General features: G+C 38.1%; 3 protein-coding genes across 3 annotated transcripts; 2 read left to right on the forward strand and 1 right to left on the reverse strand.

Moving 5' to 3' along the window:
- Positions 1-31,429: 31,429 nt before the first annotated feature.
- On the forward strand, positions 31,430-31,786 carry LOC113359548 (22.0 kDa heat shock protein-like). The gene has a single exon (XM_026603162.1). It carries the CDS (start codon positions 31,430-31,432, stop codon positions 31,784-31,786), a length of 357 nt encoding a protein of 118 aa, XP_026458947.1.
- Positions 31,787-32,305: 519 nt separating this feature from the next.
- LOC113356410 (aldehyde dehydrogenase family 3 member H1-like) lies at positions 32,306-45,160 on the forward strand. The gene is made up of 12 exons (XM_026599534.1): positions 32,306-32,532; positions 41,432-41,623; positions 41,709-41,970; positions 42,054-42,122; positions 42,211-42,307; positions 42,512-42,718; positions 43,152-43,267; positions 43,381-43,485; positions 43,580-43,752; positions 43,846-43,936; positions 44,054-44,203; positions 44,647-45,160. The coding sequence occupies exons 1-12, from the start codon at positions 32,456-32,458 to the stop codon at positions 44,884-44,886; spliced, it is 1,779 nt and encodes a 592-aa protein (XP_026455319.1). The 5' UTR covers positions 32,306-32,455; the 3' UTR covers positions 44,887-45,160.
- A 127-nt stretch (positions 45,161-45,287) lies between these two features.
- LOC113356411 (dnaJ protein homolog 1-like) lies at positions 45,288-46,845 on the reverse strand. Its single transcript, XM_026599535.1, has 3 exons — positions 46,589-46,845; positions 45,962-46,428; positions 45,288-45,883 (listed from the first exon to the last, which is right to left on the reverse strand). The coding sequence occupies exons 1-3, from the start codon at positions 46,775-46,777 to the stop codon at positions 45,412-45,414; spliced, it is 1,128 nt and encodes a 375-aa protein (XP_026455320.1). The 5' UTR covers positions 46,778-46,845; the 3' UTR covers positions 45,288-45,411.
- Positions 46,846-72,089: the final 25,244 nt, after the last annotated feature.

Here is a 72,089-nt window from a genome sequence, read left to right on the forward strand (position 1 = left end):
TGATCATAGGAGACTGGCAGGAAGAGGCGTGATAGCTTCCTTGATATTGCCTCACGGAATGAAAAATAGGGAGACAGTCCCCTGCCCACGAGCATCCACTGAGCCTTCGACTTGATAGACGTTGTCACGTTGGGTTCATGAGGCCATCTTTTTGTCTGCGCTGCGTTTCATAGACATCCAGGAATATTGCTGGTATTTGAAAATACTTCTGCTCTCTTGAGTATATCCTCGTCTTTGGACATCTTGGAATATAGCGTGCTTGCGTCTCTCAGCATCTTTGAGATGGGTAGTGCTAAGCAGTCCCAGTCACACTCCTTGGGAGACGAAATTTTGAACGCGTCTCTCATCGATGTGGTTGTTGTCGAGCCAGATATGGAATATCTTGGACGTTGTTTCATCATTGTGGGAGTCGTGCATGTGGTACTGGAGTTGGAGTTGGCGGACGCGCAGGATGTTGTATCTCGGTGGTTTTCCTCTTGCTGCTTCAGGGAAACTGCTTACAGAAGGCTGAAGGTTGTATTGCCTGTTGGTGAGATATATGCTCCCACGAACATTATGAGGCTCTTCATTACCGGCAAGCCTGGTTCTTTCTATCAGGGAAGATGTTGTTGTAGATGAGCGTTCAACAGCTTCAAAAAGTCTTCCAACATGGAACGATAGACAAGAGTGATTCGCCCGGATTTTTGCTCGTGCGCGAACATCGTTATCTTCCTGAGGTTTCTCCCTTAAGGTGTCGGCTCCAGTAGAAGATTATCGTCATAGCTCGTTGATACGTTACACCGGCATTCTTTAAACCAAATGACATTAAAACATAATAAAATTTCCGAGAGGAGTTCGAAAGGAAGTCTTATTTACATCATGCTCGTACATCCTTATCTGATTGTACCTGTTATATCCATCCATGAAGAAGAAAATGTCGTGTCCGCTGATAGAGTCTACTAACATGCAGTGTTAGGTAGCGGAAAATCGTCTTTGGGGCAGCATTTGTTCAAGTCTCTGAAATCCACGCAACACATGATCTGTCCGTTTTTATTTTCACCGGGACCACATTAGCCAACCAGGTCGGATGATGGATGAGCTTAATGAAGCCAGCAGCAAGCAACTTCTGAATCTCAGTCTTGATTTGCTCTTCTGACTCATGCCTGAATTTCCTCGGGGATTGCTTGATCAGCTCGGATCCGGGTATGACATGTAGATGGTGGGTGACCAGTTTTTCATCTAGACCAGGCATTTCTTCATACGTCCGGGAAAATATGTCCTGGTATTCCTTTAGAAGTTGCACAAGTATCGCGTGTTCCTCCGCAGACAAGGTCGAACTGATGGATATATGCCTGGGATATTCCTCATCCCCGATGTTGACCACTTTGAGATCATCAGTTGTGGAATTGGTACCGTCCTGCAGCTGTCGTGGAGCATCTGGTACTTCCTCTCGTGGCTCGTCATTGTTGTAGCATTCCATTGGGCGGAGAGACTGGGGGACAGTCTCCCCTGCTAATTGCTAACAACGACGTTGGTACACCGTTTTTCCTTTCTGATCACGGCTCACCACAAAAATCCGCTCCCTCTTCGTGTGAACACGGGTCGCGGCTTCACAGGATGGAGAAGAATGCTTCGTCAGCAAAGATGCATCGTGGGTTTTAGCCCTCAATGATGCAAGGAGGTCTTACTCCTGAATTGACGCCCACGTGGGGAGTGGGATGCAACGAACTTTGTCTGATTATTTCCGCGGAGCTTACGTACGTGTTGGTTTGGTTTCCCTCGAAGTCCGTCATTGTAGTAGGCTTCCGTACGACCTTGCCTGGGCGAACCTTGGATGTCCTGAGAGTCTTGAGAGTAATCACATTCGAAGACGCTCCTGTGTCAATAAGGCCCTATTGAACTCTGAACCCTTGATGCGTGCGGTGACATGTAGGGAACGATTGTGACCTTCCCCTGGTTGATTGCAGCAAAACGTCTCCGCCCGCTGATTCTTCGAGAGGAGTAAAAGTTCTCATAAATTTTCCACTAGAGAAACCGCTTCCTGATCCACCGACCTCTGGTTCATAGTGAAACTATTGACTTGAGGAGGATCGTTGTGAGGATCAGTCCCCAGTATAGGAGTATCCATGACATGACCGCTCATATCTGATGTCGCTTTTTTGATCAGGTCCATGTAGGCCCGCGCCGCTGAAGTACCTTCTTCGGGTGCGTTGAATGCGTTCCTTGTTGGCTCTAGGGGATGTCGTGGCTCTTGTGGCAATCGATCAGTTAATGTCTTAAGAAAAGTGAGTACCTCTTTCTGAGTTGTAGCCATGTACGTTTGTTCCCTTGCGAGAACTTCTTGTCTCTCCATCAAATCCACCATGGTAATAGGGGGTTGTCCTCCTCTGGCTCCTCGTCCCGATGGAGGAGTGGCAGTTGCTCTGGTGACGGCTGAAGGCGTTACACTTTAAGAGATGATAGGGTTTGCGGCTGCTCTGTCTCTGGTGATAGGAGGTGTCACGCCCAATGGAATATCTCCTCTTGCTCCGCTGGTGCTGGTAGTAGAGGAAGTAATTCCACGAGATACATTGATGGTATTGATTGGATGCACAGTGACACCTGGGATATCAACACCGAGAGTGTTGTTAGCGCTGGTCCCGTCAGGATTGGTTGCTGATCCAGACCTAAGATACACCATTTTCGAAATCAATAAAATTGAATTGGTATTGAAGAAATTGACTTCACAACCGAGAGATTAATCTCCAACTGTGGTCGCCAATTGTTTATGGGTGAAAACTATTTCTGCCGGTTTTGGTAATTTGGGGTGTGTGGATGAGAAATGAATCTAAACCCTAAAAAAATGCACTGCACGGGAGTGCTTGTGATTCGAGAAATCAATCTGTACAATTCTGGCTTAAACCAAGAAATGGACGTTCCAGACTTGCTTCGGTCACAAAGTGAAAGAGATGGGGTTGATCATAGGAAGGGAAGAGAAGAAGGTGTTGAGATTGTGAAGGTGTTGGCTGTTTTATGACTTGTATCAGAAAGCTGAACTGGCTTGCAGGATGTAAGCTATCAGTTCTGGTGTTTGAATACGATTGTATCAACACTTGGTTTCTGTCTTGTCTTGTTCTGGAAATAGGGAGGAGAACCTATTTATACAAGCCATTGTGCCTTACCCACGTCTGTCATGGGAAGTGGAGGAAGTGGAGTGATGGAGTAGTGGAGTTGCGTGTGTTAGTGTCACATTATCAGTCTTGCCCACTTTTCCCATCATCACTAACTGTCCATGTCTTCCTAACACGTTCTTGTGATGGCGCCTTGTCCGCTGCACGCTGTAAACCGCCAAACCAATACCCCAGTATGTATCTCCCAGTTTGTGACATGATTAATGTCTCGAGTGTGGATCGTGGGACCCACAGAAAGCAGCATGTGATGCTAGATTAAATAACTAAGTTATTTAAAAAGTCGATATTTGTGAAATATCTTGCGCATTCTATGTATCTAATGCATCGAATATACTCAGCGTGTATGAAGCATCGCTGTTTTAAGGCTTAACGGAGTAAGTCGCGGAAAATAGCATCACGTCCAGCCATCTTCGAGTGATCATTTGGAGGCTGTACAGGTAAGCCCCGACTTGGCCTATCATTGTGTGTGGAAGAGTGGTGGACGGTGATCGTGGTGACACCTCACGGGTCGCCTAACTCCTGTCTTAGGCTGTCCGTCCAGGCTGGTGAAGTTGGACGGACGAGATGGATTGCGACCTACATCTGTGACCGTCGGATTAGGGTTCAGGAGGTGCTCGAACACCAACCTTTAGCCTGGTCGAATCCAATCATGGGACACGTTTTTGGCAGGGCCGATTGGGCATGCGTGTAGACGGCATGCTGGTATAGGTGTTTGTACCTCACTGTCCCATGGAGATGCGATATAAGCCACTCAATTTGTCTGGCAAAGAGGAGTGGTTGAGATCGATTTGCGACAGAAATCCCATGCCGCAAAGGAATTGAAGACCGCACGTCGTGCCTACTTCAGGCACGCGTTTCGAGATGACCAAACATGGTCGGTCTTGGACGATCAGTCAGGCGTGCAGTCGGCAGGCCAGGGTACACGTCCGTACCTCACTGTCCCGTGAAGATGTGATCTAAGCCACTAAATTTGTCCGGCAAAGTTGAGTGGTCGAGATCGAATTGCTATTGAAAACGCGCGGCCATGCCTAGTTTGGGCGCACGAATCGTGACGACCAACCATAGTTGGTCTTGACAGAGTAGTCATGTAGGCGGCCGCACGGTGATTGTGTTGACATGCTCTGGGCCCTTTGAATCTACATCTACACCCTCCGTCTATACCTGAGAAGATGGATGGTTGAGACTGATTTGCGACACATGTGATGTGCCGCAAACCCTAATTAGGGTTTCACGTCCACGCTGCTTTGGCTGGACGAATTGGCAAGCCACGCTTCTCTTTTAGAGAGTCCGACCATGTGGGGCCCATGTTGGGCCGGTGGTGAACGTCACAATACCTGCCTGGTGGCTATGGGTCCGATCTAAGCCATCCAATCATGCCGGTGAAATTGGATGGTCGTGATCAATTTGGGACCTTTAGTGGAATTTCCTGCGACCCTTTAAGCTTTCACGTCGTCCCAACTTCGGGCAACCGTACATGGTTCTGTGGCTAGGTCAGGGGAGGATCGATTATGCAGGCGTCAAGGGGGCCCGCCGGTGTGCAGGACAACACTTTTCCAACCGGTCATGGGACGATCTACGTCGTTCAACCATGCTGGCGAAGTTGGACGGCCGCGTTATTGGCAGTCTTGTGCGTACATGTTTTCCAAGCTGCTCCATACCATCCCAACCATCCTACTTTAGGCTGGTATTCAGTGGTAGTTTCGGAAGCGTGGTATGTATTCGATCGACCAGGGCATAAATGGGCCCGCTGGTGGTCATTAAGGTGGTAGCCTGCTCCTGCTGAGGATGGTCCAGGCTGGTTAAATCATACGTCCAACTTGCGTGGTCGTGATTGTTTCTGAGACTGATATGGTCAGTCCAGATTCAAATATGCTTAATCGGGCTAGTATAACACACCGAAAGTTGTAGCCTGTACAGGTATTTCGTGCATGCCTCATTAGTGACACTTGGAGATTCACGTTACTCTACTGAGAGTAACACTCAGTCGTCATGCCGCACCAATAATGAGAGTTCAGTGGGAACAACACAGGAAATACAAGGCTGGTCATGATGCCATAAATTCATATGGTACATGGGATTGTTGCTACATGCTCCATTCTAAGTAAATTAGTGAAGTGAAGAAGTATTCATCATTTTATCAGTGGCTTTATCCTTTGCAGGATATCAACGCATAATTTTGGCTTTTACAATTTTAGCATTAAATGAAAATCCGCCATCAACAAGTGGCTTTATCCTTTGCAGGATGTCAGCGTATAAATTTGGTTTTACAATTTTAGCCTTGAACTAAAATCCACCATTAACAGTTGCGGATAATCATTAATAAAAAAAATAACATAACAAATATATATAGGTTCGGTTATTGGTTGAACCACTCAAGTAGACCTAACCAACCAACACCAAATTCTCAAATAGTCCTAACCGTTAATAAAACTTTATGTTTAAACACATGTTATACGTACTTTTGAAATACACTAGCCTTACAGACATTGGTGGTGGAGTTGAGTGTCATTATATAAAATGCTGATTGTGAAGAACATTTTTCAATCAAACAATACGAGAGAACTGGTCTGGTTTATCAACCACGCATTTAAGCCTCTATTTTCTATGTAATCATTTATGAAAAGTTCTACGACTTCACTTCAGATCGAACCCATAATATTTATTTACGGAAAGTTTTCAAGAATTTTTTTTATCCGAACAATGTGGGAGCACTTGTCTGGTTTTTCAACCACATGTCTATTTGTCATGTGCTCATTTATAAAAAGTTTTACGACGTTCACTAGGGACCGAATCCAGATCTTCATTTATAAAAAGTTTTGAACAACATTTTTATCTGAATAACGTGAGAGCACCTGTTCGGTTTCTCAACTACATATCTAATTAATAAGCTTCCATTTTCCATGTATTACAAAAAAAATTAGGACATCACTAGAGATTCATTTGTAAAAAGATTTTCCACTTCATCATTTACATTTTTTTTACGACTTCAATAGGGAACGAACCCTCTACTAGGCCATGAAGTCATTTCCCGTACTTCGCTTCTAGTTAGATTAATTTTTCTTATAATTTTGGATCATGTTAAAGAGAATTGTATATGTGCCCTCACATAGATGCATGAAATGAAGAAACTGCAGCAAAAAATGCATTTACACAATTTAGAACTTGTAAAATATAGTTAGACCCACTAATCATATAATTAAACATCCTCAACAACCATGGTACCTATTCTAAAAAACCAAAATGAAAACACCAAGTCCATAATTACTACTTTCGCCGGTCTTTTTTGTTCTGGCACCCGACTATTACCATAAAAAAATGAAAGTTGAAATTATTACTAAAAGTAACCCTTGAGAGGGTACATAGATTCAGTCATGTCGATTATGTTCCATTCTAATTGGAAGTTGATGGGAACCAAGTCCATGAATTGGAATGTTTCTATTAAAGCGTATTTGACATCCTGAGTTGCGTCTTCACCAGGATTATTTTCCCATCGATGTTTCACAGAGTCTTACAACCACTTTGATCAAATCAGGTTGCTGACCAATATATGAAGCATATCTAACCATAAGTAATTTTTGGAATTTGGCAACAATTAACAACACGTTAGATGTATCAAAATAATATGTAAAGAACTGAATCAAAACAACTCTACTGAAACAAATTGATGAGGGCAGAATCACATGTTCAACAAGTTGTCCTTAACACATTAGTTCGCGGGTATACTCGAGATGAGTAATGCTACACCCCTCACAGCGAAGATGTGTCCAGGATAAGACAGCCCGATATAACTTGAATTAGCACAACTCAAGTTACCCACTCTTGAACTTAGCAACAGGGATTGGAAACCGCGGAAAACATAGCAAGAAGAAGATTAAAAGAAGACTAAGTCGTAATTTTCGATACAACTTGTAGTTTCTCTAACATGTTTAGCAACTACGCAAGCACTTGATTATTTTTATGCTGAACAACAGAAAAACAACATAAATAGAATCTAAATATAAGATGCTTAGTTTCTTCGACAATGTATATGTTCTCCCAGTGAGTCAGAGAGACATCATATGTTATTGGTTGAATGACAAAATTTGCATTTGCTTTTAGTTGTATTATAGATAGGTGCATTCATTTGACCCAACTTAATGACTTTGTAATGACTCAATCCCTCCACCTATACCGTCCCCACATGCGCTCATCCGTCATTGTGGGGTTTTTTATGAGCACCGATGCAGTTATCCAGCAACAGCTTCCCGGGAGGTCACCCATCCTTGGATTACTCCCGCCCGAGCACGCTTAGTTGCAGAGCTTTTTGCTAACTCTGGAGTCAACTCTGATGAAAAGGCCTCGATGTTCAATAGCACGAATTATTACCTATGTTCCATTCGGTGAACCCTACCTGCCGAATTGGGGTATTACAATAGCACCACCTTAAATTGGATTCGTCCTCAGCTCCAAAATATACGTCCAAGCACTGATCTCTAACGTTCCCAGCCTATCCAGTCCCTGACCTATCCAGTCTATCATACTCTCTCACACCTACGGCAGGTGGCCCATCGTTTTCTCGGATACAATTTCTAATGACCTGATACCTCCATCGATATTATCCCAAATTATTCATTGCGCTCATCCGACAGTGTGAGATTTTTTACCTTTTACGGGCCCGCTGTGGTTATTCAGCAGCAGCTTCCCGGGAGGTCTCCCATTCCTGAATTACTCCCGCCCGAGCATGCTTAACTGCATTATTTTTTGCCAACTCTGGAGCCAACTGTGATAAAAAGGTCCTGGTGTTAGGAAATGACGAATCATTTCCTATATTCCTTTCAGCGAACTCTACCTGCCGAACCGGGGTATTATATCCTCCATATCTGCCATACATTCTCCTTCTTCGGGTTTAAAATTCCTATTGAACACATTCCTTTGAAACCTCCAAAATGACCTATATAATCATGTAATACCAGGACAATACTATTTTGGTTAGTATTAGAATTAAAAGAAGTGTCAATATTGATTTTCAACCCTCCTGTTTGACGAGGTTTCCAATCATATCTTACATAATTGTCATTTCCTATTAACACGAAATTATTATCATCACTGGAATTATAGAAAAAATAAGAGATTATTTTCATAAAGTCATATGGGTTGAGAGTTTTTCCTTGAAATACAGATTCGCATAAGTCTTTCCAGATAATCCAAGCACCTATCATTAGGGATTGTGTCCATATTTCATTAATTGTCGCATTATTATCATCAAACCATGATGTTACCTATTCAGAGACGTTGGTGTTGACATTAATTCTACCCAACCATCTATATCATATCTGCATTCAAGTAGTTTGTGCTCTATAGTTTCATTATTTGTGCCACAAGGACTATTGTGAGTTTTAATAACATTAGTGAGAGTTGCAAGCCTACATATTGTTGACACAATTTCTCTTATATACTTTCAAGTAAAAAAAAATTGAGCAATATTGCTTCCACAAATATTTTTCAAATCTTTGTTTGCATATTCCTTTCATTTATTTGGATAATTATTGTCGTATTGGTTAACATGTTGAAAGTGCACTTCACTGAGAATTTACTATATTTGGCGAGCATCCAGACCATGATATCAACTTTATATATGTCATGAACATATTTTGAATACTAGTGGCGGTGGCATTATCAAACTGTTGATGCAAAAGAGTTGTACTTTGGACAAATTGAGTTGGTGGATGTTGGGAGCCTGAAATCCGTCTATCCAACCAAATCTAGGTTGTATTATCGTTATTTACTTCTCTAAAGTAATTATGTTTAACAGTTTCCAAACATTTGGTAATATCATTCCAAACATAGAAATATGAAGTATTTAGCTGTTGAAAACATTTGATAAATAGGATCAGCATGACTGAAGTATTTAGATTTAAGAACTTGAGCCCACAACTGACAAGAATCAAATCAAATTCTCCAAGCTAGCATATCCAAGATGTGTTTTTACAAATCTCTAAAGACGGGACCACCTAGTGACTTAAGTTTCTAAATTTTATTGCAACCAAGAACATTAAAATCTCTATTATAAGTATAAACCCCGAAATCAATAATATTAAATTTTCTCGTTTGATACAGCGGGACATAACTCAACATATGCTTTGAAAACGTGGGGTACTAAAATACACCACAACTTTTTCTTAGGCAACCTATATGGACTAAACTCGAATACAATTTCGAGAGTTCAACTTAATGAATCTCAATCAGGAATTATATAAAGAGCTTATATCTCTTTCTCTCACAATTAGAATGTTAACATACACAAGCTTGTGAACCTGATTATTCTGTGAGAGTACTTGGAGGATTCCAAAAATCAATCAAGTCGTATCCAAAAATTATGATAGGCTTATCTACTTGAATTAATTTCAACGTACAACCTGTGATATTTCAATTATAAAGATAAGTAATATAATGCGGAAAATAAATAACACAGATATCAGAAATTTTGTTAACGAGAAAACCGCAAATGCAGAAAAACTCTGGGACCTAGTCCAGATTTGAACACCAAACTGTATTAAGCCGCTACATAACTAGCCTACTATCATAACTTCGAACTGAAATGTAGTTGATACTGAATCTACTATCACAGAGATTCAGCTACAATCACGCTTCTTACGCCTCTTGAATCCCAGCACGACTTTGCGCAATTGATTCCCTTAGCTGACGTCCTTTAAATCCTAAGAGTTGCTTCAACTTAATTGAAGACTTTAAACCAATCTGCCTCCCACAGATAAGCCTATATGTGATTCCGTTCTGATCAAAGATCAAGGTGAGGTAGGAAATTGATTCCAATAGACAAAGTCTAGCAAACCTCAAAATCCGGTCTTATGACTCCTAAAGAGCAGCCTAGATTATTATTTACCTCACAAGTATAAACTTGTGGAATCACAAAGTATGAGACGAAGAAACTTTGTGATTTCTATCTATCTTGTTTGTTAGAGCAAACCTTAACAATCAAAACAAGATCAGGATACACGAATATCAAGATAAATATTTAGAATGAGCACCAATATATGACTGGGGGTTCACAATTTTTCCCGAAATTTACATAACCCTCGGTGAATGCTCGTGTTCCAGAGAAATCCTGAATGGTTTTTGGGGAGTGTTGAAGGTAAGAACGACAAATATATTGCCATCATTTATTTCTTATCATTACAAATTTTGAAATGGTAAATATACTAACCCAACAATGTTATTATTTTCAGTATTTGTGGTATATTGATTTCCGTGTTTGTGAACCTTATACACGAAATATCAAGATAACGCTTCGGGAAAACCAAGTAATGTCATTGAGCTACCATTTGAAAATAGACATTGTTCTATTTTCCACAACACATACACACGTTCGATCTTATCATAATGTTTAGGTAACAAGTAAGTTCTTTGCTTTATCCCGTTTTCATTCATTTTCTTACCATGACTCTTTAAAAAAACTTTTCAGCACAAACACTTTTAATCCAAAAGATTTTGGTCTTCTATGGTATGGATTTTCTTCTTTATCATTTGAGTATGACTGAAATCAGTTTTTCCGTATTCCTTTCGACTCCCATTTTAATTTATCACATGAGAATACATTCCCCCCACATATAATTCCCGTCAACATGTATAAATCTAACGATGTAACTTGTTTAAAAAGCATATTCATGATTAAATTTTGTTGAATGTTAATAAACTGTAAATGAAATCTAAAAATTGAATTAAAGAAGAAGCAAACTTACCACATTCGAAATCCTTGAAAAATAACGTATTTGTTATCTTCCACCATCGTTCTAATATAACTTGAACATTTAAGTCATACAATTTCTAGGTTTTATAGAATTTAAACAACTCCAAGGATATCATCGGACTTTATCTCTAACAATAGAGAGAAGACACGTGAACACCATATTGAACTCGGAGTTTTTTTTGCTCCCGCACTGTCGAACTAGAAGCTGGGAAACCGTTATATTTCCATGATATGAGATCACCAAACTGTGATTAAATCCACAGTTATCTCTTCCCTAAAAATCACCAGTGATGAATCTCTCATCAATGGTACATTATAAAATGGCTTACACACCATAAATGTACCTTCAATGATCTTGGTTTATCTTTGTTCTTTCAAGAATAGAAAGAAGTTTAATTTTGAAGATGGTAATTTTGTTTGTACACTTTGTTTGTAATGTGTCTTGGTTTGTTTAATCATGAATATTGTAGAGAAATCACTCTTACCTAGTAGAGATCCAGAATGGTATGTTTTTGGACCTCGAGATCGTAATATCCTAATGGGTTTGGGACAAACAGGGCAACTCGTGCAGGGTACTCGAAATCAACATGGAAATATAGAAGAGTTAGCTGTCAAAACCAAGCCATTGGAATGAAGAAGACATTGGTATACTACAGGGTAAAAGCTCCTCAAAATATCATGACAGACGGGGTCATTCCCGAATATCTCCTTGACGATAAGGATTGCGAAGATACTCTAGGGATTCAGGTTCCTTCGTTTCCATATAATTCAACAAACTGTGCTTTACATTTTATGTTGTTTTGACCTTTTATCAGTGAGAATACGTAACATAATCCATGCACTTTCTTTTTATAGACTGCATGATGATATACATACCAAAGTAATTGATCAGGTGGCATAACTAAATCATTACTCACAGTACGAATTCTCATTTCTGCATGGAGCTATAATCCAACTCATTTCGATTTTTTTCTTAGATGCTTGTGAACGGTTGCTCTATTTTGCTTTCTTGATTGAAATAGTTTCCCAAGCATTAGGCTAAAGTCACTGAGAACTTTTTCATGGGATGGTTACATATTAAAGCTTTGCTCGACTTTGATATTAACATTTTTAATTACCTGATTCATTTTATGTTGTATGTGGGAATTTTTAAAAAGCGGGGGGTCTAACAACCACACCCAATATTTCGTTGAGGCAATCTGTATAGACTAACTCCAATATAATTCCAAGAGAATCAACTAGGCAGTCAAACTCAATCAAGGAAAATATATCCAAGAGTTATATATTTGTTTCTCAATGTAATCAGCAAATCAAACAGATAGAAATCCGCGAGTATGATTATTATGAGAAATAACTTGAACGATACCAAAGACAAATGTTCCAGTGTCAATCAATTTCAATCAACAACCAAAGGTTGGATTAACCAATTGATTGAACTACGCACAACCTGTGATATTTCAATTATATAAACAAATATAATGCAGAAAAGAAGTAACACAGACACCAGGAGTTTTGTTAACGAGGAAACCGCAAATGCAGAAAAACCCCGGGACCTAGTCCAGATTTGAACACCACACTGTATTAAGCCTCTACAAACTCTAGCCTACTACAAGTTAACTTTGGACTGGAATGTAGTTGATCCCTAACCAATCTCACACTGATTAAGGTACAATTGCGTTCCTTACGCCTCTGAATCCCAGCAGGACTCTACGCACTTTATTCCCTTAGATGATCTCACCCACAACTAAGAGTTGCTATGACCCAAAGTCGAAGACTTGATAAAAAAATCTGTCTCCCACAAAAAGGTCATGTTTAATAGATAAATTTGTCTCCCATAGAAATACCTACGAATGTTCAGTATTTTGATAGATAAAGGTAAACAGGAACCAATTGATAATCCGGTTTTATATTCCCGAAGAACAACCTAGAAATATCAATCACCTCACAATAACTTAACTATATGGTAATATAACAAGTTATTGTGGAATCACAAAGAATGAGACGAAGATCTTTGTGATTACTTTTTATATCTTACCTATAGGAGATAAATCTCGAGCAAATCTTAGAGAAGATAATACTCAATACAATAGAACAAGTAAGATCAGAACACGCAACTATAGAGAAAATAGTTGGGTCTGGATTCAAAATCCCAATGAAGTTTTTAAGTCGTTAACCTATAATGGTTTTAGGAAAAACCTAGGTTAAAGGATAATCGACTCTAGTCGCAACTAGTATCATACAGGAGGTGTGGGGATTAGGTTTCCCAGTTGCTAGAGTTTTCCCTTATATAGTCTTCAAATCAGGGTTTGATAACTTTGGAACAAAGAAATCAATATTCATCGTTAGATGAAACCTGATTTAAGATTCAAGCTAATATCTTTCTACCGTTGGATGGTCTTAGCTTGTTACACACAAATGAAATATACTTTCATTTAGATATGGGTAACCGTACCTAAACTTGTATATTGAGTTGGCTCAATAACAGTTAACCGAAGTTAGCCATATGAACACTTTTGTATTAACCATGCTCATCTTAACACTTCTAGATCAAATGATAATCAAATGAATCTAATTTCGTCACTCATAGAGTTGTTCAATTGTTTATATTCTCATAGAAGTGTACAAGATACAATTGAAGCAAAATCAGATTGATTAAAAAGAATCAGTTCATGAACATTTTAGCCACGGTTTGCAAAGATTGCATTCCTTAATTTATAAATATATTTGTTCAAGAGTATAAAATCATACTTAACCGATTTTAGAAATTGAACCACTTAAGTTTGCAAACGAGTACACAAACTTAAGTTCCGGACATTGGTCACAAGCCGACAGTTTGCAAACGGGTACGCAAAATTTAGCTCCAGACCGAACTCAGTTGAAACCGTTTGTGAATGGGTATGCAAACTTGGTTCCTGGACTTCAACAGTTAAATTAGTTTGCGAACATGTATGCGAACTTAAGTACCCTGACGTAAACAGTTGAATAAGTTTGTGAACGGGTATGCAAACTTAACTTGCGGTCCTGAATTCCATCAAAACAGTTCGCACACTTAGTACACAAACCGTAATGTATCCATACATGGGTCTTAGCTCTTAACTCCCATTTCAACCATTGTAACATTCTTAGAAGACGAAAATAACTGTCTCACACAAACTATTATCTTATAAGCAATTTTCAAGTGATCGAATGATCAATACCAAACATTCTGAGTTTACATCAAATGACTGTCTCACACAAATCATGTAAGATGTTACCAGGTGATTTTTACATGATCATCTTTTGACTTTCGTCAAGAATAATAATGAACGTAGTTAAGGAAAAAAGCTTTCCAACACATATTTTGAGAAAGATATAAGCGAGTTAAACTCATCTCAAAATATCAAATGTGTATAATGTAAATTCTATATAGCTATACGACTTTGTATCAATAGGAGATAGAATAGAATAGACTTCTGAGTGATAGATGAGTTCAAGTCTCCACATACCTTTTGTTGATGAAGTTCCACAAGCTCCCCTTAGTAGTTCTTCGTCTTTAATGGATGAACGCCGTGAAGTCTAAAGCTCAACTAGACATTCTATCTTAATCCGAGACATAGCTATAAGTAGACTAGAAGTCAAGATTTATAGTTTTGACAACTTAACTTAACAAACAAGCTTGAGATAGCAACGCTTGCGAGTTCGCCCGAGCAATGCTCTAAAAATCTTCCCCTTTGTCAATTTTAGTGACAAAACTATCAATACACATGGATTACAAAATAAATAAACTTTGTAGCTTCTCATCCAAATGCTTGATTTCCTTGGTTCTTCAACATTCATTGAATTCTTCGTCACTCCAAGTACTCCAGTGATTCTGAACGTGTTCAACTCAGCATCATAGTTGTTGAAGATCCGTAGCCAAAACAATAATTACACAAGATTGTTTTCTTATTGTTATACAGTGTCATAGTATTATTACACAACATCAAAGTTCAATTGTATCACAACTTTGACAATAATACTACGGTGATATGTATCATTCCCCCTTAGTCAATACTTCATCTCACAATGAAAACCACTCCCCCTTAGTCAATACTTCATCTCACAATGAAAAACACCCCCCCTTACATAATGATCCGTAAACCATATATATATGTAGTGTGAAATACAAATAATTCTTCCCTTTTTTGTCAATATAAATTGTCAAATGTACGAAATCTAGCGGGATCATAATGAAATTCTCAACGAGATACTCCATGACTAAAAGAGAACATATTAACTTTGTCTCGATGATTTCACATATTCGAAACTTAGTGTGTCATCAAGGAGTTTATAAAGATTCAAGATAACTCCTACAATATTCCACAACCGCACTCACCACAAAGATTTGGCAATTAAGCACAAGTTCAATTAAGAACTCCCCCCCATAAAATGTCATTCCCGAAAGAACAACAAGAGCGACCTTACTTTTACAAGAAAAGAAGGATTTCTTTGGACATTAACAAATCATAGGAAACATGAATTTGTATCCAGAAAACTCAATTAGATTAACACAAGAAAATCTCAATGATTAATTTAATCGGAAATGATCAACATAAGAAAACTTACGGAGCCATACATTACTTTCACATAGAAGTGGATCAGGGAAAGATCAATACTGCGGAATATTCAAAAGTTCATTCTATCTTTTATCAATATTTGCATAATGACTCAATAAACTTAACTTTTGACATATGTGGGACAATCATAGTTCATGGATATAAACACACATATCCCATAACATTATTTTCCATATATGAAACAAATAAAGATTAATACTGCAAAATCATCTTCCAAATAACTTAGAATTTAAATAAATAAATCTAAAAACATTGCAAGATGAAAATCGTTGGCAATAGCTATGTGTAATCACAATATATGTTATTCTAAACTCTAGTTATCCTTCTTAAAACACAAGAATAAATTCTCATAAGAAGTTTCCTAGACATAAAAATCAAGTTTATTTTATAACTTCATACCTTTGAAAGGCTCCATCATAAAAGGTATCACTGATATCCTTGATTCTTTTGACCATGGAGATTCCATGTTCACGGGTTAGAACATTTACTTTTCGATCTACAATACGAGCAAGCTTCCTAGCTTTGATGCAGTCCACGATAAGTTTCTTCTGATTCCCTATTAAGACCTTTTGATTTTCAAGGATTTTGGTCTGACCATCAATGAGTTGATATATTTGCAGTTGAAAGTTTGCAAATTCGACCTTTGAGTCATTCTGAAAATGAATTAAATCCTTGACATATTCACCAATCCAGGAGTTGTACTCTTTCCTTGCAATCATCTTTTTCAAAACAAGATCTTGAACCGAATCGCATCCTTTAATGTTTTCTTCCATCTCAAGATTCACCACTTCCTGAGGACTTGAAGAGTTCTCCATATATTTTTATTAGGGATGGAAAAATGATATAATATATATATGTTTACGAACAAGAGAAGGAACCCTTGTTATGGAAACCCTATAAACTCCCAAGTAGAAGACACGGACGTTCGTAGAACATTTATGGAAGGTTAATGGATCAAAAAAGATCTAATAATAAGAAAATACACTTCGTTTTCAGATATCTTGTATTTTCATAGCTCAATAACTAAAAGATTTACTTTAAAATAGAGCATATGAAGAAAAGATACTAAAGTTACTAGGAATCAAGATATGACTCAACATTCACAAAAGTAGAAAACAACTATTTAAAACACAAGACAGATGGAAACCTACAGTAGACTTGAGCATCTCGCAGTTATCATCCTTGCAACTCCCAAGTTAGATACAAGGATGAAATTACCTAGAGCTAGGTAGCTAAGTGAGATGTAATCCCACCATGAATATTGAGAGATGAGGTATAAATACCATCTGAATGTTTGAGCCTCGTATTCCTTACCTTCCTTTGGTTGTTTCTTATCCCAAAGGAATAAGATATAAACCGTTTTAAGTACCCATCAGAAGGATTTTTCTGAGGACTAAATCTAGGACCTCTAGACATTAGTTCCAGAGGGTCAGAATTGAGAGAATTCCATTTCCTAGACTTAGGTCTACCAGACTTATTCTCATTAGCATTGGGAATGTGTACATTTGTAGCGCAAAAATTAGCACCATTAAGAGGGACACGATTCTTGTAGAGATTTATAGAAGAATGACTTTGGAAACCTTGTGCACGAGAATTCTGGTTTTTTGCGGGAATGAAATCCATTATAGATGTCGTTAGACAATTCACTATGTCGACAACAAAAAGAAGTAGGATTTTGAAGATCAGAAATTTGTTTCTTTCTAGCAAAACAATGTGAATTATAATGATTACTTTTCCCGCAGAAAGAACAAGTTCGTGGAAGAGAGACATCGGGAGGAACCTGTTTTAAACTTGTAGCTCTATTGGAAGACTGCAAGTTATGTAAACATTTCTTAGCAGACGCTTCCTTTGGAGTAATTTTCTTCATGTACTGTAATCCCACATGAGAATTAGAGAATGGCACACAAAAGAAGGTTTACTAAGTAAGATAGAGTTTTCCCTTTTTAAGGATTTGCACTGTTCCTGGGCTAGGAGAAGTGATGCGACCGGTTTCTATTTTTCAACACGAATGTTGTTCAAATCTGATGAATGAGTCTCGATCAAACATTTTTCTCTAATTGAATCTTCTTTAACAATATCTTCAAGAAAACTAATCTCTTCACGTTGTAGGGTAGTTTCTTGAACAAGGTTTTCGATATTGTTAGAGAAGGACTCAACGATACTGTAAAGTTCCCGTTCTCGATCAAGAGACTTCTCAAGTTCATTAATGAGCTGAGCATGTTTTTCTTCAAGAGATTTTATTTTAGAATATTGAAAATCAATAATCTCAGCAGATTTTTTCAATGTTATGGTGAGTTTCATTTCAGTTTCTGACATAGTGTCAACTGTCTCATCAGAGGGAATGTTATCAGAATCTGATAGCAAAAATTTTCTACCTCGGAATTCAAAATAATCATCTAAGGAGTTATCCTTTGAGGTAAGCCCAAGACGTTTGTCATAATCAAAAACTTTGGAAGACATATTTTATGTGCGTAAAAATGAGAAATCTTCTATCCACAGAAATCAAATGCTACAAACATAGACTTATGAGGTCTTAAACGTTTTCTCCTGCTATGATACCAATTAAAAAAGCGAGGGTCTAACAACCACACCCAATATTTCGTTTAGGCAATCTGTATGGACTAACTCCAATATAATTCCAAGAGAATCAACTAGACATTCAAACTCAATCAAGGAAAATATATCCAAGAGTTATGTCTCTGTTTCTCAATGTAATCATCAAATCAAACAGATAGAAATCCGCGAGCCTGATTATTATGAGAAACAACTTGAACGGTACCAAAGACCAATATTCAAGTGTCAATGAATTTCAATCAACAACCAAAGGTTGGATTTACCAATTGATTAAACTACGTACAACATATTTCAATTATAAAAACAAATATAATGTGGAAAAGAAATAACAAAGATACCTGAAGTTTTTTTAACGAGGAAACCTCAAATGCAGAAAATCCCCGGGACCTAGTCCAGGTTTGAACACCACGCTGTATTAAGCCGCTACAGACTCTAGCCTACTACAAGTTAACCTCGGACTGGAATGTAGTTGAGCCCTAACCAATCTCACACTGATTAAGGTACAATCGCGTTCCTTACGCCTCTGAATCCCAGCAAGACTCTACGCACTTGATTCCCTTAGCTGATCTCACCCACAACTAAGAGTTTCTACGACCCAAAGTCGAATATTTGATAAACAAATCTGTCTCCCACAAAAAGGTCATGTTTAATAGATAAATTTGTCTCCCATAGAAATACCTACGAATGTTCAGTCTTTTGATAGATGAAGGTGAACAGGAACCAATTGATAATCCGATTTTATATTCCCGAAGAACAACCTAGAAATATGAATCACCTTACAATAACTTAACTATATGGTAATATAACAAGTTATTGTGGAATCACAAAGAATGAGACGAAGAGCTTTGTGATTACTTTTTATATCTTACCTATCGGAGATAAATCTCGAGCAAATCTTAGAGAAGATAATACTCAATACAATAGAACAAGTAAGATCAGAACACGCAACTATAGAGAAAATAGTTGGGTCTGGATTCAGAATCCCAATGAAGTCTTTAAGTCGTTAACCTATAATGGTTTTAGGAAAAACCTAGGTTAAAGGATAATCGGCTCTAGTCGCAACTAGTATCATACAGGAGGTGTGGGGTAATGGTTTCCCAGTTGCTAGAGTTCTCCCTTATATAGTCTTCAAATCAGGGTTTGATAACTTTGGAACAAAGAAATCAATATTCATCGTTAGATCAGGGTTTGAAACCGTTTACGAACGGGTACGCAAACTTGGTTCTCGGACTTCAACAGTTAAATCAGTTTGTGAACGAGTATGCAAACTTATGTACACTGACTTAAACAGTTGAATAAGTTTGCGAACGGGTATGCAAACTTAACTTGCGGTCCTGAATTCCATCAAAACAGTTCGCACACTTAGTACACAAACCGTAATGTATCCAGACATGGGTTTTAGATCTTAACTCCCATTTCAATCATTGAAACATTCTTAGAAGACGACAATAGTTGTGTCACAGAAACTATTAGCTTATAAGAAATTTTCAAATTATCGAATGAGCTATACGAAACATTCTGAGTCTACATCAAATGACTGTCTCACACAAATCATGTAAGATGTTACCAGGTGATTTTCACATGATCATCTTTTGACTTTCGTCAAGAATAATGATGAACGTAGTTAAAGCAAAAAGCTTTCCAACACATATTTCGAGAAAGATATAAGCGAGTTAAACTCAACTCGAAATATCAAATGTGTATAATGTAAAGTTCATATAGTTATGCGACTTTGTCTCAGTAGGAGATAGAATAGAATAGACTTCTGAGTGATAGATGAGTTCAAGTCTCCACAAGCTCCCCTTTGTAGTTCTTCGTCTTCAATCGATGAACGCCGTGAAGTCTAAATCTCAACTACACATTCTATCATAATCCGAGACATAGCTATAAGTAGACTAGAAATCAAGACTTATAGTTTTGACAACTAAACTTGACAAACAAGCTTGAGATATCAACGCTTGCGAGTTCGACCGAACAGTGTTCTAACAAATTTGAATCAAGATTATAAATTACTTCAGAAGATTGGCGTAACTCAAAAATATACTTATCTTAAAATGGGGAAGAGATAACGTAACACAAGTCAATCTATTTGCATTGAAATGCTAAAAATTTGGAAAGAGTTAACGGTGGATTTAACCAGAGTTTGCTCATGTCAGATCTTGGAAATCTAACGGTTTCTAGCTGCTAGTTTAACATATGCTACCGCGAGGTGATAGCAATTTTTTTTCCATTGAACTCGGACCACCCACCACTTAGATCGAGGACACGGGGAGGTGGGTGAAAGTGGAGTCGTTGTATTCGTATTGCCTGGATTTTTGCAATAGGTATTAGTTGTGGGGCATATATACTTCGTAAAGTTAGAAATTTGTTCTGAAGGTGGGTTAAAATTGTAAACTCTTCAAACAAAGCTGGGTGATTGGTATTAAGTTTTCAAACCGGAATAACTTTTTTTTTTGCAAGAATGCTGGTGTACTCTTTTCACTGGCTTCAGTTTTGCTTTGTATTTGTTTGCAGCACCGAAGTTTGGTAATAATGATGTTAGATTCTTTCTCTTAAGTATCTTCTCGTTTGTCTACTTAAAATGGCATCAAGATCCACTAAAATTTAACGGTATGATACAGTGTTCTTGCTCCTTTATTGTGCCGACTCGGCTGCATATGAGATAACAAATGATCATCTCACTTGTACCTTTTATGTATCTTGCGTATGGATCAAAAAAAAATTGTGGATGTCGATTTTTTATTTAACCCCATAGCACATAAGCCTTGCTCCGTCCCTGACTTAGATTGACTGAATTAACTCGCTCTGGATGACTAGATACATACCATCACCAGCTTATTGTCTAACATTTTGAAACTCATATTCTTAATGTTGCTCATAGTTTACTGTACTCTTTGGAGTACCGGTAGATCCTTACATTTTTCTTATCTTTTTTGTTTTTGGATTATTCAATTTGAAAACAAATTCAGGATAACAAAATTTTAGACAGAAATAAGAAGAAGAAGAACGGATCAAAAAGATTTTTGTTAAAAAAAAATTGGAGAAAGATAAAAAAGAAAACCTGTAAAGAGGAATGATAAAAGGTATACTTATTTATAGGCGGATAGAGTCGACCTTTGTCGATATTAATTATGTCGAGCGACATAAGTTATATCGTCAGTAATAAAAACGCCATCACTGACGCAAAACATAATCGCTCAATAGAAAGTCGGTGGATTGGGAAACGCTCAACATAAGAAAACTTACGGAGCCATACAATACTTTCACATAGAAGTGGATCAGGGAATGATCAATATTGTGGAGTATTTAAAAGTTCATTCTATCTTTTATCAATATTTGCATAAAGACATGATAGACTTAACTTTTGACCTATATGAGATACTTATACGGGAAATAGGTCATTTGTACAAATATTTTTAAAACATGGTTCAAATGGACGAGTAAAAATTATTATGGGTGAAATGGACACCAAAAAAATAGTAAGGATGAAACTGGATTCATCCTGACTTAAACTTAAAAAATAGCAAGGATGAAACCGGATGCATCCTGATGTAAATTAAAATAAGAAAAACTATTTGAAAATGGGTAGGATGAAACTGTTTACATCCTGGCTATTTTTACATTTTTATCCATTTAAACAGTATCAAAATCTAAATGTCCTTTTCACCCAGGAATTGTTGATTTTGGTCTTTTTAACCAATTTTGTGATACTTATGGTTCATGGACGTAAACACACATATCCCATAAAAAAATTATAATATATAAAACCAATAAAGATTAATACTGCAAAATCATCTTCCAAATAACTTAAAATTTAAATAAATAAGTCTAAAACATTGCAATATGAAAATTGTTGGCAACAACTATGTGTAATCACATATTTGTTATTCCAAACTCTAGTTATCCAGCAGCGTGATTAGTTTACCAGGCCAAGTGGTATAAAAAACGAACTCTTCTTTGACATTATATGTTGACACCGGTCGTAGGATGTGATTTTGGACTAGGGTGTAGTTAGGGTATTTGGCTGATCTTTGGTTCCATGTTAAGTTTGTAATTTGCAACTTTTTTTTTCTTTTTCTTCCAATATCCTTAACTTTTTTACTTCTTGCGGTAAAACCTTTTTACTTCGAAGGAAAAAAGAATTTTTTATCTAGTCCGACCTTTTTACTTCAATATCCTTAATTGTTTTTTTTTTTGTTTTTTTTTTGTTTTTTTGGTAAGCACCTTTTAACTTCCTGGCCAAATTGGGGTATACCCAATTTTAAGTGGGACTCTTTTTAAGGGCTAAGGGGGAGTCCTAATGGGTGAAATTACAAAACTACCCTTGCCCTTTATAATTCTTATTACCCTAAATCAGTTTTAATTTTTTTTATCTCATCTTCTTCTCCTCCACCTCTACCTTAACGGCTCTCCATCACACCACCATCAAAACTCGTCGATTAATTCGTCGTAATCGTCGATTCGAAAATTCCGATTAATCTTCAAACATAGAGCCACCACTGTCGAGGCCTAGTCGTTTGAAAGGAGAAAATAGAAAACCTAATGAGTATAATCCTGGAATTGCAAATTTAGTTCAAAAGAAAGTGAAGAAAAAAACCGTCGAAGAAGAAGAAGAAATCAACGTCGCTGAAACCGAAGAAATGGCGTGATTAAGAAAGTAAGGGCCTACTTAAACTCACTCCAGTACTTCAATTTCATGTTTGCATGTCAAATTAGGCCAGAAAAATCGAATTTGTAAATTTGCAGTTATTTAGCCGGCAAGGTGGCTGTTCCACGACCATTCCGACTTTTCATATTTAGTGTTAGCCGGCAAGCTCTTAGGTAGAAGATCTTGCCGGCTGTTGAATACCTGTAAAGATTTTTACATAGTCGGCAAGGTATTCAACCTAAGATCTTGTCGGCGATATATGTATTTTTTAGTCGGTGTGTTATAATTCAAATACCATGCCGGCGGTTTGTTTTGAAAATAGTGGTTCCTGATGCCTAAAGTCGGAATGGTATTTGAATACCACCCTGCCGGATGTTTTTTAGCCGGAATTGTATGGGTTATGGACCTTGCCGACTAATTATGTAGAAAATCCTTGTATCTACTATGTTCATAGTTGTTATGAGCCGGCAGGTTATTTAAATAAGAGCCTGGCGACTATAGTTTAGTCGGCATGTATTTTAGTTATCGACCCTTCCGACCATAGTTCCGCCGGCTTGGTTATATTTGTCGACCCTGTCGACTATTGATTAATTTCTTAATTGTTCTTGTTAAGGTTGGCAAAGGGAAAGAAGTAAAGTATTATTCCTCCTTCAAGACCTCCTCGTATTGGTGACAAACTCTTGACTGCAACACATCGAGGGGCATTAGTTGAGCCGGGAACACTCAAGATCCGTGAACGGAATGATTCTTAACCACCACCAGAACCAAATGATTCAGATGAAACTCCAGATGAAGACCAATCAATTCCATCTGGTAGAAGAGGTAATGATGATGATGATGGTGATCAAGACATGCCACCTGTTGAAGGATTTAATGATGATGATGATGATGATGATGATGATAGAGAAGATGAAATTGTTGAAGAAGAAGAAGAAGAAGAAGAAGAAGAAGAATAAGAAGGTGGAGAACAAACTCAAGCTACAACTGAAACCGGAAAGAAGACGAAGGTTATCATTAAACCAGCTGATTCCCACATGCCTCCCTCTCATTTGAAGGTTACACTGAAACCAGGTGAGCCTCTAAAGGGGACCCCAGAAGATGATGGACATGTTCTTTTTGGATACAAAGACTCATGGGCATATGTGAAATCCAAAATACTGTCGTAAGTAATCTCAATCCGTCTTTGTTTCTTATTTAAGTGTATCCATCTTAAATTTGCTTCAAGTGTTTGTATTTCTTTTCAATTTGTGTTTTTGGTATTTAGGATCACAAGCATGCCATCCGTCTCTTGAGGCGCCAAGTTTCATGTTCAGTGATTAAGAAATGGCCACTTGCTAAGGAATGTGACGAGGTGCAAGCGATTGTCAAGAACTCCGGGTTGTGGCCTGCGGTGGAGAGTTCGATTGTTGAGTATGATAGAGTTATCGTATCTGCATTCTGTGAGAGGTTCTACAGAAAGACTGATACAATGGTATTCCAATTCGGTGAGATGGAGATAACTCCTGATGATGCTCATCAAATTCTAGGCCTCGAGGTTGAGAGAAAAGCAATCAGTGATGGCTTCGATGATGGCATTTCTTGGGACAAGATCTTCGAATTGACCAACATTTTGTTCGCTTGGGATCAGATTAAGACGGAGTCTATGCTTGTGATAAAGGATGGTTATCTAAGCAAGAAGTTTAATCCGACGAAGTTGAGGGACACATTCTCTGGGACCAAGGAAATCTATGATAATGAAGGAAGGGTGGACTTGGTGCGAATCAATGTTACCGGGTCAGCTTATTTGCTATACATCCTGGGTAAATGTATCTTCCCCGACAGTTCCGGAAGCTTGGTCGACACCAAGTATATTCAACTATTGCATCCCTTTGATCAGATGCATGAGTATTCTTGGGGTAATGCGGTGGTCTCCTTCTTGAACAATGAGTTGACAGTGGCTTCAAGGGCACTCACTACGCAAGTTAACGGAAATCTATGTCTCTTCCAGGTAATTTTATTGTCTAAATCATTTATACTTGCAAAATGCTTGTAAGATAAGATTCTTAGTAAACTTTGTGTTTGAATAGGTTTGGATATATGAGCACTTCCCTACTTTGGTGAAAGCCAACCCCCACATCAAAGTGAACACTAAGATTGCAATTAATAAAGCAAGAGGACAAAGATACAATTTTAAGGGTGCTCAGGAGAAGGATATGCCGCCGAAGCTTATCAACGTGCGAATCGCCTTAGACAAATTGACTGCGGATGAGGTAATATTTGATCTGTATCGAGATGCTAGAAATCAAGGTTTAATTCAAAGGAGAGATGATGTTGCATTCTACTACGGTCCCTTGTTGGACACCCATGGATTTTCAATGTACGATCCACATCGGGTAATGCGACAAGCGGGTTACATCCAAGAAGAACCCCATCCCGATGAAGAATCGTTCTTTAAAGTGCAGAGGGAATCGTGCACCACATCCCAAAAAAGTATTGGCGTCCATTACGCTCCAGCACCAGGTAAAGATCATTGGAACATAAGACATAACCGTAAAGTCGATACGAGTCTTTTAGAATAGGTGACCAAAGGCCATGAAGATCATGAAAATTACATGTCGTGGTACTTGGATTGGGCTCGTCCTACTGTGATTAGGGAACATAGTGTTGAACAATCGGGTCGTAGAAGAAAGATGCCACCAAAAGACCCAACAACAAGTCTTAAGAACTTTGTAAGTATTTTAGACTTGCTCTTATTGCTTTAAGATCACATTATCGAATCATTCTATTAATCGTTTGGTTTTTAATTGAAAATAGAAGGAGCATTTGAAGATCCTTGTGAAGATGTTGACAATGAGGATGCCGACGAATTGTGGGAGCAAGCTAATGCTGAATTAAAGAGGGAAGCACAAGCCAAGATGAATGCTGAAAAAAAGAAGACTCGTGGTGGTGGTAGTGGTGGTGGTGGTGGTCGTGAAAATGCTAAACGGGGCCATGGTGGTGGTCGTGGTGGTGAATGAATGCATTTCTAGTTTATTTCTTTATGTTGTGGTAGACAAATGTTAAGGTTAATGGTTGGAAAAATGTTTTTTTTTAAAGTTTATGGGACATGTTTTCGTATTTTGGATAAAAATTGGACTTCTAGTTGTTGAATGAATGGTTTGTTTAGCTAGGTAAAGTTTCAATCATTCCGCCGGAAGGGTTTTGCTAAGTTACATTGCCGACTAAACCAGGGCCGGCAAGGTTGTGAACTGCCAGACTGCCGTCCCTGACAGTTTCAATGGTGTAGTTACCAGGGTTGGCAAGGTAAGCAAATTAATACCTTGCGGACTGTTGTACAACCGGCAAGGTATTAAATTATCGACCCTGCCGACTATGTGTTGCAGAAAATACCTTTTCCTGATGCCTAAAATCATAAGATCATGAGTAGGGTATTAATTTTACGATCTTGCTGACTATATTAAAGCCGGCACGCTAATGAACAAATACCGTGTCGACTGTTATACAGAAGAAAATGAACTCCTGATGCCTAAAAATCATAAGGTCGGCATCGGCATATTGGGGAAACAAAAACCCAGCCGGCGAGTTCAAAATTCAAATTTTTGCAAGTACAATTACATTGATTGACTACCATAACAGACAAATCTGGGCACCATCCTATAAATACACTAATTATCTCTACAAAACAACACACACCTATTTGCATATACTCTCCAAAGACACTCCATCTAACTCTCCCAATACCTCTACATACAACAATGGCATCATTTGATTCAAATGAAGATCTATCCATCACCAAAGCATGGTATGCGGAAACTCGGGTTAGAAATCAGTCCTCCGTAAGGGTGGATGCCGTAACCGCTAGGGCATACAACAAATGTAGGCAAGAGTTTTGGGATCCTAATGGAAGATGTGTTCAAAAAATTCATGATAGGCACATAGTCATCAAAAATACGATACTTGCTTTTTTATCTATTCAAAAACCGATTTTGAACGCTAGCCATTTTGGATTGTCCATTGAACAATTTGTAAGTATTTTTGTGGTTTATTTTACGTGATCCATGTTATTTGATCTTCCTACTAAACACCACTAACAAATTAAGTTTATGTTTTGTTTTTGTAGCATGAAGTCGTCAAAGCGCGCTACTTGGAGGAAAAAGGGGAAGCATTCACATTCGATGCAAGCTATCAATTCATGGTATCCAAAATTCCCGAGTATGCTCCGGACTTCATGTCGGTTGTGACTCGGATTCCTCCGACGAAGATTGATGGTTTTAGTGTAGGTTTTGTGGGTAGATCTCTATGTAAACCCTCATGAGAGTATAACTCGTCCACTAGGGTCGCCCAGGGGTTCAAAGGTTTGATGCACATGCTAAGGGCATTCGTTGGTCAGTCGACAAGGAGTTAGATTTTATGTTTCAATCAATGTAGTAACTAAAATTGCATGAATAAAGTGAATTACATCTTCCCGTATTCTGTTTTATGTTGGGTATAATTATAGGTCGGCAAGGTTACATTGCCGACTTTTCAATAGCCGGTAATGTTAGAAATTATTTGCATGTCGACAATTAGTCAGCCGGCATGGTAAGAAAATATTTATATGCCGACTATATGATAGCCGGCAGTGTAGAAGATATTTATATGCCGACTTTTCAATAGCCGGCAATGCTAGAAATTATTTGCATGCCGACTATTAGTCAGCCGGCATGGTAAGAAATATTTATATGCCGACTATATGATAGCCGACAGTGTAGGAAATATTTATATGCCGACTATAAGATAGCTGGCCCAGGATAGTCGGCATATTCTTCATTCATAGACCTTGCCGGCCAAAAATAGTCATCCGTAGACCTTGCCGGCCGAAGTTAGTCGGCACCTTATTCAAACGTCTAACTTGCCGGCTAAACTATAGTCGGCATCTTATTCAATCTTCGACCTTGCCGATTGTTTCACATTTTCAGAACTGAAAGTGTTGATCGAAATCGAACTCAAGACAAAAGGATTAATTTACTGAATTCACAATTTCAAAATTTTAATCTAAACTCAATTAATTAGCCTAATCAGAATTTTTAGTGTTAATTAAACAAGAATATATTAACCATTTAGAAAATACATGGTTGAGGAGTGGTCCGGTTTACTTTTAAATAATTCAGGTTTTGTCTCATTAGATATACCCCAATTAATCTGGGTATATCCCAATCAACCAAGGTTTTACTTCAAAGAGAAATAAAATACTAAAAAAGAACAAGCACGCTTGCACGCACCACCGTTAACCTTTTTGTCTAGATGACACTTACTGAGGTCCACAGTGAAGCTCTCGTTTTATTAGTTCGGAAATTTTCCTTGGACTTCTGTACTCCACGCTACAAAGCCTCTTTTGAGCTTATCCAAGTGCGTCTGGAATGTACTAGCAAATACCTAATCTTAAGAATATCTAGAACCTGTCCGAGTTGTCCTGTCCGAGTTCCTAAGTACCATATGTTACCAACCACAGGGGTCGCTCGCTCCTTCTGGACTCTAGAGAGAACATTCAAGAAAAAACATGTAAAAGCAGATCCTTTGTTGGTATATAAAACACCATCCTACTTCTGAATAATGCGTGACAAGTGATATCACAGCAGTAGTTGCATTCTAAACACACTATCTGATCACACTACTACAAGCACCAGCTAGCTAGGAACACAATGAGGTCCTTGGTGATTCCATTATGTACCTTCATCTCTTTGGTTCTTTTAATATTACCACTTGCTCATCCATCTGAAGGATCACTATTTCCGTTCCTCGAACGTAATACTCCAGGAGGAGGAAGTGTCTCAGCTGATTACTTGGTAAGGAACCGTTTCCCGGATCCATTCCATATATTGGAACATACACCTTTCGGTGTAGCCAAAGATGATGACATCGATATATCTCCTGCAAGGGTCGACTGGAAGGAGATTTCTGATTCTATTAGGAAATAATATAGGAAAGACTATATTTAGGAGAGTTGTGAGAGTTATATTAGGAAAGTGTTCTATGTTTAGAGTTTGATGTTAGTTAGGAAAGTATCTTGAGTGGTCGTCAAGTTTGTGAACAATATAAATAGGCTATTAAGCCATGAGAATTAATACACCAAGAATTATTATCAATGTAGACGTTCAATGCTTCCGCGTTTATGCTCTCCTCTTTCTTGCTCGATCCTTAACATGGTATCAGAGCGAGGTGAGAGGAAGAGAGAGGAGAAGGAGAAGGAGAAAGAGTTAAAGAGAATTGATGGTACGTAGTTTTTGTTTCAAGTTATGATGTTTTTAGGGTTTTTAGATTAAAAAAAAAAAAAAAAAAAAAAGAAAAAAAAAAAAAAAAGGAAGAAGTTGCTGATGTTCGTAGTTGAGTTTTTCCTGGACGAGAAGGTTGCAAAAGAAGACTTGTTAAAGTCGTGTTGGTGTGCGTAATTGAGTCGAAGAGATGCATCTCAGATGGTGAAACAGGGACTGAAACTAGCTTGATGCCATTGAATTCCTTTGATGGAAGGTGGTGATTGCTGTTGATATAACAAGAAAACTGAGATGAGTTAGTTGTGTCGTGAGGGTTAGGGTTATCCCATGAACCATAAGACAAGAAGCAAGTCATGGAATCTGTTGTCGTTAATTGGAGTCTTCTTCCGTTGACGTGCTTAACTGATGCTGTGTGTTGCAGTCAATAAAGGTGACGAAATCGATCCTGCTGTTAGGGTTTAGGTAATGAGTTAACGAAAAAAAAAAATTGAATAAGAGAGACTCTTCGTCTTCAGTTCATACAACATGGGAGTACTTGATTGCTGGCTGGAGTTGTGAGCAGTGATGAGAACTCGAGAACATGCAGTTGAATGGAACTCGAATGGCAGAGATGGATAACTCGACCTTGGATTTGCTGCTGTTGTAGATGATGCCAGTGAAGGAATCGCTACGTAACTGTCATTAATGGCAGTTTTGATGATGATCGGTGATTGTTGGGAGTTATCGTGATCAGCTGGAGATGGACAGCTCGAGAATGGGTGCTCCACTGAAGATGGAGTTGTTTCTTCCACTGTGATTCATGGCGGTGAGTAATATTGAGATGTATGATCTGCTGCCATTGTTGAAAGATGAGATATAGTTGCGAATGAGAACAAGGCCGAGGCCGAGAATAGCAGACGAATAGCAAGAAAAGTTCTACAATGATTAGGGAAGAGGTTGATCCTAGTCGGAGATCTATGAGTTGATTAACTGAGAGGATTAAGAGGTGACAGTGAAGAACCAATAAGGAGTTTGAGATGAACAAGAAACTAGATTCCTTGTTCAGGTCAGTGTTACAGTGAGGAAGTGTTATTGCAAGTCAGTAACAGTACGTGATGTGTTACAAAGAACAATCACAGTTACAGAATTGTTACAGATGAACAAGTAGTGTGACTAAAGGATGTCACAGTTAAGAAGAATCGTTACAGAAGCGTAACAGAAGAAGTGTGATAGTTTCTGTTAGAGGTGTTGCAGAAAGCTGTTCAACATGTTGGAAGAAGTGAAGTGTGGTTGAAGAGTTTGTGGCAGAAACTTAGAGATCCTACAAAGTGTGGCAGACTTTGTAAAGACGACAAGATTGTGAGAGAATCTTGAAGAACAAAGAAGTGTGAAGGTTTCGCAAAAATAGCGTGACTGGAACAAGAGAAGAAGAAACAACATTCATGTTGTGAAGAAAGAAAAAAAAAAGAGAGAAGAAAACAATCACCAAGAGGTGATGAGAAAAAGAAAAACAATAATAGGTTGAAACCCTATGAGTTGTCGAGAGAGTACAAAAAGTATTCTATCGAAGAAACCAAGAAAACAAGAGTACAAGAAGTATTCTTCCGAAGATGGGACCGCAATGTCCTTAAACTACGAAGAGGATCGAAATGTCACTAAATTACGAAGAGGACCAAAAGATGTCCTTAAATTAAGAAGATAAACTACGAAGATGGGACCGCAATGTCCTTAAACTACGAAGAGAGGACCGAAACGTCCTTAAACTACGAAGATGGAACCGAAATGTTCTAAAACTACGAAGATGGGACCGCAATGTCCTTAAACTTGCATTGGGACCGAAATGTCCTTAAACTACGAAGAAGACCGAAATGTCCTTAAACTACGAAGATGGGACCGTAATGTCCTTAAACTACGAAGGGGACCGAAATGTCCTTAAACTACGAAGGGGACCGAAATGTCCTTAAACTGCAAAGAGGGGACCGTAATGTCCTTAAACTACGAAGGGGACCGAAATGTCCTTAAACTGCGAAGAGGACCGAAATGTCCTTAAACTATGATCTGAAGATCTTTTTTCCGCAAAAGCGTTGGAAGAAAAAAAAAAAAAAAAAAACCGAAGTTAAATTTCTTTGGTCCAAGATGGGCATTCGTGATCTACATGCTCCATCTTGAGGGAGGGTATTAGGAAATAATATAGGAAAGACTATATTTAGGAGAGTTGTGAGAGTTATATTAGGAAAGTGTTCTATGTTTAGAGTTTGATCTTAGTTAGGAAAGTATCTTGAGTGGTCGTCAAGTTTGTGAACAATATAAATAGGCTATTAAGCCATGAGAATTAATACACCAAGAATTATTATCAATGTAGACGTTCAATGCTTCCGCGTTTATGCTCTCTTCTCTCTTGCTCGATCCTTAATAGATTCTCACTTTATCATGCTTGACATCCCCGGTATAGTATACGAGTTTATTGCGTTAATAATTAAGTTTTAGAATTTTGGTTTTAATCATCGATAATGAGTATTTACTTTGCTGTTTATGGATGGACAGGATTGAAGGAGGAGGAAATAAAGATAGAGGTAGAAGATAGTAGAGTACTGAGAGTGAGTGGAGAAAGGAAGAAAGAAGAGGAGAAGCATGGAGATCAGTGGCATCGAATTGAAAGAAGTTATGGCAAGTTCTGGAGGCAATTCCGTCTTCCTGATAACGTTGATTTAAACCAAGTTAAAGCCAAGCTCGAAAATGGGGTTCTTACTATTTCTGTTGCCAAGCTCTCCCCTGACCAACTCAAGGGTCCTAAGATGATAAATATTGATGACCATACCGCAGCTACAGTTCCTCTTACCGGAGGGGAAGGGAAACATGAATTCTGATTATGACTTGATCCACGTACGAATGTACTAGTATTATATTCGGCATGCATGTAGTTAACCTTATGTTTATGTTTGTATGAGTGACATGTTTGTGCAAGTGAGGAAGAGAATGTCATGTTTGTGTGTGTGTGTGTCTTAGATTTGTGTAACCGAGTAAAAAAAAAGTGTGTCTTAGATTTGTGTAATGTATATGAAGAAGGAATTTCCAAAATGCCTAGGGTTTGAACTTTGAAGCAATAAGTAGTCTTAATCACTCCGCATAGTGGAGCCACAAAGTGATTACATAATAGACTAGAAATTTAGATGAAGTTATTTATAGGGTGTATCGTACAAGCTGCACAACCACAAATTGTGTGGATGTCGTGGCGTTGCTACAAGAAACTTAATAGGGTGGACCACAAAGCTGATATAGAAAGTTACTGCTGTGAATTTGAAAGGTGTGTCTCCAACTATCACTGCGTGTTTGTATTCTCTGACTCGCAATATTTCGAACATCTTTATCCAATCCGTTCTCTGTACAAATTCCGCTTCTAATGATTGTCTATCGATCAACTAGAACCTAAGTATATATATCTCTGTTGGTCTCTTCATTTGGTCATTCATTAATCCTCAGAAATTTGAACAATTTTTTGAACTTTCCACGCTTGGGAATCAACTAGAACTAGCAGGATGCAGAAGCTCAGCATCAATCATAGCAAATCGATGCAAATGAGAAGCTTCACAAATGAGTTATTCAACGACTACAGGTATATTTTATTCTGTCGACTTATCGTTATTACATTTTTTTTCCGCAACATCCCATTTTAGAGCATCCGCAATTAGGAAATTACGCGACGCTTAAACATAGTTGCGCTCGACTTAAGAGCGAGACCTAGTTAGAATGGTACTCCACTGATACTCGAGCCGTTTAGGCCCCCTCCGATTCATCACTTTTTGATCATTTCATGTCGACTTGTGATAAAAACTAGCTTATAACTATTGGTGCATCTGAGTGTCTTGTCTTTGAAGTTAGTTAGCAACTTTGGCGATGCATCCGCAAGGTGGTACGGTAAGTTCGCAATTCTCTGGATTTTCCGGTAAACAATAGGCCACTTAGGCCTGTCAATGGATACCGATTTTCCGACATCCGATACCGATAATCCGTAATCCGTTATTGCTGTCATCCGACATACCGATAAACAGATATCCGATACCGATAAGCTAACGGGTAATCTCTTAATGTAACGGTAGTGGAATTGTGTATTTCCGTTAGGTTAAGTTCCGATATCCGATAGCATATAAGTCAATGTTCCGTTATACCTTTATCCAGATACATATCTTAAGCAGACTGGTGGTGTTTCGTTAGAAAAAGGGGATCTGAGCATCGTTTCAAATGTGTTTGAGCAGCTGCTTATCAATCAGATATGTAGACTCCATGAATGAATACCGATGAATGGAGTTTAATGGTAATGGAAGTGGTTAACAAAAGCACCTCTTATTAAACTCCTTCTTATCTCTTAACTGTTTGAATTCAAGCGTCTCTTCTAAAATCAGCGGCATCAACAGCAGGTGTTATTGGATTAAGATAACGAGTGTTTTTGATGGATGAAATTATAGCAGTCAGTGATGAATTTTTACCTAGATTTGGTGTTAGTTAATGGCAGTCGTATGAATCTCCATAAATTGATGATTGGTGTGTTACAGAAGCATTCCGGCAGTTATCTTATTTGATCCACTTTCCACCAAATTTTATCATGATTTGAATTTGCACCTCTCGGCCTTGTTTGGGATTAATCGTAGTCGAGCCGAATATTAGAGTTAGGGTTTGTTTGCTGGTTGACTTTTGCCTTTGAAAACTTAACGGATGGTAATAGAAAATTATCCGACATCCCGTTAAGTCCAACGTAACGGTAATGGAACTGAATTTCATATTTCCGTCGGAACTTAATGGATATCGGATATCCGTTAATTTTAATGGCAACGACAACGACAGAGCCAATATCCGTTTCGTTAAGTGTTGTTGACAGCCCTAAGGCCACTAGACCAGTTCTTTATCGTAAAAAATTGACAATCATACAACAGGTAAGAGTCGTAGAGACTTGTGTTCAATATAGATTAGTTTGCAACTACGATGTGCAACTTTTAGAGGGAACACGAAAAATATGCTCTAGTCAAGTCTCATTTGGAAAACAAGTAAGCCTGCTAATGTATAGTTGTCATTTTAACATGACTTTGAAAACCAGCGCCGTATTCACTACTGAACTCATGTTCTCATTCACACAAATTTTTGCAATTATCTTGGTAGCATTTATATTTTGGTTAACACATGATGGAGTTGGGCCTAGTTACCTCAATGCCTCGGGTCGGCGACAGGCAAAATCCGAGGATTCGGTGCCACCCACATCTAGCGCATCTAGATGGAGTGCTAGACTTCTATTTACATCCGATCCATCATTCGCGAATCTAATATTTATGAGTTTGCGGATGGATGTGTTGGACGCGAGTGAATCTGCAGAATTTTATCTAAATGAGATAGACTATTTAAATAAAAATATTATTTTAATTGATGATTTATAAAATCCCAAGTCATTTTTAGATAAATATTGTTATATGTTTAACTAAGCTTTATCTGCTTAGCTACTAGCAACCTATAAAACTAAAACTTCCATAGATACATAATACAAATTAAATACATTACCCGGTATGAGTTATTAAGATTTATCTTCATACGTTGCAAAATTCCAAAAGTACCTAATCTAGAGGCTGGGGTTGTCCTATGGATTTTTAAACATGCCCCCATCCGATCTAATACTACTTCCGTCGCACTATTGATTGACCTATTTTAAAATTGATTTGTTTGATACATCAGGTCAATTAATAGTGCGACGGAGAAAGTATCTTATGGACTTTCAAGAATGAACTCATGTCTAATCCAACCCATGAACGAGTAGGTTTCTACTCGCCAAATTACTCTGGATTGGGACGAATTGGCGGATTGGATCATCCATCCTCACCTACTTTCGTTGTATGGCATACGGTAGACTATTTAAATGGATCATTTTTTTCTAGTCCAATATCCGAAAGATTTTTTAAAATCTCATATGTTTGCCAGTTGGTCAGTTGTCCAATCCAATAATTTTGATACAAGTCAGTCGAATTCGACGGGCCTGATGTTTTCGCTTAGCCTTGGCTCCACTTGAGTCCCACGGAAAAGATGACGTTTACATGGTCTTTTCTTTTCTTTTTTCTTTATCATTTCACCAGGTTTAGTTTGAAACTTAAAAGCATACGAAAGTGATATATATACTGGGGTTGCTAGAGCAAGTGCTACGAGGAGTAGAAAAGTACAAAATGAGTTAGTATTGCAACAGAATGGCCATATTTGTTGCTGCTATGGGAGTAGGAGAACCTCATTTTCCCCTAAACTCGATCTAACACTACTTCATATGAACTAGTTTAAGATGATCTTCACCATAGGCAACAAATTTTCCACCAAGGAGTACAGAGAAGTATAAAGGTAGGTGACACAACTTATGCCGTCCAAGTGGGTTTATCTCAATCATACTGTTTGAGCATTGCTCAGTTGAACCCGCAAATTTTGTTATCTCAAGCTTGTTGTCAATATTAGATGATCGAAATTATATCTTGATTTCTAGTCTACTAAGCCAAGTCTCGGACTAGGTTAGAATTTGGTAGTTGAGTACCAGACATCATCTGAAGACTAAAGATCGACGAAGAAATTTGGAGAACTTCTGTATCACGTATGTGAAGACTGAACCATTCTATTTTACTCACTATCTTACCATTCTATCTTTTAAGAAGATGGTGTATGACATTTAGTAGATTGACAAAGAAATTTTTTTGGGGTCAAGCTTGTCTTGTTAAAAATATCGAAATATGATTCTAAGCAAAGATGTTCAACGATATTTAACAATGTTAGTTCCAAACAATTTATTGTATGACTTAATCGTGGATCAATTGAAAGTTGCCCACGCATCATGCGAGAATGTTCCAAACATCATAAGAGAGAAAGATTGAACTTTCTGGTATTTCTACTTAGGGTAGGTTAACGAACTGGTTCAGAAATCGTGGTCAACCGAGTTCGGTAGTCCCCTTGCACCCTGACTCATGAACAAGCCTAACGGTTCACGAACCATTGTACAAACTGTCCTAGTTTAAGGTTTTAATATGCTTAAAGAATTATTTTTTTAAAATAAGTTTAGCATTACTAGAACTTTCTCAAACACTTATGTGTATGCATCATGATTAAACTCTTAGGTTTTTAAATGAATATCATTGTTTTAGTTCTTTGACATACTTACCTAACCGAACAATCATTATACAAAGTTCCAGAACCGGTTCCTAGCGTATATTCTTCTATTGTATTTTCAAGACCTAATAGTGTTTGTGTGATTCTCAAGTTATCTTCGCTTGAATTCTAAGCAACCCCTAGTCCTTGAAAAATCTATAAATAGAAATGCTCTTTCAACTGGGAAAATCAGTCCCTGACACTTTGTGTTCTAGTTGATTGTAGAGTCTTCCTATATAGACCTAGGTTTCGTCTGAGAAACATAATTAGCTTCACGACAAAAGGCTTCACTTTGGGAATTCGTGAAGCCATGTCCTACTATCTTTATCTTTATTTTTCGTGTATAATGATCTTGCTTTTCTGTTATCAAGGTTTTTGTAACCTCTTTCAGGCAATATAAATAATAATCACAAAGTTCTCCTCGTTTCAGACTTTGTGATTCGTCAAGATAGATATCTGAAAACTGATCTTAATTGATCTTTTGAATATTGTTCTTGAGAGGCGGTTAAGAATCGAGGATGCTCTTCAGGGGTCGTAAGTTCCAGTTTTGTGAGGTTTTTCTAGCTTTTTCTATTGCAAACAGATTTCTTCACCTTGATCTTTAATTTAAATGGAAATCAAATAGGCTTATCTGTTAGAGGCAGATTGGTATTAAAAGTATTCACTTAGGTTCAAGGAACTCTTAGGCTGTAAATGACGTCAACTAAGGGAATCAATTGCATAGAGCCTTGCGAGGTCCAAGAGACGTAGGGAGCACGAATGTAACTGAATCTCTTGGATGGTGGATTTGGTCTCAACTACATTCCAGTCTGAAGTCTGATAGTAAGCTAGTGTCTGTAGTGGCTTAATACTGTTTGGTGTTCAATTTCGACGAGATTCTGGGGTTTTCCTCCAATTGTAGTTTCCTCGTTAACAAAACTTCTGGTATCTTATGTTTATCTTTTTCCGCATTATTTTGTTTATCAATTAGATTTACACAGGTGTGTACGTATTCAATCTAAGTAGATACGTCTGCTTAATTTTAATCGATTACAAGACTATTTTCTTGTACAATTTGTATCTTGAAAGATAGATAACAAGTTTAATTACTTGGCACAATTTCGATTGGATTTTTTGGTACAACTAGATTGATCTTGGATATTGATTTTTGAGATCGTATAAGTACTCTGCATAAAAATCATGTTCACGGACTTTGTGTCTATATACACACTGATTGAGTAGAGGTTAGAGATATAAACTCTATATACATATTGTCAAGGATCATTCAGTTGGTCTACTTCCAATTGTATTAGATTTTGTTCAGACAGGTTTCCGAACAAAAAAATTGGGTGTGTTCATGGTATCCCTGCATTTTCACATACATATCCTCCCTACTTTCCTTAGTAATCAGGGTGTCCTACCAGCTCCTCTCTAATATAAAGGCAGTTCCTATGGTATTGGATAAAATAAAATATTTTTCCAGCCATGTGGATGGACATGTGTGATTTTCCAATATGGAAAATCTATTCAAAATGAAAATATTTGATCACTAGGGTCCTATTACTTTTATTATTATAATAATATATAATAAAAAAAATTGTTTGTAAAGTAAAGTTAAAATATAAAATATTAGGTGCGATAAAATAAGATAAATTGAAATAAAATAGGATAAAGTCAATAAAGTATAGTAAAATAATTATTAGGAAACGGAAAACGTACTGTGCGGTTCTAGAAAAGTCGTGGCCCGCTAGCAGATAAAGAAAACCCGCACGGCGCGCGTAGAATTGCGCAGCTCTTGATGGATCGTAATGGGCAAATCAACAAATTTTTTCATTTATCCATCTGTTTCTCATGTTTGTTCAATCCCATAGTGGGACAAAATGGGCAAAAAGATCTACTTATCCCATGGGGATTGCCCTAACCCTACTTTGAGAACCTATTATTTTGAAATGTTTTTTTGTCAGAAATTAACAAATAAAAATCTAAATCCAAAAATTTGTCCACCGTTTTATGGTTTTTTGCTCATGTGGTACGAAGATTTTGACCCGTCTCAATTCTCATCACCAAACCAAGATGAAAGAAGAAGTGTCGCCTTCTTGTATTTGGATCTGAAGATTAACGACTTAGCCATCGGATTATAAGTACAAACGTTAACATTCTTGGAAACCTTTAGAGACTTTTTTTCTTTCTTTTTTTGGGGTAAATAAGGAGCCTTTTCATTATGGAAATTCGAGGTTATAATGAGTTTAAGATCGAAAATAAGAGAATATAAAGTAAGAAGAACATACTGTAAAAGTACGATACCAAGAAATCCGACAAGAGAAAGAGAAAGACTACAGTAGTAAGACAAATACAAGTATGAATAGGATCCGATTAAATCAGAGGAAGAATGAGTTTTTTCGGAATTAAATCCAACTATTTATTTTGTTTTTCTTTTTTAGAAAGATATGATCCTAAAATAGGTGTGATTTGCTCAAATCTCTTGTAACTAGCAATGAAGCTTCCATGGTCAAATAAATCACCGTTGGAGATTCCGTCGCCGGATAAGTTGATGATAAAGATTTCATTGTCGGAACCACCAAAGATGGAGATTTCCTTGTTGGAGAGCATCACTATTGACTTAAAACCCAACCTAATAACCAAGAACCGCCATTAAAACGAACACAAACCTCAAAAGAGTAGATAAAACCACTATAATGGTGTAAATAAGTAGAAAACATGATAATAACTAAGCTAAAACTACTAACTAACATAAAAAGCAAGGAATAGTAAAGAAATCTGCTCAGATCCCGGTCCAAAATGAACCAGATCTGAGCATAGAAAGGTTGTTGGTGATGGTTTTGTTGAAGAAGAAAAAGAAGAAGTGAGAGAGAAGAAGCAAATTCAGATAAAGTTTTAGAAACTTATTTTCTTTATACGTGGCACTACAATTTTCTTTTCTTTTACATTTCAAACTTTGTTGCATGAAGAAAACCCGTGCGTTTTTGAATTTTAACGAAAAAGCTAGATATCCCCACCTTTTATCCCCACGGATTTTTTTTCCAGGTCGTGTCGCTAAAAATATAATGTGACTTCTAATCATGGATCCATTGCTTCCCATAAAGATATATGACTTTTAAATCGTTAAAAATAGAGGACAATATAATGGATATCTATCAAAGTTATTAGGAGACAATATTGAGGGACATCCAGCAAAATGTGAGTCCTAATTGGAAGAGTTAGAAATCACAAAATATAAAAAGGATGCTTAATTCATTTTATTTTCTTTGAATCAATTGTTATATGTTCAGGGAGAAAATTTTGGGATAAATCCTGAATGGGTCGGTCTGTTTTAGCTATTTATAATCCCAGTATTAATAGGATTCCCATTCTCAACATCCCACACGAAAATATCCGGAATAGATTGGTGTCTATATAGAATTACAGACCTAACTATTATTTGAAAGGGCAGTGACTAAATACAATCCGCATTTGGGTTAAATACAACCGAGGTTCTACTTTGAATTTGTATTTTTTTACTTTTTGAAACTAACTAAATACAACCCAAGAAAACCAAGTCAAAGTGTCAAACCCTATTCCCAACATAAAATTAACTAGCCAAAAATATACCACTATCTTTTTGGATTAACCGTAAGAACTTATTTAAGAAACAGTAGGAAAAAACGTCTTCTTCATATCAAGTATCATTCAAACCTGATAACACTTATTATGTGAGTGATCCAACTTTAGAAAATTTAGGCCAATCCTATATTAATCATAACAAAATCCTAGATCATCCTCTTGTGCTTTAGGGATGAAGATGAAGATGCAGCAATGGCGTGTTAACTTCCTGCTAAATTTCTTAAAACGATACACTAGCCAATCAACTGACATTTAAGCACTCCATCTTGATGTGACACTCACAATTTAAATGTGTTCGATCCCCTATACACTTTTCAATGACTAACTAAAACAAGCCAATAAAAGGAAGAAAGAAATGCCAAAAACAGATGCAAATCACGATGATCTCGGAGGTGGAGATGATGGATTTTGGGGTTTGATTTTCTTGTGTTATGGGGGCAGAGAACATGGAAGGGGTTTTTGAGAAGGTTCTTTACCAATTATTCAAATGATTTTTTTTAATTAATCGAAGAATGATAGGTTGGGAAACTATTTTCATCTGTTATGGCTTTCGGAAACAAAGAAAAAAATCTTCATCTGCCTGTGATGGCTCTGATGAATTTCTCAATCCCTGAAATAAGGAAGAAAAGTTATTAAGAGACTGATCTGAAGGTATTTTAAGAAATAAAATATTGATCAAAGATTTTATTAAACGGTCAACGTTGTTGGGTTGTGTATATAAAAACTGTCGAGAGTAACTTGGATTGTATTTAGCTGAATACATATTTAAGAGGGTTGTAATTAGTTAGGGTTGCATTTAACCCAATTATGGGTTGTATTTAGTCACTGCCTTTGAAAGTTAGCTTCCTCAAACAAATTCCTCATTCCCGGGTCAGTTTGGTGCATTAAATTATTGTCTGTTATTGAGTTCACGACTTCACGGATCTCTTGCTCAAATTATGAGTTAGCTATTAGCTATTTATAGATAAACAGTCAAATTTAGTGGATGCATCCACCAACAATATTTTTTTGCCAACAAAGTGTACTCAACAATCAACATCCATTATTTTCGAGTTCAAAGATTAAGAACTTGTTGTTAATGTCACCGGTGGATGACCAAATATAAGACTTGAACGCCATATAACGTTTAAAACACGAGTGCATCATCATCATATCTATATTAGGTGAACCGTAGTACTATCCTATTGATATACTACTGATATTAGTCAAATTCAAAATGTTCTTGTCAAAGCAGATATTCATCAACCTAATATTAAATTATATCGTTTCCTTATAAAAAATAAACAGACTATGGAGAACAAAATCTGAATGACTTGCCAACCTTGATGTTAATGTCGACTTTGCTTAAAATCCAAGACACAGACGTGGAACTCATACGGCTCATTACGTCCAAAGATAGCCAAACCGGCCCCTCTAAATGGATCAAAACTCCTGTTATTCGTCAACGGGCCACTATGCTTGGTTGACCATAGACTTACTGTAAAATAGTGTTATCTTTAATACGTGGTCTTATGAAGGTTCCTAAAACCCCAAACACATATACACATAGACGACCAGGGTGCACTAAAACTTGTCCCCCATGCGCATGCCAACATAAAAGAAGACTGACATGAACAATTGTCCCACGTTTATTGCCGCCGATACGTTATTTTTAGATGGCCCGCATGTGCATTTAGTATCTTGATTGCATTATATTTCCTTTTCACTTACCATAATAAATTATATTCTGATTGTTTCCTTTTCGTATGTGTATGTAGATACCCTGCTGGCGTTAGCAATAGGTATAGCAGCAGCAGCAGAAACAGAAACTCTGTTTTATCCGGATTCTCCAAATCTTATTATAATAAGAAGAAAATCATATCTTCAGCATCAATCATCCAAGCGCGCCTCTCTTTCTCCTCCGCATCTACTTATCCTTGTTCCTGCCGAATCTCTTCTTCATCATCATCGTAATCATCTCAAAATTTTCCTCTTAAAAAAAACCTTTTTGAAAAAGCTCTTTCAATAAGTTGATTTCTTTCTTTTTTCTTTCAGAGGTTTAGTTTCAGTATCAGCTAGTTCAATAATGGCAGAAGAGAAGAATACTTGTGATGAGGTTATATTTGATTCAGAAACTGCTTCAACGCTAGTTAAGGATCTGAGGAAGAATTTTTTAAGTGGAAAGACTAAAAGTTATGAGTGGAGAGTTGAACAATTGAAAAGTATGCTCAAAATGATTGATGAAAATGAACAAGAGATTCTTGATTCTCTTCGGATTGATCTGTCTAAACCTCAACTCGAAGCCTTCGTTTCCGAGGTAATTAAACAATACTCTAATGAGCTTTCAATTCAATTGGATTTTTACTAAGAAATTTTGATTTTTTGAATTTTATTGGTTAGGTTTCATTGACAAAGTCGGCTTGTACCGTGGCACTAAAGGAATTGAAGAAATGGATGAAGCCAGAGAAGGTAAATTAGAACATTTAATCCTTGGTGATTCCGGAAAATGAACTTCCAGTGATCTTTGAGTGTTGACTTTTTTTTCTTTTGTGTGTAGGTTGGAACTTCGTTGACTACTTTTCCTTCCTCGGCAGAAATTGTTTCCGAACCACTTGGAGTGATACTGATCATTTCAGCTTGGAACTATCCTTTCTGTATGTAGCCTACCTAGTATCTACAACAGATTGTTTTACATTGTGAATATTACTTTTGTATGCTGATAATTCAATTCGAAAGAGCTATTGATTAAGAAGTGAGAATCTTCTAATGTGAATTCACTTAGAACTTGTTCTTGGATGTGCTCCCGGATTGTTGTTTTCTGTTATGATATAGTATTGAACTGTTATTTTTTCTTCCAGTGTTATCTCTTGATCCTGTCATCGGAGCCATAGCAGCTGGCAATTCTATGGTTCTAAAACCATCAGAAATTTCACCAGCAACTTCCTCGTTACTTAAGAGGTATGCAGAGAAATACCTTGACAGCTCTGCAATCAGAGTTATTGAGGGTGCTGTACCTGAAACTTCTGCACTATTGGAACAGAAGTGGGACAAAATATTATATACAGGTTCTTTACTATAACTTCTGTATTTTCCTATTGTTAGAACTTGGAACATTTCAAATGAGTTCGAGAAAGTACTTTTTCTTTTACTGTAAGTATTAGTAAATGGGCATTATGGTTTTCCAGTGAACTTCTGACTAATTGACAATTACCTTGATAATGTTACAAACTGAACTGTTGCTGACAATATCATGTCATGCAAAGACACTTGCCATTACTGTGTTAGGTGGTTAACATATACAAGTAGATATTCTTAGTGTTGATATTCAAATACTGTTGGTTATGTTTCACACTCTGGCTAAATTTTTAAGGCTAGCTGCATCTTGGTGCCGGTGCCTATTCAGAATTATGGTATAGGGATTTTCTTTTGTTATTTGATGATCAAGGAATCATTCTGGTATGTTGGATTGTTTGTCATACTTTTACTTGATCCTTTTAGGAAATGGAAGAGTGGGACGTATAGTAATGGCCGCTGCTGCGAAACACCTTACTCCTGTAGTTTTAGAGCTCGGTGGGAAATCTCCTGTCATTGTTGATTCAAACATCGATTTGAAAGTAAGAATTCACTCTATTCCTGGTCTCTATTTTGGCACAAGTATTTGAAAAATTGATTTCTTTTTCTCGGCCCTAGCTATGTCACAAACTGACGTTAGAATTGGACTTGAAAGGTTGCTACAAGGAGAATTGCTGCAGGAAAGTGGGGATGCAATAACGGCCAAGCATGCATTGCTCCTGATTACATCATAACCACAAAGTCTTTTGCTCCCAAGTTGGTAAGATTGCAAAACAACTGGCTTACTAGTGCACAGGAAAAAAAATATTCAACTGCTATCTTGGTCTTTTTGATTGATTTCATCTCTCTATCAGATAGATGCTTTTAAGTGCACACTGGAGGAATTTTTTGGGGAAAATCAACTGGAATCAAAAGACATATCCCGCATCGTGAACTCAAACCACTTTGCACGCTTAGAAAAGTTCTTGGATGAAGATAAAGTTGCCGATAAGATTGTTCTTGGAGGCAAACGAGATAAGACCAACTTGTGAGCTCACCACTTCATCACAATTTTTACTTTTTTCGATATCACTTTCTTATGGAATTCATAAGAAAATACTTTTATATGTTAAATTTTCAGAAAAATTGCTCCGACCATCTTGCTGGATGTTCCTGAAGATTCATTGATCATGAACGAGGAAATTTTTGGGCCTTTACTTCCCATTGTCACGGTACGTGTTGAAGTGCTCTGACAACTGTGTTTAATTTATTGATTTCGAAGTCTCATTGAGTCACGTGGAACATAAAAAATACTGAGATTTTTTTAAGTTTTTTATGATTGGTTAAAGGTTGACAAAGTGGAAGATAGCTTTGATATAATAAGGTCAAGATCAAAGCCTCTTGCAGCATATCTCTTCACCAATGACAAGAAGCTCGAAAAGGAGTTTGTCAGCTCTATATCTGCTGGAGGGATGCTCATCAATGACACCACTCTCCATGTAAATTTCTTTTTACTCGCAATAATATACGCTGCTGCCTGCATCATCATCTTTTCCCCCCCTTCTGTATCAGCTAAACTAACTGCCATTAGATAGTTCATAGGAGTAGATGCTAAATTCTGTTGACTCTAGATCAAGGATGAACTTGGTTCCCAATCTTGCATTACGAGCCGTAGTTTTTGGAAACAATTTAGAATATCTGCACATGATATTTGAAGTTCTCATTGAAATTTACCTACTTCTTTAAAGTTTTATATTCCGAGGTAGTTGTTCAGTATAAACCAGACTGTGGACTGTACTCTAGTTTTTGAAAACCAGAGACATGGATCAGTTCCAATATTGATGTTCTAGTGTTAAGAGTCAGGGAATTTTGACCACTACCGTTATAATGTCATACTTTACTCTACTGAGTGTCTCACATTTGCTTTAATCTTGTGATGCAGCTGACAGTTCACACATTACCTTTTGGAGGAGTAGGAGAGAGTGGAACTGGTGCTTACCATGGAAAGTTCTCATTTGATACTTTTAGCCACAAGAAGGGAGTCTTGTACCGTGGTTTCCAAGGGGATGCATCAGCTAGGTACCCACCATACACACCTCGAAAGCAAAGATTATTAAGGGCCTTGCTAAACGGTGATATATTTGGTGTGATTCTTGCATTAATTGGGTGGTCAAAGTCTTGATGGATCCATCTATTGTTCCAAACTACGCTTTCCCCTTCCTTTTCTGTAGATAACATTTGTATAAGATTATTGCTTGCAAGTATGTGTTGAATGTAGCTTTGTTTTGAAATTACGAATGATATGAATTCATCCAATTATTAGGCGTCATGTGTGCATACAAATGTAAGTTATATTTGAATAATCTAATAGTAACTTTGTGATCATACAATGAGTTTTGGTTTTCCGAGTCTTGTAACAGATTATTGATCAAGGAATACAGAAGAGTTATTTATTACGCTGTTATTGAATAGAGGATTTGAACTTTGGGCTATTTCACTCGACTCCTTGTCACTTGAGGAACTTCAAGACTTCAGAAATACTGTAGGATGTTTTGGTTTTCATGGTTTTGAATGGGCAGTATCTACAGCTAAAAGAAACAAGCGTGTGTACATCTTATAAATTGACGCTTCTAAGCATGTATATGATACAGTTGTAAGTTCTGAGTAAACCAAAAAAAGAAGAAGAGAGTAGGAAGGGTGGACGGATCTAATCGAAACAAGTTGTGAATACTCGAGAGCTTTCATTGAGAAGATTGAAGATATCGGACCGTTGTTCCTGTGTTAAATCAGTGGGAAAGATGATATGGAATTTGATCCGCAAATCACCTCTTCTTGTTGGATCTTTCGTTGTTGGCATACCTTGGCCTTGAATTATTTTTTCGTAACCAGGGAATATGATAACATCAGTGAACGATATACTCATCTTTTCACCCCCCAGCAGAGGTATGGGAAGTGTGCAGCCAGTGAGAGCCTTAACTAAGCTGATCTCCATTTTTAATATCAAGTCATCACCTTCTCTCTTGAATACCGGATGTCGTTTTTCGTCGATCACAAATATGATATCTGCTGTCAATGTTCCTGGTTTCTCATTTCCCATTCCGTCAAACGTAATTTTCGTACCTTTCTTCCAACCTGGCTTTACTTTTATCCGTAGCACTTCCTCTTCTTGAACCATTACCCTGCAAACGTTAATACATTTAGCATGGAGCCAAAAACTATGCACCACAAAATAACAAAAAAATTACAGCATGACATACCCGTTATCTGTTAAGACGTCTCTTGTGACCTCTATCTTCTTGACACATCCATGGCACAATTCTTCGAGTGTGCATTCGAGCGTCTTCTCGACAGGTGGGAGTTTAGCCCGCTCCGATGAGCATGAAAACATGATTGGTGTTGTGCTAGCACTCCTTCTGCTCATACTTTTAGACAGAGAATCAGGACGGTTACTACTAGGTGTTGGGGTGGTGCTCCTTCGGCTCAAACTCTTCAACAGAGATTTTGGACGACAAGGTTGTGGAGTATGACTCCTCCGGCTCGAACTTTTCGATAGAGAAGTAGGAGAGCCACCATTACTATCGGCCCTAATATGTCTAAAAAAAGATCCCTTAGGGGTCGTCGGATCTTCCCTTCTTGATCTTGATCTCACAGATCCTCCTCTGATACTATCGGAATCATGTACACCGTTAATGTTTTCATCTACTAGTTTCTTGTCTTTAATAGCCTGAATTTGCACATAACAGAAATTAGAAAAATGACAGAAAAATAATATCAATATCATGCATGTTTGCGGTGGCATGCGAATGGAACACAAAAGCTAGTCTGTGCATAATCAGACGTCCATGCATCTTAATTTGTATGATATTTTCACTTTAAAATGATACCTCGTAGGCTTCGTTAATTGTTTTATATTTGGATTCAGCTTCAACTTTATGGGAGCTACTGTGTTTGTCAGGATGCCATCGCATAACAAGGGATTTGTAAGCCTTGCAGACATCTTTAATGGAAGAACCCTTGGCCAGACCAAGAATGTTATGAAAGTCGGTTGATGCCGAATTATGTTGATCTGCCATGGATGGGCAGAGAACATAAATTTTGTTGCAGAGATGGATATTCAAGATTAATTAAGAGAAGAGGAAGAAAAGGAGAAACATGAGGACATCCACATCTATATCCATAAAATGGAAGGTGAGCCTAACATAATGCCTTGTTATTAGGCAAAATTAGTTTACTATGTATGTACAATACAAAAATCGGCTAGACATCCACTAGCAACAAATTAACAATTTAGTGTTTATCCGAGCAATGGAATGCTTTGCAATTGCCAGCAAGTGTAGCTGTTGGTAGTATTCAAATCTTGCTTACGCATTTAGTTATGGAAATGCTGGTAAAGAATTAGGCTCAATCTAGGCTAGGCTGTTGTAATACCAAATTGAATTCCCTAGTTCTGATGGTTAACCCATTATTATCTAATGACGACAACTTAATAAACTTATAACAGCAGACCTGATCAGAGGGACAGAACATCCATTCCTCATAATGTGTGGGCAGAAAATCACATAGCTACGTGGAGGCATCACCAAGCACAAATACAAGAAAGTCAAGATGGTGGTAAACACTGAATACATCCTTAGGAGCACTTTTCCCCTTTCGAGATGTTTACCTGTTACGCGAGATTAAGACACGTGGGAAGCAGTAATGGAGATCTAAGGCAAAGTTTGATATAGGTAGTTGAGCATTCAACGAAGAAGCAGAACGGTCAACAGTCAGATTGTCAGTCTACAGTTTGATTACAGTTGGCAAAAGGCCAACGAGAACGGAATGATGGTGACAGCTTCAGCGAGTAATAATGGGCGAATCGTCTAGCGAAGACAACCACCAGTGAAAATGAACCCTTCTGAAAGTCAGCTACAATTGAAAGCCTCCCTGAGCATGCCCGCGAGCGAGGTGAGCTATCCTCTAATAGCAAATTTTTCCTATAAAAGGAATTGTAAACAGTGTAAGAGGGGTTGAGGCTTTTTAGGGTTTATGGCAGACTGTGAGAGAGAGAGAGGTTCAGAGCATTCTTATATTACACCGAGAACTTGTAATCATATTCCATCTGTAGTGAAATCATCCCGGTGGACGTAGGTTTTAACACCGAACCACGTAAATCGCCCGTGTCTTAATGCTTGTTTGTTTACTCACAAATCTTAACCACGTAACTTGATTGCATGATTGATACTTGTATTAGTAGCTTTAGGATTGTTCTTTGGGTGTACCATGGGTTTCCTGCGGCTACATTTTGATGCTAGAAACATGGATTGACGATCTGCCAACTCCTTCTTGTCTAATATAGTTGTGGGTTTTCCTACACCCTTACGAAGTGTGTACAAGGTGATTGCCAAAATACTGACAACTAAATGATTGAAAATCATAATTCGTAAGCTTATATCTGAATTGCAAAGTGTTTTCGATAAAGGGAAACAATTACTAGATGGGGTGTTGGTAGCTAGTGAATGTATTGAAGCTAAAGTAACGCAAAAGAAACCACGATAATAATGAAAAATAGACACAGAAAAGGCATTTTATAATTTTCGGTGGAATTCTCTATTCAACATCATGCATGGTTTTGGATGGAAATGAAGAATGTGTATAAAATGGTGTACAACTACATCAAATCTTACTTTACTTGTGAATGGTAACTCTTCTTGAATGTTCTACTAATTTTAGAAAGGAAACTCCTTTTTCCCTTCATATTCCTTTTGGTAGAAGAAATTTGCACTAAGTTAATATAAAAGGTTACTTGTAGATGCAGAATAAAAGGCTTTAGTAAAGTGCGATTAATATTTATAATCCTGACGACGTTTGAAGCACTCACGTGTCTTAAGATGAATCTGGATAAGAGTGCAATGAAAAGTATATGTGTGAATCAAGAAGTTAAAGTGCTAGTTGAATAGATAGAATGGGAATCAAAATTGTTTTCAATAAAATACCAGAAACTACCAATTGGAGATACACAAAGAATACCTTTTGTGTAAGAATCAGTCCTAATAATAATTGATCAAAAGATGGACAATCGAAAACCAAATACTTTTCAAAAGCAGGGAGAATGAATAGTAAAGACCTCTCTGGATGCTATCTCTACATACTCTATGTCATTACTAAATATTACCAACACAATTAGAGAAGAAAATGATAGGTATAATAAGAAAATTTGTATGGGGAACAAAAGAAAATAAGTTGATGATGTGGTGGGTGTCATGAGAAAAGATATGCAAAAAAGAAAATGGTGGGTTGGAAATCAAGAACTTGAGAACAACAAACAAAACTTTACTCTCCAAAGGGTATTGATATATGCTCATCATAAGAAACCTTTATGGAGAAGAGTAATAGAGCAGAGGACAAGAAAGAAGGAGGATGGTTTGATTCTAATAGATATGAATATTCCACAAGGGAGAGGTCTGTGGATAGGAATTCTAAAAAACAAGCAAAGTGAAAATAGGTAATGGCTAGAGTTTATACTTTTGGCATGGCAATTGGTAAGGTTGAAACATGTTCAAATAACTCACTCCAGAAATGTGTACAAAAAAGAAAGAAAAAAAAAGCACTAAATGGGACATTATAGAAGAAGTATAGATATGTAAGGAAATTGGAAACTGAAAATTGGAAGTCTAGCTACAGCTGAATCAAGAAACAATTATTTTTGATTGATAATGAAGATTGAAGCGCCACATTATCTAATGAAGAAGAAAAATTCTCTTATTTTGACTTAAAAGACAACAAATTCTTAAACAATATATGTCACCATAAGTTCAGCAATGATGAAGATAGGAATGCATGCATTTTCACAGATTCCATCTGGCAGAGGGACATTCCACCACAGGTTTCAGTACTTATTTGTTCTATTTTTCATAATTCAACCCCAAGACTCAAGAACATACAACATAGAAATATCTCAACAACAGATAATATATGTAAGTTGTGTGAATCAAAAGATAAAGATAGTAATCACATATTTTCACTTTGAGTACTCTAGAAATGTGTGACTTTTGTTTATTAAATATTTCAAAATCCCTGGTGTATGCAAGACAATCTGATATACAACTTTTTAATCTGAAAAATCATGATTCGATGGAAAGGAATACAAGAATTTGGAACTTATTTCTTTATGCAGTTCTATGGATGATTTGGAAAGAAGGAGATCCAACAGTGTTTTTTTGAAAGAAAAAACTAATTTCATATATAATCATTGAGGTGAAAGCCTTGTTATTTTTGCGGTCATTGATAGCATATTTGTCTGAATTATTTCCAATTAACCGTATTCTTTATAATTGGGATGCAGTTGTGATGTAATTTAACTTTATAAAATAATGTGATGGATTTTTCCGCCTTTATCATATAAGTTCAACATATAAGCCCTAAAAAAATAAAAAATAAAAAATAAAAAACTCATTTTCATTTATTAATTTTATTTGTCAGGACAAAACTATTAAAAAGATGTTACCTGTATCAAGTTGTTGTACTAGCCAGTGGTATGTTCAAGCAAGCGTGAGAACAACGCGGATTGTGCAAGGTTTAATGACAAAGATAAATGTCTCTCTATAATCCCGTTGATTGAATCCGTTGGTGTCCAAATGAGCCTCATATCGTTCGATAGTGCCATCAGCTTAGCACTTTATCCGAAAAAAACCATTTATAACCAACTAAACTCATGTCATGTGAAATTGAACTATTGACCATTTGTTGTCATAAGCGCCTTATACTCCGTATCAATTGATGTATTTAGGCATGTGTGTAATAACAAAGGTCCAAAAATATTATCGTGTTAGTTTAGCATTTTTAGACGCTAAAATGTTCTTTTAGCGTCTAAAAAATTCCATCTTTGTCGCTGGTAACCATGCCATGCTTATTACAAACAACTGGTGGTGGTAAAGTAACTCATCATGGATGAGGTTTAGGTATGGTTGGACAATGAGATCTATGAGCCTTAGATTTGGTTTTAAGAGAGCGGTGTGGGATAATGAAATAAAAGGGGGTAATACAAGTTGGAGTGGTCAATGAAATAAAAGGGGATAAAAGTTGTAGAACCGGTAGATTGTATAAAGGAATTAGATAAGGTTTACATAGGGGAATCATAATTAGGATTTTCGCTAGGTGTTGATGATGAGTTTTTGACAAGGACATAAATTGTAAAATTGCTCTTCCCTGATTACAGAAGTGTAATGTATCCCTGACCCAGCATCAGGATTAAGGATTTGTATTTACAACTTATATTCCGCAAGAGAATCAGTAAACGCATATCCAACCTCCGGTTTAACCGTCGCATAACATATGTATATAAATGAGCATAATATTTCATTATTGATACTCTATAATATTGGTTGGACAAGCTCCTAGACGAATTGACCGCTAGTATAGAGAAATATTATCCTCAGGTTGCCACTGATGCTGGTGACAACTACCCTTCAGATGGTCCCTGCATGTATAAAATATATATATGCTACTAAAAGTATTATATTAATACATAGCCATATCAAGTATCGTCTCAATTCGCAAAATCCCACGACCGAGTTCCTTGAACATGTTATAGCGGCGCCATCATATTCAAATTGATACTGGAATAGCATCATATTTTAATTCTAGGTCTATCATGTTTCCATGGACCCAAACTCTACATCATAACCATGTGATGATCATATCGTGATTGATGGCCTAGTAATTGCGGCGCATTGGCTAGGCATAATCAAGCCCATGTCATATACTGCATATCTCATAATACCTTAGATAACCATAGCTAAAGCCATAATACAACTATTGCAACTTAAAGCGCTTCGGCTAAGAATGGACTAATGGCTTGGATGAAATTATCTCAAAACAGGTATATAACACAACTTGGCGAAATATGGCATGTGGCATGTTCACCATTATGCCACAGTATAGGCTATGACACCATCGTGCGCGATATTCATGGCCTTGGCAGCTTAAGCCAAGACCGTGGCACCTAGCTAGCCGTGCATCATTCTCGGCCTTGGCACCTAGCCGTGCGTTATTCTAGGCCTTGGAAGCTTAGGCCAAGGCCGTGTAACCTAGCCGTGCGTCATTCTCGACCTTGGAAGCTTAGGCCAAGGCTGTGACACCTAGCCGTGCGTCATCACCTACCTTGGAAGCTTAGGCCAAGGCCATGGAACCTAGTCGCGTGTCGGTACCCTCCTTAGAAGCTTAGGCCAAGGCCATGGCACCATGCCATGCGTTATACTCGGCCATCATAGTTGTGTCCAAAGCCATGACAAGACTATGTGCACTATTTTCGGCCATGACAGATTATGCCGCAACAAGACACGATTGATCCCTAATCCCACGGATGGCTTTGGCTAAGTTGTTTTCACAACAACTTAGTTTAACACGTCCATAAGACATATGTCATACCAATGGCTACGATAAAGCCTAAGTAAGATGAGATCTACGATTCAACAGAAATACATAAGAGATATCAAAATACATCACATGGGGAGGATTCTTCATGGGGTATTGGGCTGGTGGTCTACGACAACATGCGGCGTGGAAACACCCCATGTGAAAATTTAGAGCAGTGGTGACGGTTGCAAACGGTTGGACATGGATTCGTGAGAAAGGAATTTCCAGAAACTTCCCTAATTTATCTCACATGATACCCAACATCCTCATATTTTCTATATCTCCACGACCTCGCTACCTCCACTACTCACGAGATTGACATTGTGTATTCTAAACTAATATAAATAGGCCACTTAGCCTATTCAGAAGACAGAACAAGCTTGGATAACCAAAAAGCTTTGTATTTTTCCTAGTTTTTAATACCCAACACACACAATTCGATACTATTATCAATTTCTAAAAAATCTGCTTCCCTCCCCTAAGATCAACCCATCTTCCTCTCCATCATGACCGAAGCAAGACGGAACGACTGCTTTCGTGGTTTAGGCTTGTCCTGTTCGATTTTGATTTTAGAGCCTAAACAGAAAGTACCACATCGGTACATTTTTTACCTGGAAGTAATTTTTAGGTACTAACTCTAGGTAAAAAGGTATATAATGTCATATAAGATGGAATTGAAATGATGTTTTAACGCATGGAGAGGCCAGAAAAAGGATTGGTTGATGAAGAATCTGTATAAAAAGTTTTTTTAAACAAGAGAATGAGTTGGTGGTAAAAAAAATGAAAGAGAAGAGGAAAAAATGGAGAGTGTACCGGTTTGGATTGCAAGGATGAAGGCATTTCAACGACAGCATAAGGGAATGGATCCTCCACAAAAACGACATGACCAATATATTTCACCATTCGTTGAGTGAAGGCACATTTATAACCTTTCCTAGCATCATCATATCCGAAAAAGACACACAAGTGGTCTTAGCATCATCATATCCGAAAAAGATACAAGCGGAATAACACCACTGTGACGGACCAGAAAATTACGCCTGGCGCGCCTGGGAGCGCATGCCATAACTCCCCCGATGTGCCATGATAATGCTACGATTCGGGCCTTGAATCTAGACAAATGCACGTTCATTTTCTCATGCAGGCATGCTCGTAGAGCATGATGCAACTAACTTAGCTTCCACGCCGTTCCAACTTACCCTTGCATGCATCAGTGGATTTCTCAACGTAGGAAATTCATCACTGAATTTCCTATCTAGCTGAGCGATCATCATACTACGAAGTCTTGTCCATGCATAAGGCATAAGCCTTGGACTTAGGCATAGGACGCTCCAATCTTATTGTAATTTCCCTTCTGCTCTTACCCGCTCTGTGTATCTTGATAAGAAGTATGAACATTCCTTCGCTGGAATGCAACTAAGCCTCATCAAGCTTGGCCGCAATCATCTCTTGCATCGAGCTACCGAACTTAGATGATATGAGGGGACAACGTGCTGGACCAGAAATGCTGCAACTCATTACGGTTGCCTACGTACCCTTCCCTACTCTAAAGGGATCAAGCACAGACCGTAGTTCATCATCGAAGGGACATAAAACTCAAACCAACTCGTTTGTGAGGCCGTGGCCAAGCAATAATTGTAATGGTCTAGTCCATGTAGGCCGTTTTGTCAAAATGCATATATGATATGCATTACCGAGCCTGTGGCATGGCATAGTAATGCCCATGCTTAACATGTTCCATTGGAAAGTCTACGCAGCTATAAATGAGCCCTAAGCATCATTTACACTGTTGCGTCTAAGCAATAAAGCTTACTTGGTGCATGGTCCGCATATGCACCATCAACCAACTAGCCCTCCCTATATATGTTAACTTGCAATTTCTACAACTTTGGAAAGGGGAGAAAAATGACTTTACCAAGTCCCAAGGCTGTGATGGCTGCACATAACTCCCTGTCCAAAAGCAATGTACAGCCGTGATGGTTGTACATTCAGTTCTGGCTCACAACCCAGTTTCAATGTCCGACCATAATGGCTGAACACTTCCTTAGCCAGGTACCGTGAAGAGTCGCGATGACTGTATTTCCGGTTTTGGCCCATAGGCTACTCCAATGTCCATCCGTGATGGTTGTATATCTCCAAGGCTATCTTACTTGGTGCATGGTTTGTATGTGCACCTTCAACCAAGTACCTCCTCTCCCTATATATGTTAACTTGACATTTTTACAACTTTGATTAAGGGAGGAAAAATCATTCTCCAATAAACTATTTTGAGCGGATTGTGTGGAAACAATCCATGACAAGTTCCATTCTCCCTGGAAGAATATGCAAACATACTGGAGAAACGGATGAGAAATTTGAGGTAACAATGTTGTTAGTTAATTGTTTTTCTGTTTAAGAAAAGTTGATTCTATTTCATATATATTTTGCTTTTGCTTAACAAAATTTCGGTTGAATTGATGATTTATTCTATTATGTGTGTATGGATGTGTGTGTGATTCAATTGGTTCCGGTTAAGAAAAACTATTGTTATCTTGCTTTATTGTGTAGTATAAATTGTTTAGGCTTACAAAATTTCGGTGCAATTGCGGTGCTATAATTTCTATGTTGTTTCAATTGCTTCCGGTTGAGGTGAATAATTATGCAAGTTGATTTATTTTGGTTTGTATGAACTATTTATGGCTTAACGAAAGAAAAAGTATACGGGATGGATTGTTTAGTCCAATTCGATTTCGGATAAGAGAAGCTAAGTTTATCTTAGTTAGACTTATCAAAGTGGAGGTTTCGGTTATTCAAGTCTAATCGAATTTCTTAACAAGAAATCCTAGTTAACTAACCTAGTACCTGTCTTGTTTAAAATTTAAAGGTCTAAGTTATATGGATAATTAGAACCTGATGAGAAAAAGAATTATCTTTATTTTGGTCTTATTGAATGAAGCGATTACATTTGTACAATCGGTTTAGCAAAGGGACTAAGGTGCTTAGATGATTTTTGGTTTGCTAAACTAAATTGGGAAAATTGCTTCGGGCAATTATTTCCTTGATAACATATTGAAAAAAAAAATTACTTTGTAGTTTCGGTTTTGATATTGGTTATCAAAAATGGTGTGTGGAACCCTCGTGCTTAACTCTATAGGTTGCAAGTCTATTTTGAGATTTGTAAGATTCTTTTCGGTTTGTCCTTTATTTTTTCGTTTCTTTGTCATTTTGTGACAAAAAGGGGGAGAAATATATGGAGTAAACAAGTGATACTGGCATTGATTTTATATTGATTGGTATCACTAAGGAAAAGGACAATTGTGCTTATACATTTATCTAACAAAAGAGTGAAAGCATAGACTAAGGGGGAGTAACATATCATATTAATTGGTATAACAAAGACGTGCGGATTGATAAAATCTACCTATCTCACCTTTAGGTGGATTCTTAGCTTTGTTATTATAATGTCAACAACGGAATTCAAGGATTGAATGTATACAGGTTATTGTGATGTTGAATTCGGGAATCAAGCGTATGTGTAATGAATTCTTGTAATTTGTTTATCCATATGATTGTAAGAGTTTTGTCACTAAAATTGTCAAAGGGGGAGATTGTTAGAGCATAGCTCGGTTGAACCCACCATGTGTTGGCATGTCAGGCTTGGTTGTCATATTTTAGTGAATCAAAACTCATTTAAGAGTCGCTTGATTATGTACTAGTGTGAATACCAATATTCTGCGGAGCACGTGTCACGATCTCAGTGGTCGCATACAATATAACTGTGTATCCCTCGCTATACAGAGGAATCCGAGTGACAGAGGATACCTTCGTAGATCTACTTTATCTTGTCCCAAGAGAGGATGACTCGACGTCTAAGATGAAAGAAGTAAAAGCCTAGTCTATGGGGAGGCAGTTGGCGAAGGGACAAAGGTAGATGACATATCTAATCAGCATTAAATGCACAAATCTCTTATCTAAACGCATAATCAAGGCACGTGGATAGAGATGATGTGGCGGAACCCGATCGGCAGAGGCTGGCGGTGAACGAAGGTACAATTTGTACTAAGGATGGGAAGTTCCCGAAGGAACGTGGGTCAGCTGAGGTGGCAGAGTTCGACTGGAGAAAGCACGCGGCGAACGAAGGTACCATCTGTATTATAGGTATATCAGGAAACGATGAACCCAGAGGCAGCAAAGATATACTTGGAGCAGAAGGGGCTATAAATACCAAGCCTCACCAACAAACTAAAGGCATTCAATACCTAGGAGAGAAGATCTAGTCTTAAGCTTATACCTCTTTAATGTTTATAACTTAAGTATTTAATTCAACTTGAGTTCTCTCTATTACTTTAGGAAGCATTTAAGATCTTCGTAACCACCATGACTTAATACAAAACAAGCACTCATTACCCCGTGGACGTAGACGAAAGTCGAACCATGTAATCTCTTGTGTCTCATGATAACTTATCGGCATTCACATTATATTTGTATTCTTATTTATTGTTGTGATCTTGAGTATCTTTTACTACTTAGCATTATCAGTTCAACAGACGCATCAATACTACTTAGTATCTGATTCTCTGAGTTGTATACATTACGTAGACTACGGGAAAACGCGTAGTCACAGTTTGGCGCTAGAAGGTTTTGCTCACCATCTTGATTTTTTTTTATTCCGTCATATACTTTACTTACACATCTTCTTAAACAAAGAGATCTGAGTTCAACAACGATGAATCTCACTCTCTAGTGATTGGTTCGTCCGTTGTTTTCGCAAGTTGTTTGAGTTCATAGCCTCTAGAGACTAGCAATATCACAGATCTACAAAAGTTTTCACAAAAACACACTCGCAAAATTAAAACTTTTGTTTTGTACTAAAACAACCTTTTCCGACAAAGCATCCTTTAGATATGAGTACCTCAGACTGCAGAGGAATCTCACTGAGATTTTAAGGAAAAAATATCTTCTAAAGCATTTAATAACCCTGTTTTTTGGGAGATCTGATACCTCTTTTTAAGTTGATTTTCAACGTTTAAGGTTGTTTCTTCCAAGGGTGTCATAAGAATTTAATACCCGTCTTTCCAAACGTCATTTCAGTCCTTTTTCTGAAAAAAGTTGCTTAGCCGTCTTCCATGTCAGAGCATTAATTTCCACTTTTGACGAAGACACCCAAGTAGCAGATTTTTGTCGTTTTTTCTTTGACCGCAGGATAACAAAAACTGAAGGCATGCAGAGACCAAGTGATGTACCAACAAGCTCACGACCAGCAGTCACACGAGGAAGATCTCAAAAGCCATCTCAAACAAATCAACGAACGGAAGCAGAGGACGGCAAAGTGAAATATCACGAAGGACGATTGCTAACAAACCACCTATTCCTGCTGAAGGGATGGGGCAAACACCGGGAGCTCAACCACTTTATGGCATGCCATTACCGGAGCATCCCAATGTCAAGCAGCAACCTGCGGCCAATGCAGGGTTACCCATAACCTTAGTTCCTACGGGACGAGGGTTGGGAAACCTAACTCCAATCCAGATAGATCTCGATGCACCGATCCTCGACGAAGGAGTAGAAGACTCTGAGGATCCGTACGAAAGCACTTCTCAGGGTGGTAGAATCCACAATGAAGATCAAATGGAAGCACAAGTAGTAGCCTTGCTACTCCGATATAAAGAGCATGAGGATGCAATGCACATGATGGCCCGGGAGAACCAGAACCTAAAGGATATGCTAGACATACAAATCGAAGGTTCCCAAACTCACCCTCCGTTAAAGAGGCGTGAGAACAGAGCTATCTCATGAAGGCGGAGGGTGGATCTCAACCCACCAAAGGCTAACCCAGCAGGGGGATCCAGGAGAACACACCACGATACAGATGAGACGAATCCAATATACAAGCCCTCTCAGTCCTACTACGATGAGGCATTTTCCAAAGATGCTCACAATGTGAACATGGTTATGGAGCAAATGGAGAAAATGCGGAAGGAGATACAAGGCCTAAAAACCGGACACGCAGGTGCAAGACTAGAAGAAGTGCTACAAGAGGCGACCACATCTCCATTGTCTTTTCGCATTTTGAGGGAACCCATCCCTCCGAAGTTCCCGGTACCTACGTTCCAGGCATACAACGGTACCTCAGATCCCGCAGCCCACCTACGGTATTACACTCGTGTCCTCGCCCATTGGGAAAGAGATGAGGTAGTACTTTGTAGGTACTTCTTTGCAATCTTGACGGGATCAGCATCAGACTGGTATGACAATTTACCAGCAAACTCAATTGACTCTTTTAAGCAATTGTCTACGGTGTTCTTGGAGACATACATGTACAACAAATCAACAAAGGCAAGGTTAGATAGGCTATTTGCTTTAGCTATCGGACCTCGCGAAACATTGATGCAATACACAGATAGGTGGCAGAAGACATGTCAAGCAATTGGGAAAGTCAATCCAGAAATTAGCATTAATTGCTATAAGTACGGACTTGATAGGACCTCAGACATCTTCGTGGAACTCCACAACCGACCCCTTGATTCCGAAGGAGAACTTAGGGTCGTCCAAGATCGCTACATCCGACTTGAAGAAATCCAGAAGGACAACCCCAGGGCGCAAGCAAAGGAGACAACAACTCCATAACGAACTAACTCTCTGGAACCAATTATGGAGATACCCTAAGCGACAAAACGAAGCCGGGGGCAGAACAAGCTCTCGAGACAAAATATGCAAATACGGAGATGGCGAAAGAGGAAAATGAAGAGAAGGATTTGTAGATAACATCTACATGAAGATGAATATAATGTTCTCTCACATTCTAAGCAAGGAAGGAGCAAAGATGGGATTTCCTTACCCTAATACTAGGGGAAAGCAACCAGACAAAACGAAGGAGGCCAAAGAATACTGTGCGTACCACAAGTACTACGAGCATACAACTGACACGTGCTACCATCTGCGGAGCGTGATTCAGAGATTCATAGACGAAGGTAAATTCATGGAGTACGTACAGATACAACCGGCTGAAACCGAGGTCGCCCCGAAGAAAAGGGTAATATTACCTCAGGATAGCAAATACATCAACATGATCACCTTCTCCAGTGGAGATCAAGAAGAACTGCTCGAAGACATCCTCGAGTTAGCACGAAACAGAAGAAAGTTAAAAACCCACGAGGTGTTCAAACTAAGCAGACCACCTACTAGCACTTGGGAAGAATGGATGGCCACGCCATTAACATTCTCAACAAAAGACGTCAATCAGGAGGTCGAAATGCACAATGATCCACTTATGATCACTCTTCCAATACATGGATGGGACGTTACCAAGGTCCTCGTTGAGGGGGCATCTCGTTAAATGTATTGTTTTACGAATCCTACCTACGCATAGGTTTGGCAGCGGAGTAGATGGACTCTTCCACTTGCACAATATACGGTTTCAATGGAGCAGTCTCTAGACCAAAAGGATAAATTGTCTTGCAGGTACTTGCAGGACCCTTAGTAACTAATACAAGGTTATGTGTGGTGGAAGCACCCTCTCCCTACAATGTAATCATGGGCAGACTATGGGTCTATAGATTACGAGGAACAGCTTCGATATATCATCAGTACCTTCGATTCCCTACACTCATGGGTGAAATGTAAATCAAAGGTGACCAGCAAGACGCAAGGCTATGCAATCTGGCATAAGTCAGACTCAACGAAGAAAGAGTTGCTACCCAGCAGCACGAAAGAAAAAGACGAAAGGCAAACACTAAAGAAGTGAAGGACGGAGCCTTCTCAGTACCCGAAGCCACCTCAGTTCCGGAGACAAGCACCTCCGCCACTCTAGGGCGAACGTCTCTCCCAAATGACAATTACAGAAAAGCACTCCTCAAAGTCCTCAGAAACAAACCTTCTCACTGGTGGAACCAACAAAGAAAATCAACATCGGAACGAAGGCGGAACCAAAAATGATCAACATTGGAACTTTACTTGAAGAGGAAGAGGAGATGCAACTACAAAGGTTATTAAGGGACTACGCGGATGTCTTTGCGTGTGAAAAAACGGGGGTCTAACAACACCACCCAATATTTCGCTTAGCAATCTGTATGGACAAACTCGAATATACTTTTAAGAGAATCAACAAGACTCGATCAATTAAAAGTATATCAACGAGTTTATATCTCTCTCTTGATTTGATTTCCTCAAACAGAAACTGCGAGTACTAATCAAATACAAGGAATAACTTGGATGGTACCAAAGACCAATATCCAAGTGTCAATCAATATCAATCAACAACCATTAGGTCGCATTCTCCAATTGATTGATCTAACGCACAACCTGTATTATTTCAATTATAAAGATAAAACAATATAATGCGGAAATTGAAATAACATAGACGCCAGAAATTTTGTTAATGAGGAAACCGCAAATGCAGAAAAACCCCGGGACCTAGTCCAGATTGAATACACACTGTATTAAGCCGCTACAGACACTAGCCTACTCCAAGCTAACTTCGGACTGGACTATAGTTGAACCCCAATCAGTCTCTCACTGATCCAAGGTACAGCTGTACTCCCTACGCCTCTGATCCCAGCAGGATACTGCGCACTTGATTCCCTTAGCTGATCTCACCCACAACTAAGAGTTTCTACGACCCAAAGTCGAAGACTTAATGATAAACAAATCTGTCTCACACAGACAAGTCTATGAAGGATTAATCTGTCTCCCACAGATAAACCCTAAAAGTTTTGTTCCGTCTTTTGATAATAATCAAGGTGAACAGGAACCAATTGATAATCCGGTCTTATATTCCCGAAGAACAGCCTAGAGTTATCAATCACCTCACAACAATCTTAATCGTATGGTAGAGAAAAAAGATGTTGTGGAATCACAAACAATGAGACGAAGATGTTTGTGATTGCTTTTTATATCTTGCCTATCGGAGATATCAATCTCAAGCCAATCAATATGATTGTACTCGTACGATAGAATATGCAAGATCAGATCACACAACTACGATAAAAGTAGTATCGGTCTGGTTTCACAATCCAAATGAAGTCTTTAAGTCGTTTAACCTGGTTTTAGAAGAAGAAAACCAAAGGTTAAAGGATAACCGACTCTAGCACGCAAACTAGTATCACACGTAAGGTGTGGGGATTAGTTTTGCAGAGTTGCTAGATGTCCCCTTCTATAGTCTTTCAAATCAGGGTTTTGCCTTGGTAACAAAGCAATCAATATCCATCGTTAAATGAAAACCTGATTTATATACAAGCTAATATTTCTCAACCGTTAGATCGAAAACTTGCTTGTTATACACAAATGAAATGCACGCTTCTAGGTTTGTTAACCGTACCCAAACGTGTACATTGTTGGTTCAACAATAGTCAACCAAAAGGTTAGCCATCTGAGCATTTCATATCAACCATGTTCTTCTTTACCATAACTAGTTCAAATGACTCAATTGAACTAGTTAGAGAGTTGTTCAATTGCAAGGAAATATTATGTAACTACACAAGACACAATTGAAGCAAAGATGATTTGATTCACTCGAATCGGTTCATGAACTTTTATAGCCACGGTTTGCAAATAGCATTCCTTAATCTTTTTAAGTTTAAGTTCAGAAATCATCTTTAGATATATAAACTTCTCAAGTTCGCAGACTAGGTTCGCGGACTTAAGATACCGGACAAAGTTTACAAACTCCAGCATAAATTTTCGGGATGAGAACTTTGCCGGTTCGCAGACTGGGTTCGCGGACTGAGTTCGCGGACTTAGGTTCGCGCAAGTATTTTGTCAACTCCAGCATAAATTCTCGGGTTTGAGAACTTCGGCAGTTCGCGGACTGCATTCGCGTACTTGGCACTTGCCATTCTTCCGTTTCTCTTGATCAACAAAGTTCGAAAACTTTGGTTCAAGGAATAGGACTTATACATAACTGTGTTTCCACAACAATGCTATGTCCACCATTGGTTGTGTAATCTAAACTCTCATTCCAATTACTGAAACATTCTTAGAGACGTTATATAGTTGTTACACCTTTTCTCGTCAAAGCAATTTTCAAAGTGATTGAAACATATCATGACTTTCGTCACTAGGTAAAGATAAACTTGGTCGAATCCAAAAGCTTACCAACACATATTTCGAGATATAGATAGGCAAGGTATACTCGGATCGAAATACCAAATGTGTATAATCATAGTCTATATATATAGCATACGACTTTTTGTCTCAAAGAGTAGGAGATAGAATAGATAGACTTTTGAGTGACATATAAGTTCAAGTCTCCACATACCTTTTTGTCGAGAAGTTCCACCGGTTCCTTGAGTAGATCTTCGTCTTGTATGATAAATCTCCATGGAGTCCTTGAGCTCAACTACACTTACTATCCTAGTCCGAGACTTAGCTATAGTAGACTAGAAATCAAGACTTATAGTTTTGATCACTAACATTGACAAACATGCTTGAGATAGCAACGCATGCGAGTTCGACCGAGCAATGCTCTAACAATCTCCCCCTTTGTCAATTTTAGTGACAAAACTATCATACATATGGAATACAAAAAAAATAATGAAACTTTAGTAGCTCCTATTCCTTATGTCTAATCTTCAACATTCCTTGAAATCTTCATCACTTCCAAGTACTCCAATGATCCCAAAGGTTGTAAGTTTAGCATCACCGTTGTTGAAGATCCGTAGCTATAACAATGAGAAAACATAATTTTTGATCATTGTTATAAGTGTCATAGTATTATTACACAGTGTCAAAGTTCAATTGTATCACAACTTCAACAATAATACTATGGTGATATGTATCACTCCCCCTTAGTCAATACTCCATCTCACATGGAAACCACTACCCCTTACACAATGATCCGAAAACCATATGTATTTGTAGTGCGAACTACATTAATTCTCCCCATTTTTTTCAATAAAATTGGCAAAGGTACAAGAACACGATCATAATGAAGTTTCTGTAAGAGACATTTCATGACTGAGAGAAAGAAACACACATCATCTTATTTAGATGCAGTAATATAGACGAAGTTAACAGCATTCATCAAGGAGTTTAAAGATACAAGATAACTCCTCTAAAATTCCACAGCCGCACACCCCTCAAGATGTAACCATTAAATACAAGTTCAAAAGAACTCTCCCCCCCCCCCTCCATTTGATGTCATTCCCGAAAGAACAACAGCGAGCGACCTTAATTTCAAGAGAAAAGAAGGATTTTTAAAACTAAATGCGACACTAACACGACAGAAACAACTTTACAGAAACTGAACTGGAGTAACCTACTGGAGTTTCAAACTCAATTGCCCAAAAGATAGAGATAAGTATAGGGGCAAGAGTTATCGAAATGCTTAATGAACCAAAACAACACCAATAGACTGCCGCAAGTTTTGAAAGGTAGCAGTGTCTAATGGTTTGGTAAGAATATCAGCCAATTGTTGTTCGAAAGGCACAAATTCCATACTTATGATACCATTTTCATAGAGATCACGAATAAAATGATACCTTACATCAATGTGCTTTGTTCTTGAGTGCTCAACGGGATTCTTAGTGATTCGAATCGCACTAGAGTTATCACAAAAGATCTTCATTATTCCAGTATCAACTCCATGATCATCTAGCATTTGTTTCATCCATAGGAGTTGAGTACAGCATGATCCAGCAGCAAAGTATTCTGCTTCACATGTAGACAGGGATTGAGAATTTTTCTTTTTGCAATCCCAAGCAACAAGATTTAGTCCTACATAGTAGAAACCCCCTGATGTACTTTTTCTGTCTTCTACACAACCTTCCCAATCAGCATCTGAATAAGCAGATAAATCAGTGTTAGTATCAAAAGTGTAAGACAACCCATACCCGACAGTATGATTAATATATCGAATGATCCTCTTTGCAGCTGCAAGATGAGACTCCTTTGGATTTGCCTGAAACCTGGCACAACAACCAACACTGAAAGAAATATCAGGTCTAGTAGCTGTAAGATCCAAGAGGCTTCCAATAATAGATCGATACAACTTTTGATCTACTTTTGCTCCTTTCTCATCTCTATGTAGTTTACCAGTAGTGGGCATAGGCGTCAATTTTGGAGAAGACTTATCCAGACCGAACCTTGTCACAAGATCTCGAGCATACTTCTCTTGGGATAAGTAAATTCCATCCTTATGTTGTTGAATTTGTAATCCTAAGAAGAATTCCAATTCGCCAACATTGCTCATTTCGAATTCTTTAGCAAGAGAGACTTGGAAATCCATTGCACATTTTTCAGAAGTTGATCCATAGATGATATCATCTACATAGATTTTAGCAATAACCACATATTTCCCACTCCATTTGGTGAACAAGGTTTTATCAGTTCCACCTCTTGAAAAACCTTTTCTAATGAGAGAAGTGGTAAGTTTTTCAAACCAGGCTCTAGGTGCTTGTTTCAACCCATACAATGCCTTTTTGAGTTTCAGCACATCATCTGGGAAATCAGGGTTTTCAAACCCCTTCGGTTGAGAGACATAGACTTCCTCCTTTAAAATTCCATTAAGGAACGCGGATTTTATATCCATTTGAAACAACTTAACCTTAAGAAAACAAGCATGAGCTAGCAAGAGACGAATGGACTCAAGGCGTGCCACAGGAGCGAAGATCTCGTCAAAGTCAATCCCATTTATCTATGAATATCCTTGAGCAACAATTCTAGCTTTGTTTCTCACAATAGTGCCAAATTCACCAGACTTATTTTTGAATATCCATTTGGTACCAACAATGTTGATATTGGAGGGACAAGGTACAAGTTACCACACATCTTGTCTTTGGAATTGATTTAACTCTTCATTCATTGCATTCACCCAAAAGGGGTCGTTCAGAGATTCATGAATATTCCTTGGTTCTACTTGTGAAAGATAACAACCAAAATTGCACATATTTTGAAGTTGTCCTCTTGTTTTGGCTGTAGAATCTCTTCCTCCAATAATATTGTTGGGATCATGATTCCTTTGAACCCAGAGATGTCGCGGAGGTACAAGTTCTTGTTCATCAGGAATGCCTTGATCAGTACTCTTCTCCTCGTCACTAGAAATGTCAGGATCAGTAACAGTTGGGATAACTTCAACTGATTCTGGAATTTCTTTGACTTTCTCAATTGTCTCGGTTGGAGGTAATTCAGCAGGAGTTTTTTCACGACGAAAGTTACTAATGTCGTCAATGATAACATTAGCATATTCCATCATGAATTGAGTCCTGAGATTAAACACTCGAAAACCATGACTATCAGAAGCATAGACAAGAAAGATACCTTCGTCACTTTTGGTGTCGAATTTCCCTTTCTGTTCTCGATCTTTCAGAATATGGCACTTACTTCCAAACACCCTGAGATAGTGTAGGTTGGGTTTCCTTCCATACCATAACTCATAAGGTGTGTTAAGGGTTTTAGACCGTAAATACACACGGTTGATCAAACAGCATGCTGTAAAAACAGCTTCTCCCCAAAATCTTAATGGTAAGTTTTTGTTATGGAGCATTACCCTAGCCATTTCCTGAATATTCCTATTCTTTCTTTCCGCAACTCCATCAGCTTGAGGAGTAATAGGTGGAGAGTATTGTTGAATGATCCCCAGTTCGTCACAGAATTCAAACACCTTGGTGTCTTTGAATTCAGTTTCACGAAAGCTTCTAATTTTCTTTAGTTTGCGACCTTGTTCGTTCTGGATTCTTTTAACAATAATCTTGAATTCACCAAGAGTTTCATTCTTATGAGATAGAAATGCAACCCAAGTGAATCTGGTGTAATCATCTACCATAACTAAAGCATACTTCTTACCAGCAACAGTGGGTTGTTGAATCGGTCCGAAGAGGTCCATATTAATTAAATCAAGTGGAGCTTTAGTGAGAATGTCTCGAGATGATTTTTGGTGAACTTTCGTTTGCTTACCCTTTTGATAGGCACCACATACACCTTCAATCTTTGCATTGATTTTGGGAATGCCTCTAACAAGTTTTTTACTAATGATCTTAGTCAGAAGACGATAATTGATGTGACCAAAACGCTCATGCCAAAGATGTGTAGATTCCACCTTAGTCAAATTGCAACGGTTTCTAAACAGAGTATCAAGTAGATAACAGTTGTTTTTACCACGAGTTCCTTGAAAAATTACTTTCCCAGTTTTGTCTACAATGTCACATCCATTTGCATTGAAGACAACTCGATGGCCTTTGTCGTAAATTTGACTAATAAAAAGAAGATTAGAAGTCATACCTTTTACGTATACTACATCATGGTTTCTGGAACACCGGGTAGTTTGATCGTTCCCTTCTTGCTGATATAGCAACAACTTCCATCTCCAAACGTTACAGGACCTCCTTCATAGTCAATAGAATAAACAACCCATGTGAGATCGCCTGTCATATGTCTACTGCATCCACTATCAAGAAACCATTGAAACGGAGATGTAGATCTTAAAGAAAAGGCAACCATACTATTAGTACTTCTCTGTTTAGAGTTTCCTGATAGTTTTGTATGTTATTTCAGAGTATCAAAAAGTTGTTTGGATTTCTTACAAAGATTACTTGCGACATTCAAACTCTTTTGAAACGACATACAAACTTGTTGAAGATGATTGGAAGAATCATGACAATAACACGGGCCAAAACTTTGATATTTATCTGATTGGTTCCTAGTCATATCAGTTTTCTCAACATCAGGTCGTTGATTACTATCTGAATTGCGACTATTCTTTGAAGAGGAACAACTGGAGTTTCTCAACACCACCCAATATTTCGCTTAGCAATCTGTATGGAAAAACTCGAATATACTTTTAAGAGAATGAACAAGGATCAATCAATTAAAAGTATATCAAAGAGTTTATATCTCTCTCTTGATTTGATTTCCTCAAACATAAATTGCGAGTACTAATCAAATATAAGGAATAACTTGGATGGTACCAAAGACCAATATCCAAGTGTCAATCAATATTAATCAACAACCGTTACGCCGGATTCTCCAATTGATTGATCTAACGCACAACCTGTATTATTTCAATTATAAAGATAAAACAATATAATGCGGAAATTGAAATAACACAGACACCAGAAATTTTGTTAACGAGGAAACCGCAAATGCAGAAAAATCCCGGGACCTAGTCCAGATCAAATACACACTGTATTAAGCCGCTAAAGACACTAGCCTACTCCAAGCTAACTTCGGACTGGACTATAGTTGAACCCCAATCAGTATCTCACTGATCCAAGGTACAGTTGTACTCCCTACGCCTCTGATCCCAGCAGGATACTGCACACTTGATTCCCTTAGCTGATCTCACCCACAATTAAGAGTTGCTACGACCCAAAGTCGAAGACTTAATGATAAACAAATTTGTCTCATACAGACAAGTCTATTGAAGAAATAATCTGTCTCCCACAGATAAACCCTAAAAATTTTGTTTCGCCTTTTGATAATAATCAAGGTGAACAGGAACCAATTGATAATACAGTCTTATATTCCCGAAAAACAGCCTAGAGTTATCAATCACCTCACAACAATCTTAATTGTATGGTAGAGAAACAAGATGTTTTAGAATCACAAACAATGAGACGAAGATGTTTGTGATTACTTTTTATATCTTGCCTATCAGAGATATCAATATCAAGCCAATCAATATGATTGTACTCGTACGATAGAAGATGCAAGATCAGATCACACAACTACGATAAAATTAGTATCGGTCTGGCTTCACAATCCCAATGAAGTCTTTAAGTCGTTTAACCTGGTTTTAGAAGAAGAAAACCAAAGGTTAAAGGAGAACCGACTCTAGCACGCAAACTAGTATCACACGTAAGGTGTGGGGATTAGTTTTGCATAGTTTCTAGATGTCCCCTTATATAGTCTTTCAAATTAGGGTTTTTCCTTGGTAACAAAGCAATCAATATCCACCGTTAGATGAAAACGTGATTTAGATACAAGCTAATATTTCTCAACCGTCAGATCGAAAACTTAGCTTTTTATACACAAATGAAATGTACGCTTCTAGGTTTGTTAACCGTACCCAAACGTGTACATTGTTGGTTCAACAATAGTTAACCAAAAGGTTAGCCATCTGAGCATTTCATATAAACCATGTTTTTCTTTACCATAATTAGTTCAAATGACTCAATTGAACTAGTTAGAGAGTTGTTCAATTGCATGGAAATCTTATGTAACTACACAAGACACAATTGAAGCAAATATGATTTGATTCACTCGAATTGGTTCATGAACTTTTATAGCCACGGTTTGCAAATAGCATTCCTTAGTGTTTTTAAGTTTAAGTTCAGAAATCATCTTTAGATATATAACCTTCTCAAGTTCGCAGACTAGGTTCGCGGACTGGGTTCGCGGACTGAGTTTGCGGACTTAGCTTCACGCAAGTAGTTTGTCAACTCCAGCATAAATTCTCGGGTTTGAGAACGTCGACAGTTCGCGGACTTGGTACTTGCCATTCTTCCGGTTCTCTTGATCAACAAAGTTCGAAAACTTTGGTTCAAGGAATATGACTTATACATAACTGTGTTTCCACAACAATGCTTATGTCCACCATTGTTTATGTAATCTAAACTCTCACTCCAATCATTGAAAATTATTAGAGGACGTTATACAGTTGTTACACCATTTCTCTTCAAAGCAATTTTCAAAGTGATTGAAACATATCATGACTTTCGTCACTAGGTAAAGATAAACTTGGTCGAAGCGAAAAGCTTACCAACACATATTTCGATATATAGATAGGCGAGGTATACCCGGATCGAAATATCAAATGTGTATAATCATAGTCTATATATATAGCATACGACTTTTTGTCTCAAAGAGTAGGAGATAGAATAGATAAACTTTTGAGTGACAGATAAGTTCAAGTCCCCACATACCTTTTTCTCGAGAAGTTCCACCGGTTCCTTGAGTAGATCTTCGTCTTGTATGATGAATCGCCATGGAGTCCTAGAGCTCAACTACACTTACTATCCTAGTCCGAGACTTAGCTATAGTAGATTAGAAATCAAGACTTATAGTTTTGATCTCTAACATTGACAAACATGCTTGAGATAGCAATGCATGCGAGTTCGACCGAGGAATGCTCTAACAGCGTGGTCAACGGAAGACATCCCTGGAATTGACCCGAATTTGGTCTCCCACCACCTTCGGATCAAACCAGAAATACCACCATTCAAGCAGCGCATCCGTAAGGTGGCAGACATCTACCACGAAGCAGTAGAAAAGGAGTTACAAAAGCTACTAACTGCAGGATTCATACGAGAAGTCAAGTATCCCACGTGGATATCCAACATGGTGATTGTGCCCAAGAAAAACGGAGGCGTATGCATTTGCATCGACTTTAGAAATCTCAACAAAGCATGCCCCAAAAACAGCTACCCGCTGCCAAACATTGACCAACTGGTCAATGCCACATAAGGTCACCAGAGGCTATCCTTCATGGATGGATACTCAGGTTACAACCAAATCGACCTTGCATAAGAAGACCAGGAGCATATTGCGTTCTTTGCCCCCACGAGGCTTATATTGTTATACAAGGATGCCTTTTGGACTAAAGAACGCGGGGGCAACATACCAGCGATTGGTAGATAAAATCTTTAAGTCGTGGATAGGAAAGATACTGGAGGTCTACGTGGACGATATGCTTGTCAAAAGAAAAGAGGCAAAACACCAGCTATCATACTTAAGGGAAATATTCGAAGCCATGAGAAGCTTTAACATGAAGGTAAACCAGGAGAAATGCACGTTCGGAGTAACCTCAGGAAAATTCCTAGGATACTTGGTAACTAAGCGAGGAATAGAAGTGGACCCCGAAAGGGTCATAGCAATAATGGAAATGCCATCTCCACAAACACTAAAAGGAGTACAAAATCTAAATGGAATCTTAGCTTCCACGGGAAGATTCATAGAAAGATCATTAGATAAATGCATAGTATTTTTCGATACACTAAGGAAAGGAAGCAGGTTCATGTGGACCACGGAGTGCGAGCAGGCCTTCCAAAAAATAAAAGAATATTTTACTTCGGTACCCATCCTACAGAAGCCGGATCCAGGTGAAATTCTCACCTTGTACTTAGAAGCAACAAGCTACGTTGTGAGCGCAGTATTGGTACGGGACCAAGGACAAGGAGAAAAGCCCATATACTACATCAGCAAAACACTCAGTTCAGTGGAGCGTAATTATACCAAGGTGGAGCAGCTTATATATGCCTTAGTAGTGGCAACACATAAACTAAGGATATATTTCGACGCACATACCATCTGAGTCTTCACAAAGGCTCAGATAAGTCAAATCCTCGACAGCACGGAGAAAATTGGAAGGGTGGAAAAATGGAATGCCATTATCAAGAAGTTCCACATAATCTTTGAAACAAGGAAGGCTGAGAAATCACAAATCTTAGCAGACTTTCTAGCGGACCTACCTCTCAACGACGAAGCGGAGATAGATGACATCCCAGGAATGGAGGAAGACAAGCAAGAACCAGAAGACCTCTTGGAACCTCAGAATTCACGGAGGTGGGAGATATTCGTAGATGGATCCTCCAATGGAGAGGGTGTATGCATAGAGATTGTTATAACAACCCCTATCGGAGACCGGCTCATCTATGCATTCAGGTTAGAATTCGAACAATATACTAATAAAACCACAGAATACGAGGCGGTCATACATGGTCTACGCTTGGCACGGGAGATAGGATTATCAGATGTTCGTTTGACTAGTGACTCACAGTTAGTCATTAGACAAATCGAGCTCAAATATCAAACTTTGGATCCAGTACTATCTTCGTACCTAAAGCTAGCACAGGAGCATGCGTCAAAAATCAACAACGTTACATTCAGACATGTCTGTCGAAAAGATAACAGACACGCAGATTCCTTAGCATTCATATCATCGATGCTAAGGGACGGAAATACCACCTCCGTGCAAATTGGAAGGATATATGAGCCTTTGATAGAAGGACCAATCTCAGAAGTTGAGGAGGCTATGGCCGTTCAAACTCGAGCCATGAGAGAAGCTGAGAAAGGAAAAGAAGACGAAGAAGAGCCAGATAACGAAGTCGAAGAATCTGACAAAGATCAACCTATGTCGGACGAAGACAACGGGGACGAAGCGGAAGATGATTGGAGGATTCCAATTCACCAATACCTTGACAAAGGTACCTTGCCAGCAGATGTCAAGGAGGCTCGGAAACTCGAATCGAAAGCAGCAATGTACAGCCTGCGTGATGGAATACTGTATAGAAGGTCATTTCTTGGACGTTTGATGCGGTGCCTCTCACGAACTGAAGGCAGAAGGATACTCCATGATATACACAGCGGAGATGCCGGAAATCATAGCGGAAGAAGGTCCTTGGCAGTCAAAGCCAAAATGCAAGGATATTACTAGCTAAGCATGGACGAAGATTCAAAGAACGTGGCTAAGCATTGTGAGAGATGCCAACGCTTTGCCAAGAAAATTAAAACACCAGCAACGGATCTCAACTCAGTCATCCGCCCTTGGACATTTGTCAAGTGGGGGGTTGATATTGTCGGACCCTTGATAAAGGGAATCTCGAAGAGAAAATACCTTATTGTGGCTACGGACTACTTCACCAAGTGGGTTGAGGAAAAGGCTTTGGCAAGAATTAGGGACACATATGTCTTTAAGTTCTTGTTTGAAAAAATAATATGCAGGTTTGGAATACCAGCCGCCATAGTCTCTGACAATGGCAAGCAGTTGCAAGGAAAGAACATAGATATGTTGTTCGATACTTTCAACATTCAGAGTAACAAGTCCACTCCTATATACCCTAAGAGAAATGGACAAGCGGAGGCGACTAACAAGACAATAGCGATGAACTTGAAGAAAAAGCTAGGAGCATACAAGAAAAGATGGTGCGAACAATTGCATAGTGTCTTATGGGCCTACCGGACTACAAGAAGGGCGTCCACGGGAGAAACTCCATTCTTGCTAACCTACGGAGCCGAAGCGGTCATCCCAACGGAGATAATACTTCCAACAACAAAAACGGAGGCATGAGAGAAGAACCT

The sequence above is a fragment of the Papaver somniferum genome, chromosome 3, assembly GCF_003573695.1.
Source record: "Papaver somniferum cultivar HN1 chromosome 3, ASM357369v1, whole genome shotgun sequence".
Taxonomy (NCBI): domain Eukaryota; kingdom Viridiplantae; phylum Streptophyta; class Magnoliopsida; order Ranunculales; family Papaveraceae; genus Papaver; species Papaver somniferum.

Coding starts and splice junctions, on each gene's coding strand:
- LOC113356411 (XM_026599535.1), bottom strand. CDS start 46,777: ATGGCAGATCAACATAATTCGGCATCAACCGACTTTCATAACATTCTT. Junction 46,429..46,588: donor CAATTAACGAAGCCTACGAG/GTATCATTTTAA, acceptor GTGCAAATTCAG/GCTATTAAAGACAAGAAACT. Junction 45,884..45,961: donor GACGTCTTAACAGATAACGG/GTATGTCATGCT, acceptor TAACGTTTGCAG/GGTAATGGTTCAAGAAGAGG.
- LOC113359548 (XM_026603162.1), top strand. CDS start 31,430: ATGAGTATTTACTTTGCTGTTTATGGATGGACAGGATTGAAGGAGGAG.
- LOC113356410 (XM_026599534.1), top strand. CDS start 32,456: ATGCAGAAGCTCAGCATCAATCATAGCAAATCGATGCAAATGAGAAGC. Junction 43,937..44,053: donor CTTTACTTCCCATTGTCACG/GTACGTGTTGAA, acceptor GATTGGTTAAAG/GTTGACAAAGTGGAAGATAG. Junction 44,204..44,646: donor TCAATGACACCACTCTCCAT/GTAAATTTCTTT, acceptor CTTGTGATGCAG/CTGACAGTTCACACATTACC.